This window comes from Eschscholzia californica, unplaced genomic scaffold (genome assembly GCF_041429995.1).
Source record: "Eschscholzia californica isolate CP2 unplaced genomic scaffold, dmEscCali1.0.p SCAF_3, whole genome shotgun sequence".
Lineage (NCBI taxonomy): Eukaryota > Viridiplantae > Streptophyta > Magnoliopsida > Ranunculales > Papaveraceae > Eschscholzia > Eschscholzia californica.
The window spans coordinates 19389304-19461392 of NW_028238420.1; the positions used below are offsets into that span (position 1 = coordinate 19389304).

General features: G+C 38.4%; 2 protein-coding genes across 3 annotated transcripts; one reads left to right on the forward strand and one right to left on the reverse strand.

The window, feature by feature from the left end:
* Positions 1 to 3688: 3688 nt before the first annotated feature.
* Positions 3689 to 7490, reverse strand: LOC147548893 (receptor-like protein kinase HSL1). The gene is made up of 2 exons (XM_086669824.1): positions 4746 to 7490; positions 3689 to 4287 (listed from the first exon to the last, which is right to left on the reverse strand). Exons 1-2 carry the CDS (start codon positions 7474 to 7476, stop codon positions 3986 to 3988), a joined length of 3033 nt encoding a protein of 1010 aa, XP_086525950.1. The 5' UTR covers positions 7477 to 7490; the 3' UTR covers positions 3689 to 3985.
* A 33730-nt stretch (positions 7491 to 41220) lies between these two features.
* On the forward strand, positions 41221 to 44176 carry LOC147548894 (UDP-URONIC ACID TRANSPORTER 1-like). Of its 2 annotated transcripts, none has more exons than XM_086670126.1 (5): positions 41221 to 41541; positions 42788 to 42890; positions 43447 to 43597; positions 43730 to 43783; positions 43919 to 44176. In XM_086670126.1, the coding sequence occupies exons 2-5, from the start codon at positions 42820 to 42822 to the stop codon at positions 44075 to 44077; spliced, it is 435 nt and encodes a 144-aa protein (XP_086526252.1). In that variant the 5' UTR covers positions 41221 to 41541; positions 42788 to 42819; the 3' UTR covers positions 44078 to 44176. The 2 variants fall into 2 exon arrangements, with proteins under 2 accessions (XP_086526252.1, XP_086526253.1); XM_086670127.1 differs by having other exon boundaries at positions 41401 to 41541; positions 43986 to 44125.
* Positions 44177 to 72089: the final 27913 nt, after the last annotated feature.

A 72089-nucleotide genomic window follows, 5' to 3' on the forward strand; every position in this document is an offset into this window, starting at 1 on the left:
ATACTTCATCAATAGCCAAAGTATAAGCATAACCATCGCTAACTAAGATATCGATATGGAACCATGTAGTGTAGATATGCCACGCAAAATTGACTTTTCCACGTTCATCTTCATGTAGTTTATGTACTCTAACGTGATCAATACCTGGAGCCCACTGTTTGTTTTCTTCAATTGATATGTGAAACCTAGATGGAAGTTGTTCAATTGGTATGTGATCTTTGACCATTGAGTATAGGTTCATTGTAAGAATTGGAAAATTGATCCTATTTTTCTTAATTGTTTGAAGAAAATTTTGTAGGAAGAGATTTGATAGAGAAAGCGGCGATGTGGGACATAATTGATTCAGAAAATTTTTATGATTCGAACCATCATAAGTAGGCACTTCCATGCGAATACGGTAGGAAGAAGATGAAGAAGAACCATCATAAGGTGGCAAAGCCTGATTTGAACCAGATGGAACTATCAAATCATCAAATTTAACAATATTTGACATATCCCAGTCACATGAATCCGAAAATCCATCATGAATCCCTCCACCGAATACTAAAGACTAATCATTCACATCATCAAACTTAGTGTGTGTAGTGACTAATGGGTGTTTCTCTTGTTGTTCTTCTTCTTGGTTTTGATGGGTTTTGATAATTTCTTTTTGTTCTTCTTTTCCTTCACTAAATTCTGGGTTTTGATTACTTGGGTGTGTTGATAACTGAGTTCAACTTGATGAGAAGATTCAAAATTTTGTGGTAGAAGTGTTGGGGATATGGAATAATAAGGAGAGGTTTGTTGTGTTGGTGATGGTGTTTGACACCAAAAGATTGGGAGGGAACCAGGAACATGTTGGTGATATTGGGGTAGGGTTATTTGGGTGGTACTTGGGTTGGTAGTGGAATAATGGGAGAACGATTCGGGTTTGTTCGATGTTAGTTGTTCGTTGAAGGAGAAAGGTGGTGTTGTGGGGTTTATGTATGTGAGTGGGAAAACCGGTGATAGTGGTGATGTAGGGTTGATGTGAATCGGAATTGGGGTAGTGTTAGGTTGTCCAAGTAGGGAATTTGAAGTTGGTGTTGTGGTTGGAAGTGGTAATGATGCTTGAATGGAAGTAGTAGAAGAAGGAGTAGTGGTAAAAGAGGGAGACTTACATATGCCTTCGAGTTGTTTAGATAGCTTCATGATCGAATCATTGACTTGATCGAATTTTTCCATAGTTTCCTTCTTGTGATTTTCGAAAGCTTCTTCCAATTTTGTAACCAAGGATAACTTTTTGTTGATGTTGTCCCATTCGGAGGCAAAAGTTGGTGTCTTCTCTTTGATTGTTGGAGTAGGAACGGTAGGATTAACCATTGTGATTGGTTAAAAAAAAATGGCTCTGAATACCACTTGATGTAGACGCAGCGGAATAATTAAAGAACAATAAAATAAACTAAGAATAATTAAAGAAAACTGTAAGAAACGATAAAATAAACTAAAATTCTTAATAACTTCAATGGTTTTTCTCTTCAAGGTGCATAATAACATAGACTAGATCTCCTTTTATAAGATAATAAACCTTCCTAGATAGACTCAAACTAGGATTCCTAAAATAATAAACTACTCAAACATAGAAACTTTAAAAATAAAGAAATATCAAATTAAAGTAACTTCTCCTATACTAAATAAACTACTATTATAACCAAATAGGATGTGGGCACGCGTGGACGTGGGCCCACACGTTTATGCGCCTGCATCAGTATGTGAATATTCTTAGTTTTAGTTCAATTGTTAACTACCGATCGTTCTGGTTTCAATAGTTAGATTTTTATTGCACTATCTCATTCGCCTTAAGTAAAGCTTTAACTTTTATTGGATTATTTTCTACTTGGGCGTACAGTGAGTAGGTATTTGAGTAAAGAGCTGAGCTGCCCAAGATAATCTCTTTAGGTTGTGTTTGATAGCTCTTTGGGGAAAGGAAAAAAAAATAGAGAAAAATTTACTCCGAGAATTTTTTTCTCTGAGAAACATTTTCCTTGTAAAAACTTTCCATACTTTCCACTGTTTGGTTTGTCAAGAGAAAAAAAGAAACCGTTTTTCATTTTCTCCATTTTTCACTGTTTGGTAATAAGCTTACATCAACATTGTAAGCAAATAAATAAAGCATTATTAAACTGTGTTCAAATTAATTGCCCCCATTTTATATTTCTTAAAACATTATTCATGAAGTCATTCTCTAAACATTTTATTTATCATCTATATCTAAAAAATCTCTTCAAACACTATTTGTTTACTACACGAAAATTTGTATTATGCAAATATTGATCACCAATCACCATGAATCCATTATGTGAATTTTTTTTTTATGTTGCAAAATGTGAAGTTTTACTCTTTTTTTAGTGAATAAAAATATGCCATCCAGGTAAAGCAAATAATAATTAAGCTATTAATTGTAATCCATATAAGTCTTTGGACTTATGATCATCAAACATTGAATCCACAAAAAATCTATAACTGAAACTCATATTTTATACGTGGATTTTCTACGCATACCCTCACAGGGGGAGGGATATAGAGAGAGAGAGAGAGAGAGAGAGACAGCCTTGAAATGGAACTTGTAGGAATCTGATCTTTCTTCATCCATTAAACAAGCTAAACCTACTCTTTTTTCTCCATGATACATTGCTTAATTCTCTCATAGGAAAGATGATCAAGTTTAAGTACTTGAATCACTTCTTTGTTTGTTGAGATGCATCACTGACTTGGGTATTTAAGAATGAGAAGAGAGAGAGAGAGAGATAACTTGATGTGAATCTCGTGTGGTAATACTTTCCGTAACTGAAAAAAATTTTGAAGATTCTTTTTGGGAAAAATTTACTCATGTTGTAGAGGGGTCATGAATTTCCCCATATTTAAGGAAAATTGGGAAAAATATATCACGTGACTCAAACTCTCACTTTCCCTCAAACATAAACCAAACAGTGGAAAAATAACATATTAAGAGAAAAAAATACCCTTTTCTCCGGGAAAACTACTTATCAAACAGGACCTTAGACGTTAGGTTATTTGGTAAAGATGTCTCCTGCTTACAGATATCCGGGTGCTTACAGAAATGGTGTTGGTTGGGTCGGGTAGCCGCCAGCTAGCAATACTTCGGCCCGGTGCTTTTAGCAGGCCCCTACCTAGATTCTTCTTGTTTTTATTAATTCATGTACCTCGCCTCTTTTCACCGGGGAAGTGATACAATGATAAAATCTTTGGCAAAATCCTTTGATTTAATGACTCACTTTCACGACAAAGTTTTTGCAAAGTTTGACTTTAATCTAGACCGTTCTTTTACTTGTGTGACTCATCAAGTCATGTATTTTGTCAAAAATCGTTTCTACACTTAGGGTTTGCCTTTCACCAAAATTATACACAATGTGATATAGTCATATAGAAATTGGTCTCACTTTTGTAACAGCAGGTGATGTCAAGAAGGAAGTCCAGGGAGGGGTTCTGAATTGGAAACTTAAAGTTTAGATGGTAAGAAAGTACAGCAATCCCTAGAGAAAGAAAGAAGATATATGGAGAGAGATTTAAGAAAGAAATAGCTATAAGGAGGGGTTGAGGCTTTGGTGGGAATTCCAAGTTGTTTGTGGTAATGTATGGAATGATTTGAGATCATTAATTAGTAGTGACTTTAAAAGTAAAAGAAGAAAGGATCCCCTTCCAAAGATTGAAGGGGGAAGTTCTCTCATTTTATTCATTTGTCAGTGCACAACTTCATTCTAAAGTATTAACCATTCGAAAACTAATTAATGTTTTTCTCTCTCTCCAAACTTATTCCATCTTCCTTCGCATTCTCTTCTTCAAATACCAATACCAGAAGCAGGGCAAAAAATATGACTTATCACATGAACTATAAAATTTTGCAAAGACAAAACAGACTCCCCCCCCGGTTGAATGATGCAATCTCATCATAGTAATATAGTGTACTCGTGTCGTCTTTCTTCTCAGAGTTGAGCTCGCTTTCTGTTCAAACTTCTTGCAACATTGTCACCACTCTCCGCATTGAAGGACGATTAATAGGTAGAGGACTAGTACAAAGGATACCAATGTTCAAAACCCTGTAAATCTCATCCTTGGAACCGCCATCAAGATTTGGATCTATCACAAGTTCAACTCCTTTCATATCTATGGTGGAATATACCCATTTCACCAAGTCCTGCTCCCCAAGTTCTGGATCGACAGGGAGTCTTCCTGTCACTAGCTCTAGAATTACAACTCCGAAGCTGTATATATCGCTCTTCTCATTCACTCGTAGAGTGTAAGCATATTCTGCAGCATATATATGAGATTAATCACAATGAGTTGACACCAGATTTCAACCATATAACTATCACTAATACAAAACTGTCCATAAAAATGAGATTATATGATCACAAATTCCCAGTAGCATATTTAGATGAGAAACATCAGCATTAGCAAACACCGGACTTGCATTATAATTTGTCAACTATATAAATCTTGGGCAATCCTTTCCTTGCAAGCTGATTTGTTAGGAAAGTTAGACCCAATGGGTTGTAACATGGTACCAGGCATGAGCATCTGAGCTAGTCTTCTATGGAAGCCCTAGTGACTCGAGTCCTAGCGTGGGAGAGAGGTAATAACGTTACTCCTCATCGCGTTGGCAGTAGAATTTGTAAGGCCTTATGAGCTCTTACCAGAAACAATTTTGAGCACAAGATCATAGTGAACAAGAACTCAATTTCAGATAATCAGGGTAAAGGACTAACCTGGTGCAATGTAACCGCACGAACCAGCGATCACAGACATGGATTTCGCCCGCTTTTCAATTGTGTCTACTGTTTTCGCGACCCCAAAATCAGAAACCCTAGCACCGAATTCACCGTCCAACAAAATATTATTCGATTTCACATCTCGATGAACAATTGGAGGAACACAATCATGATGTAAATATGAAAGACCCTCAGCAGCATCCATTGCTATCTTATACCTTGTTTGCCAATCCAATACTCTTCCTTTACTACAATGTAAGAAATCACCCAAACTTCCATTAGGCATATACTCATAAACTAAAAGCTTAGAATCTTTAGCAGTACAAGAACACCATAATCTCACGATATTCTTATGTCGAATCTTTCCTAAAGTTTCAACTTCTGCTTCGAATCCATCGTTAGGGACCCAAACTTTCTCGATATCATCTTCTGTTTCATCTTCTCTCTTTAAATCACCATTCCAAAGTTTCTTTACAGCTACAATATCACCATTAGTAAGAACAGCTTTATAAACTTTACCTGAAGCCCCACTTCCTATTACATTATTTTCATCTAGACAATCTAAAATCTCATATCCACTAAAACCCAATTTGTGAAATGAAGTTAAAGTCCATTTTGATTTCACAATTCTTGAATCATCTTTCTTGAATCTCCTATAATTCAAGTACAACCAAATAACTCCAACAATAAAAATAGCAATAGCAAGTACAAGTAGAGATCTGAATACCCATGCATAACCATCGTTCTTCGATTTATTTCGGGTCGGACAAAGACTGGAAATATCTCCACAAAGACCCGGATTACCCAATAAACTAGTCCTATACATTTCTTTAGCAAATAAAGGAGGAAGATCACCACTCAGTTGATTATTTGATAAATTGAATTCATTGAGCTTCAAGGTCTGTAATTCAAAAGGAATTTTCCCAGAAAATCGATTCCCAGATAAATCAAGGTAATTAAGAATTGGCAAGTTACCAAGTTCAGCTGGTATTTTACCTGAAAATCCATTATTGGCTAAATTTAACTCATTCAAATTCTTCAATAAATGAAGCTCAGAAGGAAGTTCCCCTGAAAGTTTATTATCATGAAGATCAAGTCTTCCCAACTGTGGGAGATTAACAATTGCTGCCGGAAGAAACCCATTGAGTAAATTTTCATTGCAAGAAAATTCTACTAAATTCTTCAACAACCCAATCTCCTCTGGTATATTTCCTGTAAACTTGTTATGGGAGATCAACAGAATTGAAAGACTAGAAGCTCCTGAAATTGTTGTCCCAATCGAACCCGAAAATGAATTCCCCACTAGTTCTAACAAGGAAACATTTGGAAGACCCCAAAACCCAGACGGAATTTCACCATAGAGTTGATTATCTCTCATTCTTACTCTAGTTAAACTCTGGCACTTCCCAAGATTTTCTGGGATTAACCCAGAAAACGAATTGTTAATCAAAAGAAGTTCTTCCAAAACTCCATTTTGGCATAAACTCTCTGGAATTTCACCAGAAAACTGATTCCCTGAAACATCAACCCATTTCAAAGGAGAATTTTTACCCAAATCTTTTGGAAGTTTTCCACCGAGTTGATTGCTAAACAATCTTAACTCATTTAGATTCTGTGACTGAGTTATACTTTTTGGTAAACTTCCTTCCAACCGATTCTCATATAAATTCAATGATTCAAGTGGTAACTCACATAAATCGGTTGGAATAATTCCTTCTAAACGATTTGAAGCCGCATCAAATCGCCTTAACAATTTTAGTTTCGAAAATCCAATTGGAATCTTACCTGAAAGTGAGTTGTTATAAAGCTCAATTTGCACAACTCTTGTCAACTCAGTGAGTGACTCAGGAATCGGTCCGTTCAGATTATTTACTGCCAAATCCAAATTTTTTAGCCTTTTCAGCTGACCCATCTCAACCGGAATCTGACCCACAAGATTACATTCTGTTAACCAGAGAATTTCGAGATTGGTTAAGTTACCGAGTTCTGGAGTGAGTTGACTCGGTGAAAACGGGTTATAAGAAAGATTAAGCTGTTTAAGAGTAGAAATGTTTCCAAGAATTGAAGGAATCGTTCCAGTAAGAAGATTTTCAACAAGTGAAAGAACTTCAAGTTGCCGGAAATTCCCAAAACTCAACGGAATTTCACCGGAAAAGTTATTTCCAGATAAATCAAGGTAAGTAAGATTAGGAATATCAGAAAGGGTATAAGGTAAAGAACCAGCAAAAAGATTCTCAGCAAGGTTTAAGTGATGGAGATTTTGGCAATTGGAGATATTAAGAGGGAGATTAGAAATAGAGTTATTGTAGAGAGAGATAAACTTAAGGTTTTGTAGATGACAGAGAGAAGTTGGGAAATTACCAGCAAGGTTGAAGCTTGACAAGTCGACAGAGTTAACAGAGTGAGTTAGTGAGTCACAAGTGATTCCTTTCCAATTACATGGAGTTTGATCTAGGTTGTTCCAGTTAGAGAGAGATTGATTTGGATCGTCTAGACTGAGTTTAATTAGTTGAAGGTAAAGTCCTTCCTGATTAAGAGAGAGAATTAATGAAGGATGAGAGAAGAAGAAGGTGAAGAAGAGAAAGGGAATTAGCATATTTTTGTTGGGGGGTTTTATCTCTGAACAGAGCTTAGTGTGAAGTGAATTCGGGTTGGTTTTGTTTTGGAGTATAAGTATAAATACCCGAGAAAGAGTGATGTGAATTTCATGCTTATAGAAACATCTCATGCTTCTAGGTACCTCATAATTTGATGTTATAATTGTTACGTTTGTGGCGTCCAACTCAAACGCAATAGGCAATCGCAGAGAAGACTTAGACATTATATTCTTGGTTTTTAGATCTCTCTTCTCTTACGTGAGACTATTCTCACACGCCTCCTCACGTGTGGCGTTTTTCGAGCCTAACAATTTTTTCCTTTTTGGGTGACGTGAAGCACATGTGGTTTCTAAACCTATCACGTGTAGGCCCAGATTTGCTACCATGTTAAATTTTTGGTCATTCAACTCAAAACAAATTGGGAATGAGGGGAGAGGACCTAGACTTATATTCTTGGTTGCTAGATGGCCCTTCTCCCATGTTGGATTATTCTCCAATAATAGCACTAGATTATTTCCTGAGGATGTCTAATCAGGGTCTTTCATTTGCCATTTCATAAAGCCATGGATCTTTCAATATTTATACATCGGTTCCATCCCCTACTTTTCGTAGTACATTAGTTGACATTGAATCCCTTGTCTGTAATAGAGCTCTCCAGAAAGGAGTGGCTGAATTTAGAGATGAAATAGACCAAAAGTCTCCTAACTTTATAGATTTAGAATTTAGTAATTTAACCCATGCTGAATTAGGGTTGGTGAGAAATCTCCATGTCATTTTGTGGATGATAGATTAACCTCAAGTAAAGATCTAATACCTAATTCTCCATCTTTCTTGGTTGAGCATATAATATCCCAGTTAATAAAGTGAATTTTCCTTTCATCTGTTGAATGTCCCCACCAAAAACACCTTTTAGTTTGTTCTAGCTTTTTTATTACTTAGATGGGTATCTTCTGATAGCTGAAGGTGTATGTACAATATGCTCCAAGAATAGATTTTATCAAAACTGTTGTTCTTGCTTGTGAGATCAATTTATTTTTCCACTCTGCTAAAGAATCTTTAAACCTATCCATTAACTAGTTTTAGCTACCCACTCTATTTCCCAGTTTGAGGATGGAAGAACCCAGATATTTAGGTTGGTAATGCATAATAGGAGGTCGGAGCGTGCTAGTTTACTGTGTACGGATCTCTAAAGACACCATTCTGCCAAACTAAATGGAAGAGTTTTTTAAATTCACCGATTGTCACGATTGGGTATATGTATATGATGATGCATAAATTGTCCAGACGTTGACTAACGTCAAAGAGTCAAGAACGGATCTGAAGTCCAACGGGTCAACCCAACTTAAGGCAACAGAACGGCAAAACCCTCAGTACTCCACTACCTACACCCCTAATTGGGATGTCAACTAGAAGTATCAGCCTTGTTTCGCCCCCGACACAAATTGATCAACTCTGGGCCTCTAAAAGAATGAGAGGGGTCCACGTAAGTTAGGCCGATGCCTCACACCCTAAATTGGGGATGCAAAAGCGCGCTAACAGCTTACTGACTCAATCCCGGAATCTCTTTAAAAATCTTAGTCGGCTACAGATCTTAAGTGTTTAAGCAAGCTTAGGCTTCAAGAGTCCAAAAGGAAGAAACATCTCCCAGAAGATCTATCACCTGGGCAGGATATCTATGAAGGATCCTTGAACTTAGGAACTTCTATTTATCTTAGATATGAGATAACTACAAGGGAAACCCTAACCACGAACAGTGGGAAACAAACGGTGGACCACAATCGCCTAATCTAGACCGTCTAATCACAGTCGGTCTACTTCAGCCTTAAAGGCCCCCCATCGTCTTCCACAAGACACGATCTCTCGACCGGAATGATCCCCACTTTCAAAGAGTTCCCATAAATCGCCCGCAAAAGGATCAATCAATATTTATTCTTTTACTGCAAAGAGAAACCTGACTGTCTTGAGCGTCGGAATGGTTTACGAACCCCTTGCAGGTTTTCCCCCAGGAATCGAGGAGCAGGAGCGTGGAACCAGAGATGGAGCGAGGAGCAGGAATCACAATCAACTTACCAGAATAGCCAATCATAACGGACGCTGTCATGCATCAAATCCCTGTTTCATGCTGATATAAAGGAATATCATTTTCGACATCAACATTTGGCGCTAGAGGAAGGGGCATTTCTCCAACAATATCATCAATTCGGTAACCCGAATTCTCAATCTCACTCCGAAATTAACCATTTTTCATAGCCCTTCATGCAAACATGACCTCAAGCAGCGATGCGGCCAAAGAAACCGAGGCCAAACATCCTTCCTCGGAAGAGGTAATGGCCGAGATCGAACAACCCAAACAGGAGAAGATACAAGAAGACAAAGAAATAGAGAAAACAACAAATATCACGGTACCAATGCAGATCAGAGACAGACCTGGTGAAATCACCTATGCGGGGCAGCACACTAACCGAGGCTGAAAAAGAAGAGCAAGACTCTTTCTTGAGAGCCCACCACTACGTTTTCACCTTCAGAACTCAATTATACAAGGCTAACTTGGGTTTTATTTTGCAAAAGGAGTTAGTAAGATTAGGGCATGTTAGAACATAACTAACTTTCTTTCTATGCTGCAGAAGCGATCATTCCGAGCATGTGTAGTAAGTTAGGAAAAACAAAGTTCATTCAACGAGACCACATATACAACAAAAAGAAAAGCAAGAAATAACCTAAAATCATTACACATTAGAGGAAGAAGAATAAGAAGATGAAGACTGAGGAGAAAGGAGAATCACGCCAGGAGAAACTAAATCTACAGAAGCGGACATAACCCTCGCTATAAGCCGACCGTTCACCGGATGGATCAAATATGCCATCACTTCAAAAGTCATAGGGAGACCGTCACCCAGAGCGGCAGCAAGAACCAACTCTAGGTTTCGAAGACTGCCAGGCCCATAAAAAGAAGAACCATGATAAACCCCTCGCCTTCGACTTCAACACGAAAACGACGAATGACAAGATCCTTAGTGACAAGTGACAGGTAAAAGCGGACCCAGAGGTTATCTCGGGGAAGAATCCGTTGAAGCGACAAGGTAGCCATGATGGAAGAATAATGAAGTCATCCTTCGGTTTGAATTACGAATTTATAAGGACAAGGCAGTTGGAACGAACAAAACACATTCAACAAAGGCCTTTATGAACCAACGGGACGTTAACACATGGAAGGCGAACAAGTGCAATAGAAACAAGGACCAAGAAGTAATAACCAAGTTCTTTTTAATTCCAAAACAACATCTATTACAGGAGAAATTAAGATAAAGACGTCAAAATCAACGCCGACATTCAGATCTATTGCAAAAGAAAAAGTAAAATAATCGTCACGGACTCATCGAAACTGAATCCGCCAACACCCATTACATGCAGAAGTTATAAACAAGACACTTGGAGAACGAATGAGATCAACAACCAAAGTCCCCTACGAGGATAAAGAACAATGGTTGGAAACATTCCCGAAACGCAGAAAAGGATGACAGATGTCGGGCGTTTGATAAAAACCTACCACCCTACCGCTACCCGAGTGGATCACCAGCCACTGATCGGCGCACGTCAAGGGAGGGTAATCACCTCCATACGCCAACAAGAACAACACCAATCAGAGTAACTCTAGACGACGAGGATCCATTGGGGAACCGACCCCATTATCGGGAGCCCCACCTTTAGCTGTCACCATCATCGGAAAAATATCTCTGGAAAAAATATCAAGTATAAACTCAAACAGGGGTCTCATCTTGAAATCTCCAAAAAAACGGGAGTTAAAATAAAAGGTATTGAAGAAAAGGTTAAGTGCTGAAGAAAACTCAAAAGCCAAAGGAGGTTATTAACGGGAGAAGAAGATCAAGATATCCTCTCAACCGACGAGAGAGCACTAAAGTAAAAGAAGAAAAGGCACCTCGGTACGCCAAATCATAATGACTAGGTGACAAAGCGCGGCTCAAGACTAACCAGGTCAGAGAAGAAATTAATGGGACCCGACATAACTAGCTTATACCTCCGGTCGCAAGACGCCACGTGCCCACGCATGGCAACAGAGGTACCATGGGCAGTTGCCCAAAAGATCAATGCTGAAAACGCGTGATCAGAGGATCAAATCCATGACATCACAGAATCACACATGGAAGCAGAAATCAATCTCCTCAAGCAGAAATGGAAACGTTTCACGCAAGAAAGGATACGCATACATATTCGTAAAAAATCATTACCCAGACGACTCCGGATGAGAACAACCTCGATAAATCACACCTTATTAGCGCAGTTACAGAAGAAGCTCTAAAAACAACTTAGTTAGAATCAGCCCCAGAACACGTAGTTTAGGAAACCGAAAAGATTGACTGAGCTTCACGGAATAACTCTGGTCCAGGTATACCCCTTGTCTTCAGGGTCATTTAATTTATTTAGCGACCAAGCTTGAGAGTTAATTTTACTCCTCCGTCTCTATACTTTCAATTAATGAGTGACGGGACTCATGATGATGATGCATAAGCTGTCCAGACGTTGACTAACGTCAATCAAGAACGGTCCTGAAGTCTAACGGGTCAACCCGGCTTCAGGAAACAGCACGGCTAAACCCTCAATACTCCACTACCTACACCCCTAACTGGGAGGTCAGCTACAAGTTGAAGGATATAGTCCTTCGGTCTGAAGGAGATGTCCTGGTCAAGCTCAAAGGATATAGTCCTAACTGGGCTCGAAAGAGAAGCCCGAAAAGTGGTAAACCCCACTTATAGGGTGTCCTGGTCAAGCTCAAAGGAGCAATGATCAGGACCGGCCATATAAGGTGGGTGGGCTGGCCAGGGTAAGCCCATAATGGGCTTAAGTGGCCGGCCACACAATATTAGGGTAAAAACCCTAATTCGGGTCTGAAGGAGTTCTAACAGTTTACCTTTTCCAGGACTCTTATTGAAACCTAATTTGAGTGAGACTCATATTAGGGTTTCTCTATATAAGGGTCATTAGAGTTCAGAAAAAGGGTTGGATTTTTCTCAAGAGAAAACAGCTTCTCTCTCACAATATACAGCTAAGTGGAGAGAGGGTTTCAGAGAAAAAAGCTCTGAATCTATCCATGGAGTCAAAAGAAGAATGGTTCTTCTTATCACCCTTCAATGGAGTTCTAGCAGACAACAAAGAAAGGAGATCAAGTTATTTACTCGGGTGTCTCAAGTAGAGGAGGTACATATGAAGCTCTCATCTGCGGGATACAGGAGTTGGAATCTAATTTAAAAAAAAATGAATCCAGGTATTTTCTTTATGTTTCTAGTTCATTATTGGTTCTTGCATGAGATCCTGGATAACTAGTGTTAATCATATGATGATTAAGATTCTGCTTACAACATTAGTTAGATGATTATGTGTATTAGATACATACAAAACCCTACAGTGGCATCACGAGTCGTTTTGGCTAGAACGAATTAGATTCAGACTTGATTTTTTAGATAGATAAGTTTGAATTGAGATTCGAACAAGTTCTGGTTAGTTTGAATGAGATCTATTCGTAATCAAAACTTAGTTTTCAAATGGTTTCAAAGCAAAAAAACCTTAGATTTTGAGTTTTTGAAAAGAGTTTTCGAATATCAAGATTTTAGGGTGTTGGTTTATTGATTTGGATATCAAAACCACTGTTTTTTTATGATGAATTCATAAAAAACAACAGCTAAGAGAGAAAGAAAACGCAATAATCAGGTCGGAAAGCTTCTTGTCCGACCAGGATGCGTTCTAGGACTCGTCTTGGGTGGAAATCCGAGAGCTTCTCGAACTAGGAGTCCGGGATGATTTTAGCAGTTTCTAAAAACCAGACGCGTTTGGGGAGCCCTTAGCCGACTCGGACTTCATGTCCGAGATGAAGGGGAATAACCTAGTGTATCTCATACACCTAATTGTCTAGTGTTGGTAGCGGAATCTCAAACATCATATGTTTAACACTATTTCCAGGATCTATACATGAACATACCAATGAACTAGGTTGGAAAGATGATTACCTCTTAATCGCTTTCCCACGAACTAAATTCCGATCAGTATTCGGAAGATAAGAGCTCCAAGTGTAGCTCCTCTACTTGAGACACCGAATAATGACTTGAACTCCCTCCTTTCAGTCAGCTAGGACCTTCTTGAAGGTTGAGATGAAGAACTCCTTCTTCTTGACTAGATACTTGAGAAAACTCCTTTTCTCTCTCTCTCTCTGAGATGTATATTCTGAAACTCTTTCAGACACACACAATTCTATCTCTGAATTGCCTCTCTCTTTAGGTTGTATAATTAGGTATATATAGAAATCCCTAGAAGAGGTATTAGACTCAAACTAGGATTCCATAAACCTAATTATTAGGCAATACCCAAACTACCCTCCATTGGGTCTCTTTAAGTGGCCGGCCAACATAGCCCTTTATGGGCTTCCTTGGCCGGCCCACTTAGGGCCTAGCCGGCCATCACATGGCCGGCCCTATTGCCTAGGCCGGCCATCACATGGCCGGCCTTCCTAAAGCCATTCCGGGCCTCCCTTTTGAGCCCGGACATGTTTATCTCTTCGGACTTCTCCGAATCTTTCAGGACTTACCAATAACGGATCCAATCCACTTATTTGCCATTATCCATCTAGTCAATTCTCTCCGTTGAAATCATTACTCTGTTGTGTAACCCTTGTAGGATCCGGTCTATGTTAGCCGCGAATCAACTCTTGATTCGACGATCGTAGTTGGCTTCTAGCTAAGCATTACGACCCCTAATTGGACCGGACTAATGATCTTCCGAATAAGGTCATTAAGATCCTATTAGCCAAATTACACGCATTGCATCCTTGGTCGAAGGACACTCCTTCGGAAGGATACCATTCCTTCAGACTTTAGGCATCATATCCTTCAGTCTCCCACTTGTACTTAGAACAAGTGCAATGCTCGATTCCCATGTTTTTCCGTATCTCATCTGATATGTCATATTTATCAGACTCTCTTGATCCCGAGAACAACTTCCAATCCAAACGATTAACTCTTAATCCGTTTGAGCACGGCCATGCATTTTTCAGTTGTTTCTCATCAAGTGGCCCGGAGATACTTTATCCTGATTTTACTCAGGAAAACATAATCCATTCTTGTACTCCCACTCAATTTCATGTCAATCCTGTCTCCCCCAGTATGCCGCTTTTATAACCACTTTTTACGGATGGCGTTTGACGGTATCAAAGTTCGACATTCCTTTCATAAACTGAGTGAGTACTCATGTTTTGAGGAATCTCTCCAATTTGCTTAAATGAGAGTTATGACACCTTATAACTTCATCTCTTGAAGTATTCTCATTCGGCGGGTTTCCAGTGTATCAACTATACACCCATGAAGTTGACCTTTGAATACTCCTATTCCCATAGCCCAAGAAACAGCGCTATCTTGTCAATCACTCATGCTAGTCTTCCAAAGTCATTATTGTCCAACTAATGATCTGGACTAGGGATAGTAGGATGATGTGCTTCCATGTTTACTTAGTAGGGTTTCTTTCATTAGATCACGTATCTAATAAACCTACCTGGAATACTCCATCCTTTTGGACTGTCGTCTAAATTCTAAACCACAATTTAGATGACGAAATAAACCCAGTTTATTTCGGATAACAAGAGTCTGTAAAATTTGAGCACCCGCGTGAACTCCTTCACGTTCTCAATTTTACAAGTCTTCTTAGGATTCTCCTCCTGGATCCTAATTCCTTAGACCCGAGCATCTCATGATCGTTCTAAGGTGACAGTTTAGTTTCCTTTTCACTTCGCTTTGTTATTATCTTGCTTTCGAACTCTTCGTAAGCTATTATGATAATATCAGTTTTCTCCCACTGAAATTAGTACTTCCCAAGTTCTAATTTTACTTTCTTATCTAGTAGAGTTAAGTAACGACTCCCAGCATGGAAAACTCTTTCCCATCTGTTAGCCCTTCCTAAAAGATTCCCATCTTTATTTTCGGAAGATTACTTTTATGACTTTCTTCAATCTTCTGTCTTGTATGTGCGACGACATCCTCTCGTACTCCAAGTACTTTTGGATGTTCGGGTAAACAACAATCATCTCATGATCGTTCTTATGTGTTCTAACATAAGTGTCTCTCCCGCGTTTATCACGGGAGTTAGGTAGAATTTCTCTCCAAGAGATATTCTTATTCAGACCTCTTCAAAACTCCTTTTGAACGAGTCTTTATCATCCTCTGGTCTATCTCCATAGACTTTTGATGCCCATGGTTAATTCACCCTCGTCTTCTTGTCCTTTCTTGTATGTCTCCCACATACAGGACCTGAAACAACTCTTGTTTCACTCCCACTTACCTTCTTGCCTCACAAGATTTAACCATTCTTACTCTTATCTCTTTGGATTTCCGATCCAATTTCAGAGTGGTTTCTGCTATAGTTCTTTTGAATCTTCTAAAGATTCCTTGGGGTTTTTGAGCAACCTTCGTAACTCCTTAAGAAGTTTCCAGGCGATCGTCTCTTTGAACCATTCAAGTCGACATCCCTTGTCACGTAAGCCGAGTAACTCTTACTCTCTTTCGTTTTAAGCCGAGTAACTCTTACTCTCTTTTGTTTTAAGGCAAGTAACTCCTTACTTCCTCTTGTTGCTCTTTATCGAATCCCATTCGATTTTTCCTCCCACTTGTCTTCTTAGAAGGACCCTCCTTTTAATGAAGACACCATCGAGAGCAACAATCTCATTGTGTTCCGATGATTGGCGAGAAAACCCCGTTCTTCTTTTTGAAGAACTTATGTCTAACACGCTTTAGACATTAGAATAATTGACAATTTTAGAACTCCTTCTAAAATATTATCCATATCAAGATGGACTCAATTATTCACTATAGCTTCTTAGGTTTTTAGTGGTTTGGCAGATACGTATTAGACTTTGTGTTTTGGAAGACCGATGACTATCGAACTTATGATCTCATCATATTCTTTAGTCATCCAGACCCATTTCTCGATTTTGGATTTGTTTCCAAAACTTCTCCACAATCAAGTCTTATGTCCATTCTAATCACACTAATCGCAGACTTTCATGTCTAACATTATTTTCTACGATTAACTGAACTCTTGTACTCTTACAAGATTTAGAATGACTAAGTCGGATCATCCGTTAAAATTACTTAAAAGTTAGATAGGCTCTTTTAAGAACATTATAAAATATCTCATATTTTAATCACTCCCATAATCTCATTACAGAGTCATTGTTCTAAAAAGAAAAAGAAATACTAAAACTACTTTAAAGTATTGCCTATCGAGTCTATGATCCTTCTTGAGCTTTTCCATCAACTCTTGCCGTCTCAGCTTTCGACAGGTTCATCTCCTCTTCAATAAATACTCAGCTTCCTCTTGCTCCTGTCATTCATAATGATAAGAGTCTTTTAGGTATCACATACCTCGAGGAATGTGTATTTAATTGAATAACTTTTAATAATTTTTACCTTGACCGGAACTCCCAGCTCCGTCGTTTAGATCTTCCAAGAATCGCGGGCAATCTCTTAATCGAATATGAGATGTGCTACCGCACACAAGACATCTCTTGTTAGGAAGGATAGTTCTGGGTCTTGGTGCTTTCCTGCCCATTCTCTTGCCAGACGGCTTCCTTCTCCTAACGTCTTCCGTTCCCGTATTTACAGTCTCCTGAACTCCTAGAATCTCTTCTAGAGTTTCAGGGGTGCTGAATCTACTTTCAGCAACTTCCAGAATTGCCAGTAGACTTTCGAAGGATACCCGTCCAAACTTATCTTCAAAGTTTGCTACTACATCCTGAAACCTTTCATCCAATGAATTCAGGATGATGTCAACTGCCATTACGACTGGCATAGGAGACCCCATCCATTCCATGTCTTTGAAGTGATCAATCATCTCCAAAACATGATAACGAACGGGTTTCCCTTTCTCCAGTCGCATTCCCAGTGTCACCATTGTGATTCTAAATCTTTCTATTCGACATTGTGTTCCAAACACTTCTCTTAGTCGTCGAATAATGGTGTATATATGCCTCCATTTCAATGAACATATCTATATATTTTCTTTCCATGGCCATTAGCATTAAACCGGTTACTGGCGCTGACTTCTTTCGAATATCGTCTACTTGCTTACGTTCTTCATCAGAAGAAGTTTCTAAAAGCACGGGGATTGGAATGTCCAATATTTCTGCGCTTTCTCCTAGAACCTTTCTCAGGTTCCTCTCCCATTGAACGAAGTTGGTATCGTTCAATTTCTCAAGTATGGTGTAGAGGTTGAAGATGTTTGTTGTCATAATTAAACTACATGTAAGAAATGCGAAAGTGATTAAACTTGTTATCCTGGCAATTTTCTTAATTTGCCTATATTATTCTACTTTCGTTGTCCCCTTAGAATAATATAATTCCAAGATCCCATTCCTTCGAAATTAAGCGTACTTTGGCACTGCCCTTAATTCGTCGTCCTGGGTGAGTAACTCCTTACTGATCATATCTCATATGACTCTTGGTTGACGATTTAAACATTAAATCGTCCTTTAGCCTCGAAGTCCAAAACCCTTTTGCTGACTCGTTTGAGAATAACCATTTAGACATGTAGACCTCTTCATAGATCTACCCGTATTGTCCCGAGGTAAAAGATGGCACCCTGCTTTGGCATGACCCACCATCGATGAACAAGGGCTCAACAGGTGTCTTAATCTGGGTAGGCTTTACTCAAAATTCTTTTTGGGACTTATTACGTAATTTATCAAGTTGCGTTACTGTGAACTCTTGCATAACCATTCATGATTTATTACGTAAAAGTTTATGTGGGTTTGCGTAACGATTTGTTAAATCTTAGTATTACCCCTTAAAAGATCCCATCTTTTAAGTTTATTTCTTGTTCGCCTACGGTTTGATTGGATCCATATCCAAGAACCTCTATTGACTACTCCCACTTGAACCATGATCTCATCATTCAGTTCGTCAATAGAATCTAAGACCCTATACTCTAAGTATTATTCGGGCACAACTCCTTGCGCTTAGAACAAGAAACGATAATCCTATCTAAAGGTATACTATTCTACGCAATCACATACATCCATACATACAAGAATATGACAATCATAGTGGTGGCCAACGGGCCGTGCCGACACGGAAACGGACCGGCACGGCCCGTTTATTTGAGGACACGGAACGGCACGGAACGGTCTGTTCCGTGCCGTGCCGACCCGTCACGGGTCTGGCGTGCCGTGTCGGGGCTGGGATTTTAGATCCCCAGACCCGTTAAACACGGCCCATTAGACACGCAGGAACGACACGGAACGGATCGTACACGGCACGGCCCGTGGGCACGGAACGACACGGAACGGAAACGGCAACAACGACACGCTAGCAACGGCCCAATTTAGTTATTTGAATTTTTAAGAATTACTTAGGGTGTACTAATATTCTAATGTGTTTACAAATTGTTAGATTTTCATGACAACTACTTTATATTACAAAAAGAAAAAACATTAAGAAAAAGTAATACTTGAATTAAAAAAAGAAGTAATACTTAAAAAAAAAAAGTACTACTTGAATTTAACAAAAGAGGTTTTACTTTATTTTTTTTACTTAGATTTTTTTTTTGAAACAAACTAAAACTTTTTTCCCAAAAAATAAACAAATAAAGTGGTAAAGATAGTCCCACACCTAAACCACAAAATATAAAGTAAATGTGGAGAATCTTTATACAACTCTTTTCCAATAAAATAAAAGATATGACATAAATTCTAAAGTTTTTGTACATCACAATTTTTTACTTGAAAAAAAATGTAATGTTTCTTTTATTACTTTTTTTGACAAGTAAAAAAAATATTTATGAACGGGTCGGAGCCACGGGAACGCCACGGAGCGGCCACGAGAACGACTACGGGAACGCTACGAAACGGCCAGAAACGGAACGGAAACGCCACGGGAACGGCTGGGCCGTTCCCATGGGCCGTTTCTGTGCCCAGACCTTTGTGGTCTGGGCACGGAACGGAACGGCACGGCTCAAGCCGTGCCTGGCGTGGCCGTGGCGTGTCTGACACGCCACGGCTGCCAAACGGGCCGTGTCAGCACGGCACGGCCCGTTGGCCACCACTAGACAATCATAATAAATAAAGTATGTATCCTATATTCGTTTATAGGTTTTGCTATCGTATAGCCTTTCGTGGGAATTTGTGACATCTCTATGTCTAATGTTTCTAAAGTTTCGTATTCTCAATACTCAAACTAGAAGCACATTATGTTTCTTCCTTAATTGTTTCCAAAATCAATATAAGGAAAAACTCCGTTCGGGTTCTCCTCTAACCCGGGTCTATGTCGGAAAAATTATGCTCGGAACCGGGAGAAAAGTCTGAAAACTCCCTTTCAGATCATGGCCCAAAAAGGCCCTTGAGTCCCACTCAAAAAGATCTGAGTCAACCCTGGTCAAAGTCCCTTGACTGGTCTCTGGTCAACTCTTGACTCAACCTGGTCAAGGTCCGGTCCTAGAGACAGCACCTTCTTGCCGTGCTTGGTCTCTCGGGCAGACGCGTCCTAGCCCAGCTAGACGCTTCTGTCCTTGGACAGACCATAGACATCTCGAGTGAGATGTCTAGGATGCGTCCTGGTCGCGTCCCAGACGCGTCCAGACCATCCGGTCGCCTTATATCCCTCTCGGATGCTTAATCCGAGAGCTATTGGAACTCCCAGACGCGTCCCGGACGTGTCTGGCCTTGGGACAGCACATGTGCCATCTCGGATGTTCGGTCCGAGATGCACCCATGCTCCACAGTCGCGTCCCAGACGCTTCTGTGCACAGACGGCGAGGCCATCCTATCTGGGATGCCTTCTGGACGCGTCCTAGACGCTTCTGGATGCTCCGGTCGCATCCCAGTCGCGTCTGGAAGCTTCCAGTCGCATCCGAGATGCTTCTGGTCGCTCCAGACGCATCCTGGATGCATCCGGACACTCGTCCAGTGTCTCGGTCCTAGACCGAGACTCTAAATAGGTTCCCTCGAGCGCGTCCCAGACGCGTCAGGGATATCCAAGACGCTCCTGTCTCGGAATCCTATTCCGTCTCGGACTGGGATGTCCCAGACGCGTCCCACGCACTGGGACGTCCGAGACCCGAGAGTCTCGGACTCCTAGTCCGTGTCGGACTGGGATATCCCAGACGCGTCCTAGACGCTCTGGGATGTCCGAGACCCGAGAGTCTCGGACTCCTAGTCCAGCTCGGACTAGGATTCCCGGTCCTTCACGGACTGGGATTTCCAGTCCGTGTCCCTGTCTGTCTCGGACTGTCTGTCCGAGACGTTCTGGTCCGGCCCGGACGCGTCCTGGCCGGTCCGGCCAGTAGGGTTTCCAAACCTTTTGGAAATCCAACCGTTCCAACTGATTTTTCTTTTCTTTTTCTTTGTTCCAGCTGCTGTTAGGTACTGTTTTTGATCAATTCATCAACCAATCTTCATGGTTTTGATGATTTTTATCAAAATTCTAATACCCTAAAGCTTGTTTATGAAAACTCTTTTCATAAAACTATGTTTCTAGTGTTTCTAGGTCATGAATCTCATCCAAAACCCTAATTTGATCTCATCAAACTTATGTTTAAATCTCTATTCAAACATCAAAACACAAATATCTAGTTGTTCAAGTATGAATCTAATTAGTCTAGTCAAAGATAGTTCATGCAAACGGCTCGTGATGCCACTGAAGGGGAATAACCTAGTGTATCTCATACACCTAATTGTCTAGTGTTGGTAGCGGAATCTCAAACATCATATGTTTAACACTATTTCCAGAATCTATACATGAGCATACCAATGAACTAGGTTGGAAAGATGATTACCTCTTAATCGCTTTCCCACGAACTAAATTGCGATCAGTATTCGGAAGATAAGAGCTCCAAGTGTAGCTCCTTTACTTGAGACACCGAATAATGACTTGAACTCCCTCCTTTCAGTCAGCTAGGACCTTCTTGAAGGTTGAGATGAAGAACTCCTTCTTCTTGACTAGATACTTGAGAAAACTCCTTTTCTCTCTCTCTCTCTGAGATGTATATTCTGAAACTCTTTCAGACACACACAATTCTATCTCTGAATTGCCTCTCTCTTTAGGTTGTATAATTAGGTATATATAGAAATCCCTAGAAGAGGTATTAGACTCAAACTAGGATTCCATAAACCTAATTATTAGGCAATACCCAAACTACCCTCCATTGGGTCTCTTTAAGTGGCCGGCCAACATAGCCCTTTATGGGCTTCCTTGGCCGGCCCACTTAGGGCCTAGCCGGCCATCACATGGCCGGCCCTATTGCCTAGGCCGGCCATCACATGGCCGGCCTTCCTAAAGCCATTCCGGGCCTCCCTTTTGAGCCCGGACATGTTTATCTCTTCGGACTTCTCCGAATCTTTCAGGACTTACCAATAATGGATCCAATCCACTTATTTGCCATTATCCATCTAGTAAATTCTCTCCGTTCAAATCATTACTCTGTTGTGTAACCCTTGTAGGATCCGGTCTATGTTAGCCGCAAATCAACTCTTGATTCGACGATCGTAGTTGGCTTCTAGCTAAGCATTACGACCCCTAATTGGACCGGACTAATGATCTTCCGAATAAGGTCATTAAGATCCTATTAGCCAAATTGCACGCATTGCATCCTTGGTCGAAGGACACTCCTTCGGAAGGATACCATTCCTTCAGACTTTAGGCATCATATCCTTCACGAGACGGTCTAAGACCTTTTATGAGGTCTAAACGCATCTAAGACGCGTCTAGGAGTACTTAACCGACTCAGATTTTGGGTCCGAGACGGACTAGGACCCGACCAGAGACCAGACGCGTCTGGATATATCCTAACCGACTCAGACTTGAAGTCTGAGACAGTATTGGAGTCGACTTGAGTTCAGACGCGTCTGGGGCGCGTCAAAATGCGCCCAATCGTCTTAGACCTCCTGATCTGAGATGGCCTAGGGCCCGACCACCAACAAGACGCGTCTGAGCATGCCATGGGCGTCTCAGCCTATCAAACCGAGACGACCCAGGATGCACACCAGTCCCTTGGGTCGGAATATGTTCGGACCCTGGCCATGACTAAGTGTTTGGTCTAGGCCGAGAGTATCTCGGGCCTTGACTGGACCATGTCATGGGAGTATCCGAGTTTGGACTCGGATTACAGACTGAGATTTTGGGTGTCGACCCGAGTGGGAGTTTTTCGTATTTTTCTCCATCTTTCTCATAATTCCACCAACCATATTTTTTCCGACATCGACACGGGCCAACCGAGGGCCCAAACAGAGTTTTTCTATGAATCGATTTTAGAAATCATCGAGGAAGAAACGTAACGTGCCATTAGTCCATACGTTACGAATATAGATTTAGAAGCTCGTTAGACATAGAGATGTCACAATTTCCCACAAGATAGCTATATGGAAGATATTGAACCTATAAACGAATCTAGGATACATACTTTATCTTATGAATGCCATATTTCAGTATGTATATGTATGTGAATGCGTAGAAGAGTGTTGCCTTTAGATAAGTTATTGATTCTTGTTTCTAAGCACAAGTGTGATGTGCCCGAATAATACTTAGAGTATAGGGTCCATAGAAAGCATTGAAGAATCGGATGATGAGATCATGATTCGAGTCGGAGTAGTCAATGGTAGTTCAAGGATGATAATCTTTATGAACCTTAGGCGAACAAGAAGTAACCTAAAAGATTAGATCTTTTAGAGGCTATACTAGGGTTTAGCTAAAAGCTTACGAGAATTCACATAAAATATTCATGTTTACATCGCGAGTGGTTATGTTAGAGTTCACACTAACGCATACTTGATCAAATATGTAAAAGTCTCCAATTTTTTTTGAGTAAAGCCTACCCAAAATAAGACAACTGTTGAGCCCTTGTTCATCGATGGTGGGTCTGGCTTTGCAGGGTGCCATCTTTTACCGCGGGACAGTACGGGTAGATCTTTGAAGAGGTTTACATATCTAAATGGTTATTCTCAACGAGTCAGCAAAAGGATTTTGGACTTCGAGGCAAAGGATGAATTGAACACATAAACGTGTTATTCATCAACCAAGAGTCATAGGAGTATGACCAGTGAGTTACTCACCCAGGACGATGGGGTTAAGGGCAGTGCCCTAGTATGCTTAACCTCAAAGAATGGGGTCTTGGAATCGCATTATTCAACCAGGTACGGTCTTCATTGAAAAATGTGGCAAAGCTGTGTTTTGCTATGATAATAAGTTTCCAACCTTCGTTCATATCTCAAATTCGAAAGAAAGAAAACGTCTGAGAATATACCATTCCTAATGTTCGTTGTTACCTCAGTTTGTGAAGACAACTGAAAAAAATATTGAGGAACGTTTGAAACTAAGAAACAAGTTCTTCAGATTCAACAACCAAAGGAAAATAAGGAGAGTTCTTAAGGGTCAGAGTTTTCAAAGCAATGGCTAGGCCATTACAGGAAACTAACCTAAGTACCTGGAAGACAAAGAAACGAAATTGAGAATTCAGGTTCTTGTGTCTTTGTAAACAAAGTTAGTTTGGCAAGTATAGTAGACTCCCTTCATCAGGTGTTTAAAACCGGTTGTGCAACTCAGTAGGAGCTCAAGGGAACATACTTGACTAAAAGGAGAAAAGGTCCAAGAGGGAGCAGAAGCAAGTGATTGCTAAGGATGCTGAATTGGATCAAAGTCTTCTTTTAGACACTGGTCTAGCTTAGAACTTAATAAGTGTTATTATGTTCCTCTGGAAACATCTAATGTTTTAAACCAGTGCTAAATTAACAAAGTCAGTTCTAGGAGAACTGAAACGTTAACAATGATACTATAGGCTACAATCAAAGGATTCAAATCGGTCAACTTTAGTTTTGTCGTTGCGTCAAATTGGCATAAGACACATGAGGAAGATCCAATAGTATGGACTTCTAAAGTCTAATGATTTAGAATCATACGACACATGTGAATTTTGTTCAAAAGGATTATTTGACAAAGTCACCATTTTGAAAGGAAGATATGACTAGTGAACTAATAGTCTTCATACATACGGATGTATGTAAAACCATTAATACACTAACTAGAGTTAACCAGAATCCACTTGAACGAAAATATAAATCATTCGATTGGATCGAGATGGTGAATATTTAAGTCAAGAATTTGATGACCATCAAAGAAGTTGAGAAATAGTTTCTCATCTTACTCCAACAAACACATCATATGGGTGATGAGTCCAGTGGGAGTAATCGAACATGTTAGACATGAGTCGATTAATGATGGGTATAGGCCAATCTTCCAAACACTTCGGGGATATATTCTCAAACACGGTCGTTTATCCTACCTAACCACATTCCGTCTAAAGCTGAAAGTCACCATAGAAGTATGAATTTGGAATGGTTCCAAAGCGGTGTTTTCTAAATGTCTGAACTTGCGAAACTAACGTAAAGGACAGGTAGTTTGCACATAAGACAATGTATTTCTTTATGGGATAAAGAAACATAAGGCATTCTTCTACAATCCATCAGAGAAGAAAGAGTTTGTTTCTCGTGATGTGTCTTACTTGAAATAAGAGTTATTCCAATTAGACAAGTGGGTAAAATTTAAGATATCAAAGAAATTCGATAAGAGCAGCAAACTCACAATGGTATGACAAACCAATGGTGGTATACGAATGTCAGAAATTGCGGTTCTTATATATTCTAGGCGATAGATATGGAGATAAAGGTAGAGATAGTAGATCTCGGAGATCCTTCCGCATAAATCGAATTAGATTCGCAGGAGAGCCCTTAAGGATTTGAGAGCGTCTCTAAGTTGTTCAAACCCCTCGTAGGCCTTGAAGGCTCATAGATCTGTCTCAAATGACTAAATCCTACTAAAGAAGAGATAAGCTACCTACACAAAAGCTATGATGGAATCACTCCGAAATATGTCTTGGAGTCATAAGATCAGAATGGAATCAATGTCTGAAATCAAGTTTGGAACTTGATCTATTTTCTTAAAGGAATGGTTCTTGTTAAGTACAAATAGATTTTTGAAAGAGTTTGAAAAACGGACGAGGATTGAAACAATAGTGTTTCCCAGAGCTAGACTAGAAAAGAAGGTCAAAGAATTCTTGGTTTAGACCATGAAAAGACCATCTCTCAAGTGAAGATGCTTAAAATCATAATGATCAATCACTAAGCAAAAGAATGTGCACATGACACATTCCAAATGAGAGTTGACCCTCCTGAAAGCTAAGTGACAATTGCAATCTTTAGAAATTCAAAGGATTGAAGCATGCAAATAGGAGTAGGAATCTTCGATTCTGCAAAGTAATCAAAAGTTGGTTTCTTTAAGAATGATGAAAAATCTTGAATTCAGGAACTTCAAGAAGGTTAGTGAGAGTGACCCAGTTTTCTTTGGTCCGATATGTAGACGACATACTAGAGATTCAGATCAACATTCTTATGTTGAAAAACAGTTTAGAACTGACTCAATAAAAAGGACCATTCACAAAGGTGAAAAGCTTTTGGGCATCAAAGATCTATGGAAATAGATCGAGAAGATGATAAGACTTATTCAAGAAAAGTCTTGAAAAGTCTGATGCGAAAGACTCAGGAAGAGTAATTCTACCCAAGTCTTAGGAAACATAGCTTGGCAAGATTCAGAATTCGAGATATTCTGATGAACAAGCATGCATGAGAAAAGATAGTTATAAGCATAAGATCGGTCATGTTAGACATGATTAATGTTCACCTTGACGTCTTACATACTTGGAGCATTTATGGTCATCACCAATCAAATCTAGGTAGCTGATCAGGATAGCAGCTGATAAATATGATAAAGTACTTGAGAAAGACTTATGATAGATTCTTAGTACAATGCAAGGAAATAAAACAAAACAGTCATATGTTGCAAACTTTCAGAACAAGATGACAATCTTAACTTGGAAGATCAGTAAGCTAGAAAGGTTCTAAGAAGACACTGTTGCAAACTCTACGAATAAAAGAAAATATTTAAAGCTTTAGAAGTTTTAATTTAGTATTGGAGTATTAGGGTTAACAGGATAATAACCAGCAAAATCCAAATAGATAAGGTCTATTAACTAAACTGTCACCTTAGACTAAGTATAGAAGTCATACTACGGTCTTAGGCATTGAGTTTTTCTAAAAAGCTCAGACATGTAAAATTGAGGGTGTAAGGAGTTACAAGGGAAGGCTCAATATTTACAAACTCTTATTATCAGACATAATTTTAATTATTTTGTCGTTAAATCGTGGTTTAGTATTTAACGTACAGTCCAAAGTAATGAAGCATTCCAAGTAGGTTTATCAGATACGTGATGTGATATATGGAAACCTACTAATGGTGTGTTTGGATGACGGAATCATGAATCTGCGGATTCACGAGTCCTTGGGATTCATGATTCCATGGATTCATGAATCAAAATAACATTTTTTTGGTTTGTTTGGCAACTAATAAGAATCCTATGATTTATTATTATTTAAGTATTTTATTCACGAAATAATTTTTTTTCCGAAAACTTTTTTTTTGGAGCACCGGTTTTTCTTTTGGGGAAAACACGGTCTCTATCAAGCAAAAAAGTTTATATAAAGTTTTAGTTTTCGGAAAAATATTTTTCGAGAAAAAAAACAAATTTTTGATAAAGAAAACAGAATCGGAGGAAAAACTGTTTTTAAGGAAAAATATGTTTTCTGGAAAAAAAAATTGGATATTCGAAAAAAACTTATTCGGGGAAGAATCGATTTTCGGGGGAAAAAATGGTTGTCGGAAAATCAGATTTTTGGAAAAAGAAGATTTTTTGAAGAAAAAAATGACTTTTGGGGGGAAAAATAATTTACGGAAAAAAAATTATTTTTGAAAAAAATATAATTTTTGACATTTAAAATAATTATTTTGTCGAGGGAAATATTTATTCGTTGATTTTAAGTTTGAAATTAGATTTATTAATCCAAAATCCTAGCAAATCCTAGCAAATCCTAGGGGGTAGGGTGGGATTTTGGTCCAACACAAATTTTGGAATTAGGAATCCTTAGGATTCAAGAGTCCTAGGATTCTTGGTAGCCAAACAGACCAAGGATTCATGATTCGCATGAACAACAATGACCTATAAAGACTAGCATGGGAGATTGACTAATAGCGCAGTTTCATGGGCTATACTAATTCGGAATTCGAGCCAATTACATGGGTGTATGATAGGGAATATACACTGGATAACCCAACATGAGAGTTCTTCGATGAGTAATGAAATACGTCATGAACTCCCACAGACAAGATTGAAGAGATTCTTTAAACATCAGTGCTCCACTCGTCTTATGTAAGGAGTGTCAAACTTTGGTACCGCCAAACTTTGGTGTCGTAAAAGGAGGTTGTAGAAGTGGATTACCGGGAATGACACGATAGACATGAAGTTAAGTGGGAGTACAAGACTGGATTATGTCCTCCTAACTAGGTTAAGATTAGTATCTGCGGGCCAATTGAGGAGAAGCAACTGAAAATGTACGGCTGTACTCTAATGGATTGATAGTTAATCATTAGCTTTGACAGTTGTTCTCTAGATCAAGAAAGCCTGAAAAGATGTGACGTATAAGATGAGATGCGAAGTGACATGGGAATCGAGCATTGCACTTGTTTAACAAGTGAAAGACTGAAGGATATAGCCCTTCGGTCTGAAGGAGATGTCCTTCCGAAGGAGTGTCCTTCCACCAAGGTGGCAATGCGTTCAACTTGAAAGTTAGGATGACGGTGACTTTATCCGAAAGATCATCTAGCCCGGTCCAATTAGGGGTCGTAATGCTTAGCTAGAAGCCGCTTACGATCGTCAGATCACTTAGGTAATCCGCGGCTAACATAGACCGGATCCTACAACGGGTTACACCAAAGAGTGGTAGCTTGATCGGAGAGAGTTGACTCGTGGAAGCTTGCCTATAGATAGATACGATCCAGTCTGATAGTGCAAAAAAGATAGAAAGAATCGGGCTCTAAAGAGAAGCCCGAAAAGTGGTAAACCCCACTTATAGGGTGTCCTGGTCAAGCTCAAAGGAGCATTGATCAGGACCGGCCATATAAGGTTGGTCGGCCTGCTAGGGTAAGCCCATAATGGGCTTAAGTGGCCGACAGCACCATATTAGGGTAAAACCAATAATTCGGGTCAGAAGAAGTTCTGACAGTTTACCTATTTTAGGACTCTTATTGAAACCTAATTTGAGTGAGACTCGTATTAGGGGTTCTCTGTATAAGGGTCATTGGAGTTCAGAAAAAGGGTTGGATTTTTCTCAAGAAAAAACAACTTTTCTCTCACAATATACAGCTAAGTGGAGAGAGAGGGTATTAGAGAAAAAGCTCCCAATCTATCTACGGAGTCAAAAGAAGAATGGTTCTTCTTCTCAACCTTCAATGCAGTTCTAGCAGACAACAAAGAAGGAAGATCAAGTTATTTACTCGGGTGTCTCAACCAGAGGAGCTACATATGAAGCTCTCATCTTCGGGATAAAGGAGTTGGAATCTAGTTCAAAGAAAGCGAATCCAGGTATTCTCTTAGAACATTAGTTAGATGATGATGTCTATTAGATACATACAACACCCTACAGAAGTATCAGCCATGTTTCACCCCTAACCATGAACAGTGGGAAACTTCCCTGAATGGTGGACCATAGCCGCCTAATCTAGACCGTCTAATCACAGTCGGTCTACTTCAGCCTATGTAAAGGCCCCCCATCGTCTTTCAGAAGACACGATCTCTTGACCAGAAAGATCCCCACTGACACAGAGTTCCCATAACTCGCTCCCAAAAGGATTAATCAATATTTATTCTTTTACTACAAAGAGAAACCTGATTGTCTTGAGCGTCGGAGCAATTTTCGAATCCTTTGTAGGTTTTCCCCCAAGAATCGAGGAGTAGGAGTAGGAGTAGGAGCAGTAGCGTTGAACCAGACCTAGAGCGAGGAGAAGGAGCCGGAAGTAGGAATCACAATGAACTTACCATAATATTCAATCATAACGGACGCTGTCATGCATCAAATCCCTGTTTCATGCCGATATAACAAACGGTCATTTTTCGACATCAACAGTATTTATAATATTCGTAATAGCTTCAAGATAATCAATAGTAGCTCTATCACATAAGATGAGGTCATCCGCAAAGAGGATATGAGAGATGATAGGGCTAGTTGAGTTTATTTTGTATCCCATGTACAGACAATAAATTTGATTCGTAAGGATTAATAAGGAGAGAGCGGGACGAATAGATTAAGAGAAAGAGGTACGGTGACTGTGGGGACCCCTGCCTGAGACCTCTAGTCGCCACTATATTCCCATGGTGATTGCCGTTAAGTTGTATGTTAAATTGAGGAGACATTATTAGGTCTAACATTTACCCGAGAAACCAGTGGCAGTTAGAACTTGTTCAAGAAAGTTCCAGTTAACCTTATCGTAAGCCTTGACCATATATATTTTCAGAAAAAACCTCCCTTACGTAATGTGGAATGATGCATGGGGTGGATAAATTGTTGTGTTATTATGATGCTGTCCATAACTTGATGGAAGGGATGAAGGCATTCTAAGTCCACATGATGCATTCTTCTAAGTTGGGACGGACTGTGATGGCAATAATTTTTGTGATGAACTTATAAATCGAGTTGCACAATGATATGGGCCTAAAGACTGAGGCCACACTCGGGTTTCGTACCTTGGGGACTAAAGCAAGTGTTGTGAAGTTATGGTTGGATTGATCGCACCTGTGTGGAAGACGGTCCAAATATATTGTATAAGGTTGAGTCCCATTATTTTCGAATTGTTTTGACAGAAGTAGCATGGTAGACTGTCTGCCCCAGGACTCTTGATTAACCCCATATTAATCATGACCTCTTTAACTTCCATCTGACGTCGACATTTGTGAGATATAGCTCAGGATTGCTGGTGATATCACCGGGTATGCATTTAATAACTCGATAGGGACAGAGCTCACCTGTTCAGCCTGAAATCATAACAAGGTCAGGTACCATATTGGTTGCATTATTTGAGATAATTCTAGATTCAAGAGTGAGTTGATGAATTCTATTCTTTTGGCGTCTTTGCGACATTGCCACATGGGAGGCTTTAAAATTTCTGTCACCATTTTGGGCCCATTCTAATCTGGAGCGTTTTACCAACTCGTTCTATACACTTCTTCTAGTTAGATCAATTGTTCTTCTATGTTACTCTTTATTGCTATGAAAAGTTCTGTGGGGTTTCTGAGTCGAATATCATGTATTCCTTTGCTGAGAATTTTGGTTCAATTATTTAAAACCCCAAATGCAGTTTTACTCCAAATCTAAAGTGTTTGTTCGACTTGTTGAAATCTAGAATGAAATGGGCATGACCTGTCGTCCCAACCTTTCTGGAATGTGGTTGAGTAACTGATGGTACCTAAAAGGTCTACATCCGCAAGCATACGAGAGTCAAGTAATAAAACCCGGTAAGACCGGGATCGATCCACAGAGACTAGTTAAACCTGTTCTTAACCTTAACTAAGCACGATTCTTCAATTGGGCATGAGCTGTCGTCCCAACCTAGAAGTTCTCCACCCTCTTTGCTATTTCTGCCTGATTCACAAGGGTGAAGTTTCTCTTTTTCTGTTTGACATTCGGGTATTCTTGTAGGGAATTAAACCCTTATACTAGTGTTTGTAGCGGATAACGACATCTAATGTCTAACACTAGTATCCCCAAGATCATCATGCAATACTAGTAATTAAACTAATGGAGAAAGTAGATTACCTTAATCGCTTTTTTCCCTCGAACTAGTTGAATTGATTAAAGAAGACCAAGAGCTTCAGACGTAGCTCCTCTACTTGGGACACCGAATAGTGTATTCAATCTCCCTCCTTGAAAGCTCGCTAGCACTCCAATGGTGGTTTGATAATAAGAAGACCTTCTTCTTGCTTGACTAGAAGATAGCTTGGGAATTAGCTCACTTTCTCCTCTCTACTTGATGTGGTAGAGTAAGTAAGCTTAGAGAGAAACTCCACACCTTATTCTCTGCCCTAAAAGTGTTTATATAGAACCCTAATGAGAATCCACCTCCTTTTAGGTTTCCCAAAACACCCTTTAGAATAAGATTTAGGGAAATAGTCGAAAATAGCAACTATTGGTATTTTCTCAATTCCCTAAGGAGATGACGTCCAAACCCAGCCAAAATGGGCAGATTTAATGTTCATAACATAAGGAAACGTCCCTCCAAAAATCAGCCCAATCCGAGGCCTAGAAGTGCCCGAATCGGCTAAGGCCCAAAAACCCTGTTTTTGGCCTTTTTGTACTATCTTTGCCTAATTCCTTTTTAGGCCTATGAGATATGTTTATGGGACACTCCCATGATTATATCTCACTCCCACTAGTCATATCCTAGATCAATTTGTCACTCTTATGTGTAACCCGTTGTAGGATCCGATCGAAGTTAGCCGCGAATTACTTCGTAATTCGACGATCGTAGTTGGTCTCTAGCTACAACTCTACGATCCCTAAATCAATCGGACTTGATGATCTTCCACATCAATTGTCCTATCCGACAAATTGTTCGCATTGTCACCTTGGTCGAAGGACATCTCCTTCAACTCCTTCAGACTCCCACTTGGACTTAGAACAAGTGCAATGCCTCGATTCCCGTGTCAATTTAGTATCCCATCTGATACGTCACGTCATTCAGACTTTCTTGATATCCGAGTACAACTGTAAAAGACAAACGATTAACTTTCAATCCGTTTGAGCGCGGCCACGCATTTTCAGTTGCTGCTCATCAAGTGGCCTTGAGACACTATGTACCTAATGTGATTTAGGATGACACAATCCATTCTTGCGCTCCCACTTAACTTCATGTCTATCCTGTCCTTCCCAGTATCCGTCTTTATAACCTCCTTTTACGGCGCGGCGTTTGACGGAACCAAAGTCGGACATTCCTTTCATAAGATGAGTGGAGCACTCATGTTTTGAGGAATCTCTCCAATTGTCTTTATGAGAAGTATTGACGTTCATCACGAGTGATGTACTTCTCATTTGAGGGTTATCCAGTGTATAAACCTTTTACACACCCACGTAGTCGAATAGAATATACTATTCCTATAGCCCATGAAACTGCGCTATCCCATCGACTGCCGTGCTAGTCTTCGTGAGTCATTGTTGTCCATGCAATGACCTGGACCAGGGTTTTTGATAATAAATATTCCAAGTTCACTTAATAGGGTTTCATTCATCAGATCACGTATCTAACAAACCTATTCGGAATGTTTTATCATCAATGGACTGTCGTTTAAATACTAAACCAAATTTAGACGACTTGTGAAATAACTCTATTATTTCTGATAACGAGAGTTGTAAATCTGAGCCTCTTTCGTAAAACTCTTTTTACCCACTCAGTTTTACTCGTCGAGGTTTATTCCAAATTTACCTCATGCCTTAGACTGTGTATGAGTCTCATACTATGTCTTAGGTGACAGTTTAGTTTGACTACGTATGTAGTCCGTTTAAAGTTTGCTAATTATCAATTAATTTGAAGATTGCTTTCTTCAACCTTGATAATTTCTAGTGACTTTTACTAGAGTTAAGGCTTTTAATTCTTTATGTAGTATTTGCAACAGTTCCCGGCTTAAAACTCTTTTAGCCTACTTTCCTTCCATGTCTGGAAGTTTGCTACGGTGACATGTTCAACTTTTGTACTACTTCATCCTTTAGCCTTCTAGGATGTTTCTATGTAGTGTTTCGGTTTTCAAATCCGAATTTGGATATTCATATGCTAATCATATCCAATATGATTGACTTTATGTATTCGAACATAAATCTCCCTCTCATGCTTGTTTGCTACATCGGTGTCTTTTCAAACTCTGATTTAGCAATGCTCTTAGTCATGAGTTTTTGGGTCGAAATTCTTTTAGACTTTCCGAGTCTTAGATTTTCTATTTCGGATCTCAAGCATCTCAGCGTACTGAGTCTCTCCAATCCTATCATCCTTTTGATCTATGCTTATAGATCTTCAGATGCCCAAAATGGCATTTCATCCTTGTGTGTGGTCCTTTTATCGAGTCAGTGTGTTCACTGTTACACAACATCTTATGTCGTACTCAATCTTTTGTATGTACTCAGCATACGGACCCGGAAGGTTTTTTCTGCCACTTACCTTCTTGAAACTCGTGATTCAAGATTTTTTTCATTCCTCAGGAATCAAACTTCTTTGATTGCCTTTTTGAATCGAAGATTCTAACTCTTGCGTGCTTTTAATCCGTCGATAGATTTCTGAAGCATGCCTATGGACATAACTTGATTGGAAGAATCTTATTCTTCTTGTCTAGTTTCGGGAAACATGAACGTTTCCATCCTTCTCAGTTTTCAACTTTGGAAAACCAATTTAGGTCTTCTGTTGACTTAAATTATCAAGCTTCATGTCTTGACGAGATATGGATTCCACGATGATTTTGGCTTCTAGCCAAAAACTAGAGTCAGTTTCCGTTTCTACGCAGGTCTTTTATCTCTTCAGAAATAACCTTTATTTTCTGAGTCTTTAAGATTTTATTTTGACCTTTCAGGGCTTTTGAACAACAATTTAGAATTTTCTCAACTACTTTGAGATATTCCTTTAGAGACACTTTCACTCGCTTTGAGAGTTCTCCTGCGAATGACATTCGCTTTTGTGCGGTGGGTTTACAAGATCATATCTTTAACCTTTCCTTTTCCGAGGAGCCGCAATTTGTTGCTCTTGGTCGAATCTAATCGTCTTGTACAAGTTTCATGATTGTTCTTCATGAAGAGTCATGATTTTTCTCATGATCGAATTAAATCGACTTGTACTTTTCTCCCACTTATTCTTGTAATAATTAGTGCTTTTCTCCCAGACTACTAGGTGTGCTAATTATTAGAAGAATACTATCATGAGCAACAAACACTTTGTTCTCTTGATTGGTTATGGAAGAAGCCCAAATTTCTTTCAAAAAAGAAATTGCGTCAGATATTAGCTAGTTTTGTAATGCTTTTACAAATTTAGCTTTAGACGGAATTTTGGTAGTTTTGTGAGAAGCTATGTCTAGACTAATGGATTTTGGAGGATAGAGTTTGATTCGTGTTCTTCATCTTAATCCTTTTGGACACTCCAAATATGGATAGGTTAGAAGTACGTTTGAAGATCAATCTCTGTTTCTGACTCAAGGCTCTCTTTCTTGTCAGTTTGATTCATGTTTTGGTTATAGTGGACTTGTTGTCCTCATCCCTTTCCGATTGGGATGAACCTATCTTATAGGTTTTTGACCAAGTTTAGAATCTTTTGGTATAGTTTGTTAAATTTAGCACTTATTAACATCTCAATTTAGAAATAAAGTTCTTTATTGATTCTCCATAATACTTAGTACAGAGATGATGTTAAAACTAGAAAAACGATTAATCTAGAATAGTGCCTAAAGTAGACTTCGATCCCTTTCAGCATCCTTAGCAGTCGAGGCTTCTGCTTCCTCTTGGATCTCGTCTTCCTTAGCCAAATACTCAGTTCCCAGCTGCACCTGTACATTCACAATGATAGGGCAATTTTAGGTATCATATACCAAGGTTTGGGAATTTTACAGCATTTGATAAGTTAACTGTTTATACCTGAATTGGAAGCCACTGTTCCATTCTTCTTGTCCTCCAAGAACTTAGGGCAGTTTCTTTTCCAGTGGCCCTTGCCATCACAGTAGAAACATTTGGTGTCAGGAGGAGGACCTTTGTCTTTAGGTTTGGCAACTCGTTTGCCTTTACCTTTTGACGCGGTTTTCTTCTTCTGTTTTCCACCTTTCTTGAACCCTTTGTCCTTTTGTACCATAAGAACGTCCTTCTTAGTCTCCACTATAGCGACGTCCTTTTCGGCTGTTAGAAGCATAGAATGAAGTTCCTCCAACGTTTTATCCCATCCATTCATGTTGTAGTTCATCTTAAACTGATTAAAACCACTATGGAGGGAGTGAAGGATAATGTCGGTAGCCGTCTGTTGGCTATAAAGGAAACCTAGTTTAGCCAGCTTGCCCATGAGCCTGATCATTTGACGAACATGAGGCCCAACTGGTTTTCCCTTTTCAAGGCGCATGTCCATAATTGCTTTAGAGGTTTCAAACCTCTCCAATCTCGACTGTTTCTGGAACATTTGCCGAAGTTGTCGCATCATGGAGTAAGCATCCATGTCTATGAACTGCTCTTGCACAGTCGGTTCCATGGTTGCTAGCATTAAGCAAGTTACAGGCTCTGCCTTTTTCCGCACACTCCTTTCTTCATCTATCTCTTCTTTAGTCGAATCATCATCCAATACAGGAATTGGAGTTTCTAGTACATGTTGCTTTCCTTCCATCCTGAGAACTATTCCCAAGTTGCTCTCCCAGTCAAGGAAGTTGTGCTCATTCAGCTTCTCCTTGTCGAGAAGTGAGCGGAAGTTGAAAATATCTTTTTTCATCTTTGAACTACATAAAAGAAATGGCAAAGTTTTAAAACTCGTTATCGTTTTGGAAAAACTTAGTTTTCCCACATTATTCAATAAAATCGTCCCCGATTGAATAAGTGATTCCAAGATCCCACTTCTTCGGAGTGAAGCGGACTTTGGCCCTGCCCTCCACTTCCATCGTCCTAGGTGAGTGAACTACTTCACTGATCATACCCTTATGACTCTTGGTTGATAGATAGTCATTGATGAATGACTAATCTATCCTTTTGCCTCGAGTATCCAAGACTCTCTTGCTGATCTCGTTGAGTAGAACCATTTAGACGTGTAGGCCTCTTCTATAGACCTACCCGCATTGTCCCAAGGTAGAGGAGGTACTCTGCTTTGGCCGAACCACCTTCCTCGAACAAGGGCGCAACGAGTGTCTTAATCTGGATAGACGATTACTCAAGATTACTTTTGGGGACTTTTATGCTAGTCTGGCGTCTGTTATAGTGAACTATTTAGCCTAACTAACATCCACGACATAAAGCGTAAATAAGTAAGTAAATGCGCGCGAGAATGTAAATCAAGCAGACATGGTTCCTAGTATGGCCCCTAACCTAGAAGATCTAATCTCCTTTGGTTTTCTTCTTGTTTCGTCTTTTGGTTCGTCTTAGATCGCCATCTTTGAACCTCCATTGATTTCTCCCACTCGCCTTTGGATTTCATCCTCGAGTTTCTTCAATGGACTCATAGACCCTAAACTCTAATTACAAGACTCTAACGATTCGCAGATCGTATAAACTTGAAATTAAAATTAATTACAAAGCATGCACCCATCCGTGCTTAAAACAAGAATAAAGAAATAAATCTATGGCCATACTAGTTTCCCGCATTCACATCACATGCAATCATATAATATATCAAGGCTAAGAATTATATATGCATTATTATCTTGGGAGATACTTTTGTTGACATCACATGTCACATGACGAACCTTAAGTCTAAATTCGAAGAATTCGACTAATGGTGCGTTCTCGTTTTATCTCTTATGATTTCTAAAATCAACTTTAAGAAAAACTCTGTTTTGGGCTCGAGAAAGCCCGGGTCAATTTCGGAAAAAATAATGGTTCGATTCTTAATGATTTCATAAATCAATTTAAAGAGAAATCCGTTTTGGCCTTCTGGATGGCCCGGATTGATTTTGGAATTATTTGGTTGGAATCGGAAGAAAATTTGGCAAAAACTCCCACTCGAATGATGGTCCCTATTCGTGGTTCGAAAAACCTCGAAAAAGCCCGGGACAAGTCCTAGACAAGTCCCGGCCTAAGCCCACAAAAGGGCTCGGACAAGGTCCGGACATAGCACGGCCCATAGGGCCGGCATGTCCTGGCCGAGGCCTACCAAGGCCTGGTCTCGTCCTGGCCCGGAGCCAGGACGCTAGTCCATGCACCGGACGCGTCCTAGACGTGTCTGGTGCTGGACCGGACCAGCACTAGGTGTCTCGGACTAGTCCGAGACACCCAGAACCTCCCAGACGCGTCTCCAAGACGCGTCTGGTCGAGTGCTCTGGATGCGTCCTAGACGCGTCCAGGAAGCTCCCTCGCAGCTGCTGGTCGCGTCCTAGACGCGACCTGGACGCGTCTCCAAGACGCGTCCCAACAGCTGCTCTGGACGCGTCACCAAGACGCGTCCAAAAGCTTCTGTTGCAGCTGCTGGTCGCGTCCTAGACGCGTCTCAACAGCTGCTCTGGACGCGTCCAGAGGACGCATCGAGGAGCTTCTGGCCGGCCAGGAAGCTTCCTGGCCGGACACTAGGGTTTTTCCAAAAAACCCTAGTTTCCAATTTTTTTTTTTTTTTCTTATGCAACTCTAAGTTGCTATTTTCCAATTTTAAAACTTTTCTAAAATTTTGAAATTCCTTTTAGAACACTTCTAAAATTTTTCAAAACTTTTAGAAACTTTTAAATTTTTCCAAATTTGTTTTGGGAGTTTCCTAAACTCAAAACTGCTCTTTTTAGAACACTTCTAAAATTCCAAATTTTTTGTTTTTCAAAAGTTTCCAAAACTTAAAAACAACTCTTAATCAAACCAATTTTGGATCAAAATCTAGGTTTTCGAAACTTTTTCAAGAACAAATTTTGAAATCTATTTAAAAATTCTTGAATCCAATTCAAAATCAATCAAATTCTTATGTTTAAAAAACCCTTTTAAACATAACTATCAACTTAATCAAGCATGGATTAGACCAAAATTCAATCAAATTGAGTTTTTAAAACACTTTCAATCATCAATTTGATTCTCAATTTAAAAATTTATTGAATCCCATCAAATTATGAGTTTAAAATACTTTTAAAACACCTTTTAAAATACTTTTATAAACTCAATTTTCAAACTATCAAGCATATCATATATGAATTAGTTCGATTCATAGCAAAAACTAGTTAATAGCAAGAGGCTCTGACGCCACTGTAGGGAATTAAACCCTTATACTAGTGTTTGTAGCGGATAACGACATCTAATGTCTAACACTAGTATCCCCAAGATCATCATGCAAAACTAGTAATTAAACTAATGGAGAAAGTAGATTACCTTAATCGCTTTTCCCTCGAACTAGTTGAATTGATTAAAGAAGACCAAGAGCTTCAGACGTAGCTCCTCTACTTGGGACACCGAATAGTGTATTCAATCTCCCTCCTTGAAAGCTCGCTAGCACTCCAATGGTGGTTTGATAATAAGAAGACCTTCTTCTTGCTTGACTAGAAGATAGCTTGGGAATCAGCTCACTTTCTCCTCTCTACTTGATGTGGTAGAGTAAGTAAGCTTAGAGAGAAACTCCACACCTTATTCTCTGCCCTAAAAGTGTTTATATAGAACCCTAATGAGAATCCACCTCCTTTTAGGTTTCCCAAAACACCCTTTAGAATAAGATTTAGGGAAATAGTCGAAAATAGCAACTATTGGTATTTTCTCAATTCCCTAAGGAGATGACGTCCAAACCCAGCCAAAATGGGCAGATTTAATGTTCATAACATAAGGAAACGTCCCTCCAAAAATCAGCCCAATCCGAGCCCTAGAAGTGCCCGAATCGGCTAAGGCCCAAAAACCCTGTTTTTGGCCTTTTTGTACTATCTTTGCCTAATTCCTTTTTAGGCCTATGAGATATGTTTATGGGACACTCCCATGATTATATCTCACTCCCACTAGTCATATCCTAGATCAATTTGTCACTCTTATGTGTAACCCGTTGTAGGATCCGATCGAAGTTAGCCGCGAATTACTTCGTAATTCGACGATCGTAGTTGGTCTCTAGCTACAACTCTACGATCCCTAAATCAATCGGACTTGATGATCTTCCACATCAATTGTCCTATCCGACAAATTGTTCGCATTGTCACCTTGGTCGAAGGACATCTCCTTCAACTCCTTCAATTCTGGTCTCAGATTCAGGCTATATATGAGAGCTGAAAAGGCACTTGTGCCCGACATTGCATCGGTCCTAAAGGCAAGGATCTGCATGTAACCCTTAAAGGACATGGTTAACGGTACTTGCTCTTTCTCATTGAGGGCCTTGCACACATAAGTGACCTCTCTTTTCGAGATCTCAGTTTGTACTGGTATCGTGATATTTTCTGAGAAAATCTCTTTAGTTGTCTCTAATGTTTGAACCTCAATCGGCGTACAACTAGCTTTGCCATGTTGGCTTTATCCAGTATATCTTGGTCTGCTTCACCTTTCACACATGACTTGTCTTTTTCTGGCCTTGGTCTGCTTCGACCATCTGAACTTCTTCATTGGTTCATCACCAATCTCTATAAGAGGATTTTCCTCATCAAGCTCTGCAATATTTACCATCAGACGCTTCTTAGCCAAAATCATATAACATTCTCGAGCTACTCGCTGATTTTCACTAATTGTTCCCACCATGATTGTCCTCGAAATTGGGTACTTTAACATTAAGTGAGCCATGAAGATTATCCCTCCTAACGCTTGTAGGATTTGTCATCCCAAAATGATGTCTTAAGATACCTATCAAGGCAAGGCGGGTTATATTACCTAATACATACTTGCTTATGTCAAAATTTGTCTTTCTGGAATTAGTCAAGGTATTGAGACTGCTACGCTGAATCTCGCTCTGCTCCTCACGATCTAACATGCGAAACCTGCAAGGAACTCGGAAACATATCTAACGCTCAAGGCAGTTGAATTGTCAGTGGAGTTAAAATATTAAGTATTATATGAACTTGAGTTTTAGGAGGTTCGACTCACTCGTTGTGTGTCTGCTTTGAGACAATTTCGATGATGTCAAAATTTGTCACCTTGGTATGAGTCTGAATAAAAAGAGACTTGATGTTGGATCCACGATCAATCCCGCTCTTGCTTCTTGAGTTTCGTAGACCTCATTCGAATCGACCTCACTTGCTGACTTGACGCAGGTTGACCCACGGGCTTTTGGTCTACTCTTGAATCATAGACCGCAGTCAACTGATGATCATTTTTTGTATCATCAAATTTGATTACCTTTTATAGGCCTCCTTGATCGACTATAGATAGGCAGGGTTAATGAGGCGGCTGAGATTCACCGTGTTGGATTGAAACTACTATTTCGTAATTGGATGATATTAGGTTCCTCTTGAGATTATCTTGTATCCTTGATGTTAAGACGTTACTTGTTTGAAGGGTAGTCGATTGATTTTGTTTTCGATTTTGTGGACTCTTTAGGACAGTTTATTTCTTATGAGACTTTTCCCCAAGTTTAACAAACACTTGAGATCCTTATAGACTGTGGATCTTTGATAGTATTTCAAGATTAAGTCGGTAAAACATTAGGCGCGCTTCTACCCCCTCATATTTCGGGATTGAGGTATCGACTTCACTTACGCGGACCCTCATACTCTTCTCTTAAATCCAGGGCAGATCTGGTTGTATTTTAGTCGAGGTGGGGCTTAAGGCGCCTAGGACGATCGTACCGACCCCAAGTTCTGGGCTTGAACTTCGGATTCAACCTCCCCGTTGACCAGATACGGGTTGACCTGTTGAACTTTTGATCTTTCTTAACTTATTGACCCTTGTCAACTGATGATCATTTTTTGGATCATCAATACTCACCCGAAAACAATAATGACATATGTAATACCACCCCGGAACCATTTAATAAATGATTGGTTCAATAGTACAAGTCTATTAAGGTCCGGTGTAAGAGAAAACCTGATAGATTAGAGACCAAGGGAAAATGGTTATTTAGGTTTACAAAATTATCATAATAACTAAAAACACCTAGATCTTTTCCTATTAAGTGGAAGTTACCAAAATATTATAGGTAATAATAAGTCAAGTTTGAAATAATATTGATAATTATTATTGAGGTCATTTTTTAATGATTTGGTTCCCAAAATACCCTTATCAAAACCCACTCTCTCTAAAAAAAAACTCCAAAATTTTTAGGGTTCTTCTTCTTCAATCTTTGTAATCTCTGAAACAGGAAGGATTTCGATTTAAAACCACAGATGAAATTCATCTTGTTCTTAACTGGTTAAACCCTAAACCCCTAATTTTATTCTATACACACAAAAGATTCGTCAATGGAGGTAAACAGGATTCCTATACGACACCCTAGGTCACCTCTCCGATTCAACAATCACTTCCACCGGCATTCAATCTTACGATGTGGAACCGCCGGCGAAATCTTACGATGTCGGCAACTACTCCATTTTGTACAGCTATTTTTGCTTATTTTGTGACCTTAAAAGGAGAAACTTGGGTTACTTACGCTACTTTGAAACCTATTGTTGCTGGTGTTGTTATTGCAAGTGGGGTAAGATCACTAACAAATACTTTAGATCTCCCTGATTTTTTTCTTATCAATTTGTGAATGATCTGAATGCATTTGGATTTTTGTGTGGTACATATTATGGTATAGTTAGTGACTTGTTTTGGATGATTCGCCATTGTTCTTCTTGCTTGTTTATTGTATCTGTTATTTTAAGGTACTTGATTTAGGATCTGGGTCATGTTTTGGTTTTTCTTTTGTTATGTAATTTAGCAATTTATACCCGAAAAATTTGAAGATTGGGTAATATTTATTTGTTGATGATTGTTGGTTGGTGAGGATGCCAGGATGGTGAGTCGAATGGAGAAAATTGGGTGTAATTTTTCGAATGAGTTTTTTTCGTATAAGTTAGAAGACTTTTTAAGAGAGTCTGAATCCAAAACGCCTCGAACCTCTGACCTTTTTGGTCGTTAATAAAGTTCATGAGCTCTCGAACCGAGGTTTTTCTTAGTAAGATAAATATTGTTCATGGAGGGTTCTTGTCATTTTGAGGAAATTTCAGGTTTTAGCTATAGGACGGTTATTTCGCGTCGGTTTCTACATACAGATAGGATGAATTAAGCATTATCATGTTATTTACTTGTGATTGCGGGGGCCAATAAGTTATGAACTTTTGTGATGGATGGTATGACATTCATAAGCCGAAACTAGAACAGAAGATATTTGTTTAGGGAACAGAAGATATTTGTTTAGAGGTGATGAAGAGATTTGTATCTACGAGTAGGCAGTGGTGACATACTGTAGCAGAACAGAAGATATTTGTTTAGGGAAACTAAAAATAGTTGGACACCTAAAACGACAAGAACTTTATCTTCGTTTCCTTGAGAAATATGACTGTTCGTCCCAACTGTTTCCATTAATGTTGGCTCCGAAGGAGCTTCAAGAACCATATTCTTCTTTGTCACATGAATGTTGAAACTCGAGTACATTCTGCTTTACCAATTCTGTTCTTGACAGTTTAGTTCATAAGTTGTCATACCACATGGTTTATGATCTAAGTTTGAGTCAGATTGTTTAGTTTTATTGGCCGAGTAATCAGTTATCTGATACTTGTTTCTCGATTGTTTCCATATGCTTGTTGATCACTAAGATGCTTAGTCCTTGGTGTTAGTTTCTTAATATTGGGATATAGACGATTTTCAAACCTGGTTCATATGTACATTCTAGACTTCTTTCCTTCTCGACTTTGTCGATAATTTGTAAAATATGATTATCTACTTTTGGGTTACAGGGTGAGCCGGGTTTTTACTTGTATGGATTTTTATGTGCATCAGTGCAATGACTGCAAGAGCCTTCAAGTATGTTCTTCAAGGTGTCTTACTTTCGTCTGAAGGGTAATTGCTTCTCTCTTTCTCCTTACTTCCTCCGCCTAGATTCTAGTCAACTTCCATTTTTTCGAAGTAAATTTCCTCTAAGCAACTCGCAATGTTGGCACTTCATTTTGTTTATTTAAGATATTCAATGACATCCTATTGAATAACACAGATGCTTGTAGAAAGACCTATGCATACATAATATATGTGTATAATAGCATAACATTTCAAGTCCTTTTGTTGCGAAAAGCGGATATTGGGAATACTATCTATGTATGTCTATTCTCTTGTCATGGTTTTGGGTCAATTGATTTTACGTAAGTTGTTGTTCTACTTTCCGGTTAACCATCGCCACACTAGACAAAAAATTACATAAATTGCTATTTATGGTCATCAAGATCGTATTAAAGTACACAGAAGATGAACATACAAAATCTAATATTATACCCATAGAAGAAAATTCAAATATCCGACACAATTATCTAAGTAGCGGAACTACAAAAATGTTAAAATGAATTATTCATGTTATATTAGTTTTTCAATTGTTATCGTAAATAACTTACTACTGTTGTTACAGGGAAAAGTTGAACTCCATGAATTTGATGCTTTACATGTCCCCAATTGCTGTTCTTGTTTTATTGCCGGCAACCATAGTAATGGAGCCACAACTACCCGATACCATTCATTTGCTTGGAAGAAAGCACAAGTTCATGTGGATACTACTTATGGTGAACTCTGTCATGGCCTATGGGGCGAATTTTTCTAATTTCTTGGTCATCAAGCACACTAGTGCACTAACTCTCCAAGTCTGATTTTTTTTTTTTGAAACTTATTAGAAGTTCATTACTTGTCTTTGTAAGGGAGGAAGATCTGAAGAGGCCCTGCAGCTTATTCATTCACGAATGGTCAGACAGGTTAGTAACTTATCTTCACATTAGTTGCAGCTTTCTGTTCTTCTTTTTTCAAACCGAAATAGTTTATTGTTTTGTCGATTCTATGCTTGATATGATGGACTTCGAGATTCAAGTGTTCAAGCTTTCTATATACAGGGCTGGAGTGGACTTGTTATTGAGACCTTTCGATTGTCTAATTGGGTTTGTGATTTTTTATTTGGAGAGGTTTTAACGACGAAGGTGAAAGTGTTGAAGGAGCAAGTGTTAGTTGGAGGAGATGCAATGGAAGAATATATTAGGCTGAGTTGTTACTAAAATTGACATTCTTAAAAGCTTAACGGTTTATGTTCTTTGTAGTTTTTTAATGTGAAGTTCATCCATAAATCCTACTTTTGACTTGAATATGAAACTTGCCAGATGAATGATGAAATGAATTTCAAACTCAAGATTTCGTCGATACATACCCTTAATTTATATTCTTACAAATTGAGTTTGCAAGACATGCAACTCAAGATTATATTCTGCAAAGCTTGCAAATCATGTTTGCAACCTATATTCTGCAAACACATGTTTGCAGAACAGACTGTTGCAAACACGTTTGCAGATCAGACTGTTGCAAACACGTTTCCATAACAGATTGTTGCAAACACGTTTGCAGATCAGATTGTTGCAAACACGTTTGCATAAACACGTTTGCATAACAGATTGTTGCAAACACGTTTGCATAACAGATTGTTGCAAACACGTTTGCATAACAGATTGTTGCAAACACGTTTGCATAACAGATTGTTGCAAACACGTTTGCAGAAATACGTAAAGGAAAAAAACGTCGTTTTTTTCTGGGTTTTTTTTTTTAAAAAAAAGTATTGAAAGTGGATCTTGTTAGAAAGTTAATGAAAAATCATTTCTAAATATATAATTTTTATATAAATCCGACATCTCAAACAAAAGTTATATCGATTTAAAATTTAAAGAAGAATAAAGAAATTTAGTTACACAAAATGACAAAAAGGGGTATTTTAGTATTTGCACAATTTTTGACCTGAATTTTAATTTTCAAATGTTTTGTGCTTTTCTACTCATTTTCAATATTATTTTGACCTTTATAGCAATTACCCCTTAGACCAAATTGCCACCCTAATGTGCGTAGATACCAATATAAAGTAAGCACTACATTTACCATCCGCCAGAGGATGAAGGGCAGTTCTACAGATGCTCCCACATCGTTGTTATACCCGTCTTTCAACAACACAAAATTTGAAAATTTTATGTGTAAGTGGGGCGCCTATGCAATAACATAGAAAACTTTTAGCTAGAGTTTACTAATAATGAATTATAACAGGATACATGACATGGCTTTCGCCGTGTCTTAGGTCTCAGGCTTTGTAACCTACCTTATTTGACAGAATGTAGTCCAAAATACCTCTAATTTGACAGTATATAATCGAAAATACCTGATTTTGAAAAGAAATATATTTACTTGTTTTGTATTTTACATATAAACAATAGTGCCCCCGCAACAACATTATCCAAAAAAAAGAAACAGAGAAATATTTAAATTCAAATTTTTTTTACAGAACCCCTATATATTCCTTGAAATATCCGAAGGTGCATTTCCCAACTCGTGCATTTACTATCCCAGCCTAGAACAAATCTAGCAACATAAATCACCAAAATATTGAGTCGTACATCAGCAATGGTCCATAAGAAAATGTCAAAGAAAGCAGCATGAATGTGTATTCAAACTTGGACAGTTGGACTTACGAGGCATTTCTCTTTCTCTTTTGAAAAACTTTATGTAGTCCTTTTCTCCCTTTATTCTTAGGGAGAGAAAGTGGGAGAGAGACAATTATGAAGATTGAAGCACACTGCTAGTCTCTCTACCGGAGTCAATTCCAATTGAATGTATTAAATTTTTTTTAATTATTTCATAATCCAATAACTACCCACTGCATATTGTGTCTTCTTTCCTTTGACCTAAATGTTTTGGGAGAAAACGTTACTCGAATCTATGACCATAATCTACACTTTTTTTTTTTTTTTTTTGAAGCCACGGGAATCGATTTCCATTGATAAGTGATAAAATCACATTGTTTACATGGATGACATTGTTAGTTCTCTCTTCCAACTTCATGAGAGTTGCATACCTTTAAATGCAAAGTACCTCGTGAATAAGAAAGAAATTGGACTAGACTCTGACGAAAAAGAAAGAAAAAGATGAAAGGATCCTAAAGATCACGAATAAAAGGACCCTAAAGGTCAACAAAACATAGAATAATACAGAATAAAGAAAACTAATTTAAATCTCCGTCACATTCGCCGGCAAACCGCCATTGTCGCCGGAAACCGTCGCCGGAAAACCGCCGTCATCACCAAAAAACCGTCACCACCATAGAATAAACCGCCATCATCAACTTTTGAATAGTTGGATTTCACTGCCTACCATGGTTCATAATCTTGTCTTTTCTACTCACATGGTTCATAATCTTCGTTTTCATCTTCTTAATCAACATCTTTGTTAGAACAAAGGAGAAACTCACAACAAAATAATTACAACAATCAAGAATAATAGAAAAATGAAGTAGTTACATTCATTGTCATTTAATCAAGAGAGGTAGAATAGTTGTTCTCTGTGTGCAAAAGTAACTAGATCGAAGAATAAATTTGTTGCGAGAGTGAAAGAGATCATTATGTTAGTTATAATGGTTATGGGTAGTAGTGATTTTGGGGGAAATTGCAGAGAGGATCATGCTCTTCAATGAAAGATGAGCGACAAACAGAGGAAGTAAAGGTTCTTCTTCTTACTTTCTCTCTCTAAAGAAATGAAAGAAGAGAGAAGAAGGATTGAAGATATAATATGTACATATAAAAGAGGAAATTCCGGCGAAGGAGACCCTTCACCGGAAAACTAATTGATCAAGGTAAAGAGAGAAACAGAGGAGAGGAGAGGAGGCAGTTACTGAAGAGAGAAACAGAGGAGAGAGGTAATGAGCCAATACGATCTCGACCATAATCTACACTTAATTGATGACTATAATGCAATATTGTGTTAGTCCCAAAGAATTTTTAGGACAAGTCAATGTAAACAATATTGATTGACTCACTTGCGTCTATAAATTACGTTATTACGGTAGTTCATTTTTTATTTATAAATATTAACCGCTCTTTTTCAAAGAGTCTTTAAAAGATACATATTTAAAAGTCAAAATAACTACACACTTTCTATAACTTCTGAAATTATTTTTCTCTCTCTCCTAAAAAACACGATTATATTTCTCTCTTTCCTCTTTTCTCCCTTCGAACAACCTAATATAATCTCCATAACTATTCTTTTAAAATTTACAATTTATTACTTTTAATATATATTTTTACTACTTGAATATTTGTAAATAACCAAAGTATTTGACGATTACCTATGTATATAGAAATACCCTAGTAAGATACAAATAAGGTACTTTTATCAAAAACTTCAAAAATGGTAGGTAGTAAGTTCTAGAGAACGAGTCTCCAACCGAAGATGCTCTTAAATATGTATATTTAATGAAATATGTATATTTGAAAAACATTTAATGAGACCTTTTTAACAAGATCCAACTATTTTTTTCGAATAAACTAACTTGTACCGGACAAATAGTTGTTCACTAGAAGAGGGATTTTTGAGGAGAGAGAGACTCCGAGCTGACGTCATCAAGCCCGAAGTCGCCCCTCTCCTTTCTTCCCAAGAAACAACCCTAATTCCCGAAAACCTCCATTAAAGACACTCTGTCAACCTCTTTGATGAGGGAAATCGACATGCAATCCTCTTGATAGACTAAATAGGACCCGTAGATTCCACTGATAACGTTCAAAGAAGGTCTAAGGAAGGTATAAAGGCTGTTCTCTCATCTTAAAGTTCTAGGAAATAGCAAGAGGAATAATCAGGAGCAAATCCAGGTAAATATTCTCCCTCCATTAACGTTTTTACATCTGTCTTATCCATCTTGATTTACTCATATGAATAATTATTAAGCGTCTCAACCGAGTAAACGTTCCGGATCCCTCTCGCGTGCGCCGTGCTTGTTGTTCATGCAGAGAAGACTAGTAGAGTGGGTTCTCCATCCAGGTTACAAGTGGTGAAGATCTCTAGAAGATCTCCCTCTTTTCTAGACGGGTGGAAACACTTGACCTACACGTGTTAGAGAAGATGAATGGACCTGTTGAGAGAAGTAAAAAAGGATAGCCTTATCGTCTTCTTTAAAAGGCTCTGTCGTCCTTTTCTGCTACTCACTTTCTCCACTGATTGGAGCAGAAGCTTCTCCATCTTCCACCTTTTCTTCAACTTTCTACCTTTCATGTCGACAAACCCATCACCCCTTAACCTTGATGACCTTTCTCATAAGATGGCTATCCAGCTGAGCCTTTCTGAAGGAGGGAATCTTACCATCTGTTACCCCAAACCCTCTGAAAATAAAGAGTTGTTGGAGATTTCTTCAGGGTTCTTAGCCAGACTATGTTGCAAATATGACTATGGGATTGGATTCATTAGGAAGCACTTGTCAGGCCAAAGTAGATTCTTTAGAGAGTGCAGGATCATCCCCTCAGCCACTGGTTTCAACCACTTTCTGATTAAACCTCGAAACCTCACAGCACTTAATGAAATTCACCAAGGAAGACCTTGGATTATTAGAGGTTTCCTGGTAGTGATGCAAGAGGTTGACTTTCCTCTTGGAGAGATGATCCCTCAGCTGATGTTAGAACCCATGTGGTGCAGTTTCTCTGGCCTTCCGTCGTCGATTCAAAATAGACAGGACCTTGATATCATCTTTGCATGTATGGGATACATTATCCAGATCCAGCCTAAGAACTTCAGCACAGTCACGAACTCAACCATTAGGATCCAGTTCATGTACGATGTCAGGACCCCTCTACTGGCGAAACTCAACTCCATTTTCACCGACAGAGGTAAACCTGTTAATTTCAGCTACCACAAGTTCCCTAAGGCTATTTGTCACAAATGTAGGATAGTTGAACACCCTTCCATCCCCTGTGTTAAGCCTCAACTGCATGTGTTTGCTTCCCCCATGGAAACGCAGCCCTCTGTCCCAATTCCAGTTGATCCATGGGCTCTCTCTGTCGTCCCCTCTGTTAATTTGAATGAAATGCATGGTCCCCCAATCCCTCCTCACGATATATTTCTTGGGAAAGGCAAAAGAAAGGACCTTGACTTACTAATGGAAGTCAAGATAGAAGAGGATGTACGTCGAAAAAGCAATCTCAGGAAGGCTCAGGGCTATGGTAAGGGAGGAGATGATTCTTTGGTTGAGAATCCAGTGGGTTGGTATACTGGTAACTCCTCGTCCTCCTCCTTTCACTCCACTTCTATTCCTCCTAACTGGTTCTCGCCACCCTTGGAATCCATCGACAGTTCTGAAGAGAAACGCAGGCACATATTTGCTGATTCTATGCTGGCGTCTCCCGACCCTCAGTTTGAGGCTAAGGAGGAGGGGGAGATGGAATATTTTACTTGGTTGATGTTCATCTTGTCTTGGTCGTGTTCTTGGTTTCTGTTTTAAGTAATATTGCAGGTTAAGTGTTTTAGTTTTAATTTCTATGGTTTTATTTTGTTAATCACATCTACTGGTTTTGATGTGAGTAGATATCTCTGAATATTTCAAGTGGTAGTTTGTGTAATCGGATGTTACTATCTTTTGTTAATACTAAATATTATAGTTCAATTTATTCCTGTTCTTAGGTTTTAGTTTTGTTCTGATTATCAGTAGCTTTTGATCTTCAACATATAGCAGTTTTTGATCTTGATTCCGGAGCTGATAATAGCCTGCTGTTAGTTAGAGTCGTCGTTGGGCCCAGTGGGGTGTAGCTCCTTAGGCCTGATTCGTCTTAGCACCCCGGTTCTTTGGCCTGAGGTGAGTGCCTCTATACTCTCTTGAGGCAGTGCACAAAAAAGTGCATAGAGGCAGGCCACGCAGAAGGAGCGCCTGTAGACATAGAGCGACGGCAGACTCCCTCTAGAGGCCCATATTTAGTTAGGATAAATGATTAATCAGCACAACCCTTGCCCAACTATCCTCAGCTGGAATGTCAGAGGGCTGGGACAGTATATCACGAAGAAACACCTTATATCCTTAATCAATAGGCATAACCCGGACTTTATTTTCTTAACTGAGACCAAGAATAGAGCAAATACTATTAATAAGAGCATTAAAATCCATATATAGTAGTCACTTTGTAGAACCGATAGGTAAAGCAGGAGGTCTAGTTCTTTATTGGAAACACCACTTGAAGACCTCAATAGAGTACTCGGATAACAATATTATTCACGCTAAAATCTCCAACCCCTCTACCCATTATTACATCACCGGCTTCTATGGTAGCCCATATCATAAGAATAAGCTCAATCCGTGGAAAAAGCTAAAAACCCTAGCGATAGAGACAGACATGCCTTGGTTGGTCATAGGCGACCTTAATAATATTTTAGACACTCAAGAGAAACAGGGTGGAACTCAGGCTTCTGACTCCAACATGTCAAGCATACTTTCTATCCTCAGTCAGCTGGAGTTGATGGACTTGGGGTATCAAGGAAACCCGTACACTTGGACTAATAAGCAATACGGGGAGAATCTTATTCAGGAGAGACTTGACAGAGCACTATCTAATATTAATTGGATGACGTTATACCAGTACTCTAGTGTCACACACCTCGACTCTGTGGGTTCAGATCACCTCCCTATCATGTTAGGAGAAAATAACAACATTAATAACAAACCCAAACCTTTTAAATTTCTACGAACTTGGATGAACCACCCGGATTGCCATGACTTCATAGCAGGCAAATGGAATTCAACCACGAACATCCAAGGGGAGCTGAAGAAGTTAAGCAGACATCTCACCCTATGGAATAAACAGGTGTTCGGCAACATAGAGAGAAACATCAAAACCATTACAGACAGTATTCAAAAGAGTAGTAATAAAGAGGAGTTAGCTATGATGTACGAACAATTAGAGAAACTATACCTGCAGCAAGAGAGCCTATGGAAAGAAAAATCAAGAAATAACTTTATCTCGGTAGGTGATAAAAGTACTAAATACTTTCATTCCCAAGCTATTCAGAGAAATCGTAACAATAAAATCAGGGCTATTAAGGATACTAACGGAGATTGGCAAGATGACATGAATAGCATCCACACTATCTTTACTGATCACCTCTTGCATATCAATACAACTGAGAATACCTCAATAGCGCCGGAACTCCTTAATCTCTTTCAACCTTCAATCACATCTCAGCAAAATTATATGCTTTGCGCAGTTCCGGAAGAGGAGGAGATTAATCAAGCCATTGCGGGTCTTAAAAAGGATGTTGCCCCAGGCCCAGATGGATACCCTCCCTTCTTCTTTCAAGCGAACTGGGACACTGTGAGCCTAGATATCCATTCTCTTGTTCAACAGTTTTTTACGACTGCAACACTTCCGAACGAGGCTAATCACACACACATTTGTCTGATTCCTAAAACCACTTCGCCGCAAACTCCAGCAGATTATAGACCCATTAGCCTCCTCAACACCACCTACAAAATCATTACTAAAATCTTAGCGGATAGACTCAAGGACACTCTTAAAGAGATTATATCTCCGTTCCAAGCGGCCTATATTCCGGGTAGACAGATCTCGGACAACATAATCATAGGACAGGAGATCATCCACTCCATGAAAAAGATGGAAGGGGCAACATGATACTTTGGGTTGAAGCTGGATATGTCTAAGGCTTTTGACAGGATAGAATGGAATTTTATCACGGGCATCATGAGGAACTTAGGATACTCAGAGCATTGGATCAAGATGATAGACAGCTGTCTATCTACTTCTTCTATGGCTGTCCTAATTAATGGTCGACCAGGACCTGTATTCCATCCATCCCGAGGAATTAGACAAGGAGATCCTCTCTCGCCTTTTCTCTTCACTTTGGCTATGGAAGGCTTAAGCAGAATGTTAATAGCAGACAGGGACTCTGATACCTTCATAGGATTCCCTTCTAACCACTCAGACCTATCCATCGCACATCTCCTATTTGCGGATGACTGCATCATATTTGGACGGAACTCCATCGATAACATTTACATACTTAAGAACATTCTTAGGATCTTCTGTGAGTCCACAGGTCAGATAATTAATTACACGAAGTCTAACATCTTCTACTCAAAGAACTCGCATCCCAAATTCAAGCGCCTCATCATGCGCTTGTTAAAAGTCAGGAATGCCTCCACGTCGGAAAAATATATGGGGGCTCAGCTTTTCATTGGTGCTAATAAAACCAATGCGTTTAAAGATATTCTTCAACAGATACAGAAGAAACTTGAGAGTTGGAATCACTCCTTCCTATCTCAAGCTGGGCGCACTATCGTTGCTGCAACGATAGTGGCGGCCGTACCCCGATACCAAATGCAATGCTTCGCCATACCTAAAGGTGTAAGTAAACGCATTATGACTTTGCAAAAGTCATTCTGGTGGGGTAAGTCTCGCGGCATTTGCACGAAGGCATGGTCGTCCATCTGCCTCCCTAAGGCTCTGGGAGGGCTGGGTATTCATCTGCCAGAGCTGGACAACAAAGCTATGCTTTGTAAACTAGCCTGGCGGGTTAAAGCTGAGCCTAATGCTCTGTGGGTCAGGTTCTTAAAAGCCAAGTATTTTCCTCACAAAGAGAGCCCAGGCCCAGTCAAACCCAATTACTCCTGGACCTGGAACACCATCAGGAAACACATGGATCTTATAGAGGACTTTCTTACGTGGGAAGTTCACAATGGTAATAAAATCAATATATGGAAAGACAACTGGATTCCAGATATTAATACCCCCCTGAATCTTCAAAATGAAACTAATATTACGAAAGTTGCTCAACTTATCCAGAATAACGAATGGAATGAGGAGGTTCTCTCCAGAATCTTCGACCCCCAGGCTCAAAATTTAATCAAAGCGATTCCTATCGACTCAGAAGGAGAAGATCAAAGAAAATGGACTCTCAACAAATCAGGAAGGTTTACAGTCAACTCTATGTATAAATACCTTTCAACCAGCATGAATTCCCCCCCTCTTCATAACCCAAATTGGAAATTCATCTGGAAGCTTCCCACTATTCCGAGAATCCAAACCTTTATATGGAAGATTTGCACGCAAACCCTCCCAGTTAGGAAAAGAATAGGCAAATTCATTGATGGCAACACGAACTGTCCCAACTGCGCGGAAATCGAATCTATTGAGCACGCTCTCCTTCACTGTCCTTTAGCTAAAAATATTTGGTTCTACTTCAATATTATCTCTGAGAATATATCGAATGTGGCTGATTGGATCTTTTCTTGGGAAAACACTACCCCGCTGAACGATCATGAGATCCAGAACCTTTTAGCTACGATCCTTTGGATCATATGGAAAATCAGATGTGACCACTGTTTTCAACATGAAATTAATGATCTTACACATATAATCAAAATGATACAAAATTTCCCTAGAAATGATAACATTAAGCTGAATAAAAACAAACCAGAGGAATCTAAATGGACACCACCTAAACGTGGATGGTTGAAAATTAACGTTGATGCATCTTACATGAATATTCACGAAATAACGGGTACGAGTCTGATTATTCATGACTCGGACGCTAAATTTATAGAAGCTCACACCTCCATTGTGAGAAGTAGAACAAGCGAAGAAGGTGAGGCTATAGCAATTCTAAAAGGCCTGCTCTGGGCGGTCGAACATAACTATAACCTTATAAACATAGAAAGTGATAATCTTAATATCATCCAGAACATCAAAAACAGTAAAAATGGAATTCAATGGCAATCCTGCATCCACATCCAAAAAATCCATGAAATTAAAAGAAAGCTGGATAGAGTCTCTTTCACTTTCTCTTGCAGGTCTTCTAATGCCGCAGCGGACAAGCTAGCTAAGAGGGCACGGAAAAAACACAAATCAGAAACTTGGAGTAGAATTCCTTATTTTATTTCGAAACTGTATTGTAATGACACTCTTATTACTTAATGAAATAGCACTCTTTAACAAAAAAAAAAAAACTAACTTGTACCAGATGAAGTCAGAAACTGGATGACCTGTCACAACAACTCTGCACATTGCACGGATTTTTCAAAAAGAGGGACCAACCTTTCTAGAATGCACTATTTACGTTTCTACAAGTAAAGAAATCAAGTATTTTTAGAGAATTAATTTGAAGACATATAAAAAATTTAGAAGATATTTATTCTGCCACCTTGTAAAAAATATCGGTTAAGACTTGACACATAAGACAATTAAAGGGTTTTTTTTGTACTTTAAAGAAGGTCTTATCTCTTCATGACTTCATTTTCTATAATAACTAGGCATAACCCGTGCATCTGGCACGGTGAAAGTCCCACTTATACTGCGATCAGATATATTTTTTTTGTTGAAAAAATACCTAGCATCTTTTCCAGTTTGTTTCGACAAAAAATAAATTAAGAGTGAACGAACGTATGAGAATCGTATAATATGGAGATGTATAAAATAATTATCGTTTAATATGAAGATATATAGTTTGAGGATTAAGAACAAATGTGTAGAGATATTTTTTAAGATAACAATTTGAAGAAAAATTGTGTGAATGCGGTAAAGCATTTAATTTTGTTCCCACGACAGACTTCTTAAGAATAAGTGACACATTACATGCTCACTAATTAGGAAAAATATAACCGAATTTTTTTGTTGAAAATAAAAATAAAAAATTGTTATGCATTGAAATTTATAATAAAGAACTTTATTACAAAGAAGACAACATACATATATATATATAATATATATATATATATATATATATATATATATATATATATATATATATATATATATATATATATTATATATAAGCTAAATTTTGTCTGTTCTTAGTTATTTATCTATACTAGGGTATATCCCGTGTCCTAGGACACGGACACTTGTATCAATCTAATGTTACGAAATCCATTGTTATATTTCATTGGGAGAGAGATTTTTATTAATTATTTTTTTTTGTTTCTATTCTCTTCAATTAGTTATTATTTTATTGAGAGAGAGAGAGAGAGATTTTAATTTCTTTTTTTAACCCTTGAAATTTATTTTGTTTCTTTTTTTCTTAAATTAGTTATTTTCGAAACTATTATTTTTTTTAAATAGGTAACTTTATTTCTACGAAGGACTATATCTTAAATTTTGAGAAGGACTTCTAGACAATATCCTTTATTAAAAAAGGATGTTTGTCCCAGTCATCGTTTTCCCTTCTGTTTTATTATATAGATTATCATAGATAAATATATAATATTTTTTTTATTAAATTCAATTTAGTATTTACAGTGACTGCCGAAGTGTCCTATAACAGGAAAGTCACATCCACCTTAGGACATGTCCCCATATTGTACTTATGTGAAATTGGTCACAGTAGAAGCGACTTAGGTAACTTACATAAGCGCTTATGAAAAGGTGAACATAATTATGTATTCCATATATAACAGAAAAGTCTGATTCCAAAATCAATAAACTCCTTGATGATAAGAGTAAAGAGTTTAAAAGATGCCTAATAAGCAACATTTAAGCCCTCGTAGAAGTAAGCACTACATAAATTGATAGCAATCATGTTTTGAGGAATTTACGATGCGGCATTTAACGGGACTAGAGTTCGACATTCCTTACATAAGATGAGTGGAGCACTCATGTTTTGAGGAATCTCTCTAATTTGCTAATGAGAGTTCTGAGGTTCAACTTTTGGAACTCTCATATGTGGGTTTCCAGTGTACTATACACCCATGCAGTTGAGTTGAATATTCACTATTCCTATAGCCAAAGAAACAACGTTATTAGTCTTTATAAGTCATTATTGTCCATTTTAATGACCTAGATTAGGGATCGGATAATGAAATGGTTCCACGTTCATTTAGTAGGATTTCATTTATTAGGTCACGTATCTAATAGTCCTTACTTGGAATCTTCCATTATTTTGGACTGGTGTTTAAATACTGAACCGAAATTTAGACGACGAAATAAATTGTTTTATTTTTTATAACAAGAGTTTGTAAAATGAATTCCCAGGTTAATATTTTATACACTCAATTTTACGAGTCTAGGATATTTTTTGTATGATCCTAATACCCCAGATTTTGTACATCTTTCATCTTTGTTCTGAGATGACTGTGAATCAGATCCATATTACACTTTGCTTCTTATTATTTTACTAAAGAACGCTTCCATCAATTTATGTGACAATATCAGTTTTTAACGTCATAAGACGTTCTCTGTTAGCAGTCTAAAGTACTTATTTTGAAATTTGTGGGTGACGATACGTTATACTCCAAGTATTAAGAAGTCAAGGTAAATACGAATCATGTCTTTATGATCGATTTTATGCGTGAGGCATAAGTATCTCTCTCATGTGTGCTTTTACTCATCAAGGTCTTTTAGATTCTGAGTCTTGCTAAGCAATGTGCCATGATAAATGGGTAAAATTTCTCTCTCAGAGTATTTCTAGTTAGACTTCTTCAAGACTTTCTTGAATGAGTCCTATCATCTTCATTATCTATTACTATAGACTTTCGATGCCCAAATATATCTTATCCTTGTTTGCTGTACTTTTATTGAGTCGGTTTCTTAACTGCTTCAATATTCTCAATGTTGTTCTCAATTTTAGTATGTTTCATACATACAGGATAGAAAACAAAAACGGATTACTCCCACTTACCTTCTTTTCACACAATATTCTAACTCATTGTTTAGGAAAACAAACCTTTTGAATGTTAGATACCAACTCTTACTTGTATCACAATTCCCCCGACCTTCGACGTGGTTTGCCTACTTTACTAGTTTTATGAGTTTCTGTTCTCCATGTACTAATTCAGCATGTTATAAGTGACTCGAATATGGATTGGTATCGAACCCGGTTTGCGACCCGCCAACCTGCTGAATTTTGGACCCGTTAGCGGAGCTGATTACTGAGACATGGCTGGTAGGCGAAGTAGTGCTCTGTGGCAGAGCTAGACTTCGAGATAGAGCTGAAATGTGAAACTAGGCTTATGTCGGTTATTAGTGTTAGCGTACCCCTGTATAATGTCGGTTGTAAAGAGAGAGTCGGTGAGGCGGTGGGATTAGGGTTTATGGCTATATAAACTAAACCTTAAGGAGATATCAGTAGCACAATCTCACAAAATCTCTTGTGTATGCTTATCATAGTGGAAATCATCGGCCGTTGTCGCCGTTGAGTAGGTCTCACCAACCGAAACACGTAAATCTCTGTGTTCTGTTCTTGATTGTTTTTTACTATTCCTATTGCTTCTGCTTGATTACTCATATTGTTCACATTAACCCCGATTGACATAACACATCATTTATGGACTTTAATGATAAGAGCAAAACTTCATTCATAGTATCTTACTATGAATTTGTTGTCTTGATCATAAATTTTGAGAAATCTCGATCTATCCATCCTTGTCTGGTTTTCAATATGAAAATCCAATTGTATCTTACAGGCAACATCCTGTTTAGCAACTGGACCAAGTTCTAAATTTGATTTCAAATGTGGATTGCAATCTGATCTTTTTGGCTCTAAGCCAATTTTCAGAGGCTGGTTTCATCATAGCTTTTGTGTGGGTCTTCTGAGACTCACTTGGGGTTTTGAGCAATTATGTGAAACCTTCCTAACCTTTTTAATATGTTTCTTGGTAAGATGTTACTATTTGTTGCTCAGGTTGAATCTAATTCGAAATATTTCTCCCACTTGTCTTATTGAAATAACAATTTTTAAGGAAGACACTATCGAGAGTAACAATCGTAATGTGTTCTGATGGTTTTTGGACAGACCCCATTTGTTTGTTTTGACTGATTATAAAGAAATAATGTCTAAAACGTTTATTAGACATAAATAAAAGACTATTTTAGAACTTTTCTGAAGACCATATTTATATGGTGCTCTTTTATTTTGCTATAACGGATTTTGGTTTAGTGGGTATGTAGTCTTATTAGACACGTTTGCTTTGGAAGACAATGTTAGCACTTATCGAGTATCTTTTCGTTTATTCTAGTCAGGTTAATTATTTTCTTATGTCAAACATAAGATTTGATTATTAATTGACCTTTTCTTTATTACAAGATGATATTGTCAAATTGTTAGTTGAAACATGATTTACAAGTGTTGAGTGATTAGAAATCAAACAACTTATTGTGTTATTCTTTCGGATTTCATGTTCATCCTAACTATATGACTAGATTAGAGTAACTAAATAGAATCATTTGGTATTAATGTTGTAAGTTAATTAGGCACTTTAAGAACAACATAAATATTGAACTTGATAATGCACAAAATGTCCAGACGACTAACAACTGAAGAGTCAAGAGCAGACCTCAAGTCTACTGGGTCAACCCGGCTTAAGGTAGCAGGACAGTTGAGCCCCTGATGGTCCACCGAATATTCCGCTAACTGGGAGGTCGGCTAGAAGAAACCAGCCATGCAAAATGCCCTTGGCATGGACAGATCAGCCTTGGGGTCTTCAAAGGAGTAAGGGGGTCCCCACAGGTTTGGCCGGTGTCTTACGCCCAGAACTGGGGAGGCAGCAAGCCAAGTGACCTACCGACTTAATCCCGAAACTTCCGGCAAGATCTCAGTCAGGTACACATCTCGAAGTGTTTAAGCCAGCTTAGACTCCACGTAGCTAAAGGAGGAAACTTCTCCTTTAGAGTCTATCATATCGGCAAGATATCTACGAAGAATCCTTGAACTTAGGAACTTCCACTTATCAAAGATCCGAGATAGACTCTAAGAGAAATCCTAGATACTCAAGAGAGGAAACTTCTCTTCCGGTTTGACGGCAACCGCCTCATCACCGCCATTAATCACAGTCGGCCTAGTATCGCCTATAAAAGGCCCCCCACATCATCCTTCACAGGATACGATCTCTTTACCCCAAAAAGAACACAAGAAACTCAGAGTTCTCATAACTCGCCCCCAAAAGGATCAATCAATATTCATTCTTTTACTGCAAAGACCACCCTGACTGGCTTGAGCGTCGGAGCGGTTTTCGAATCCTTTGTAGGTTTCCCTCCTCGGGAACAGACGAAAAGGAGCTGGAGCAAGGAGCAGGAGCGAGGAGCTAGAATAAAGAGAAGCAGAGCTAGAAGCAGGAACACTAGGTTGAATAACACCCAACATAACGGAATAATCATACATACCGGAGGCTGTCATGCATCAACTCCCTTTTTCATGCTTATCTAATGGAAGACCAATTTTTGACATCAGTAGAATTGAAATACTTTATTTTCTCCATAATCTAAAAATTACAGAGAAGCTGATTTAAAAAATTAAATTAAAGTAGCGCCTACAGAAGACTATGATCCTTCTTGAGACATCTCATCAACACTTGCTTTATTTTCTTTTGACAGGTTCATTTCTTCTTCAGTTAAATACTTAGCTCCTATTTTCTCCTGTCATTCAAAATTTTATGAGCCTTAGGTATCTCATACTGTAAAGGGAATGTGTTTGACTGAATTAACCTTTTAACATTTATACCTGAACCAGAACTCTTAGTTTCGTTCTTCTTGTCTTCACTAGATTTTGGGTAGTTTCTCTTCCAATGGCATGTGCCATCATAGTACAAATACTTGCAATCGGGAAAAATACCTCTAGACTTGGTGTTGGCAACTCGATTGCCTCTCCCTTTGCCATATCGTCTTCTTTCCCGGCTGCTTCCCTATTCCAAATCCTTACCATCTTGTGTACTAAGAATCTTATTCTCAGTTTCAGTTAATTTGATATCCTTCTCGGCTTTCTCAAGGATTGAGAACAATTCATTCATTGTCACATTTCCAATCTTTTTGAAAATGTCTGTTCTGACATCTTCAAAACCATCATGAAGAGAATGCAGAATAATCTCAGTTGTCGTCCACATTTCTATAGGAGTTCCCATCCATCTCATGCTTTTTATGATATGAATCATTTTTAAAACATTTGGACTGACAGGGTGTCCTACCTTTAAGCGACTTCCCAACATTTCCCTAATGGTCCTTATTTTCTCCATTATTATTTCCCTTCGGAACATATTCCTTAGGCGTTGAATGATAGTGTAGGCATCTTCATCCATGAACAAATCTTGAAAGTTTTGTTCCATGGATGCCAACATAAGGCTTGCTACTGGATTAGACCTTCCTAGGATTAGTCTTGCACGCTCACGCTCCTCCTTAGACGAGGTCTCTGTTAATATCAGGATTGAAGTGTCTAATACATCTACTATAACTCTGAGAGCTTTTCTCAGATTCCTTTCCCAATCAATGAAGTTGTTGTCGTTCAATATTTTACTTCTCAAGGATTGAACGTGGGTTGAAGACTTCTTCTTTTGTCATACTTAAACTACATAAAGAAATGTAAAGTAATTTAAAACTTGTTATTATGGCAAAATTCTAATTTTGCCATATTATTCATGAAAAACTGTCCCTATTTGAAAAATATGATTCCAATACCCCATTTCTTCAAAGTTAAATGTACTAGGACAGTGCCCTTAACCCCGTCGTCCTGGGTGAGTAAACTCTACTGGTCATACTCTATGACTCTTGGTTGATGAGTTACAATTTAATGTGTTAAACTCATCCTTCGCATTGATATGAAAAACTCTTTTGCTGACTCATTGAGGATAACCATTTAGACGTGTAGACCTCTACCATAGGTCTACCCGTATTGTGCCGAGGTAAAAGATGACAACTTGCGGAGGCAGACCCACCATCGATGAACAAGGACGCAACAGGTGTCTTAGTCTGGGTAGGCTTTACTTAAAATCCATTTTAAGGACTTATACATTTTTTCCATGCATGATTCACTGTGAACTCTAAAATAATCATCCACGACTTAAAACGTAAATAAATAAGTAAACGCGTGGGAGAAAGTAAATCAAGCACATAGGGATCTGAGTATCCACCCTAACCTAAAAGATCTAATCTTGTTCGGTTTCTTCTTGTTTCACCTTTGATTTATCTGGATCTCCATCCTTGAACCTCCATTAGTTTCTCCCACTCGAATCAGGATCTCATTCTTCGGTTCTTCAATGGACAATTTGGACCCTAAACTCTAATTTCAAGACTCAATGATTCGCAGATCGTATAAAAACTTTAAATTAATTAATTACATCGTGCACATATTTGTTAAAACAAGAATGAAAACAATCTTCTAAGGCCATACTAGTTTTCATATTCACGTTTATACATACACAATAATATGCCATTCATTATATAACAAAGTACGTATGCTGGTTTTCACCTTCTTCCTAGGGCTTGTTCGTCGGACCCTTTGTTCATCCATACCATCCGCTTTTCGTCTACCTTATATCTGGTTGTTCTTGGTTTAGTTATTGTCATACATTTACTAGTTTTCTATTGGTGTATTAGTTTTTACCATCTGCATCAAGGAAAGGCGAAAATAGAAAACATAACCCATTTTTGACAAACTCAAACCCCCATCGGAGTGTTTCTCCCTCAAATCAGCACAAAATTTTATTTTTCTGTTAAGAAGAAAAACAACAATAAGATGTTTAAGATCTAAGTGGATGCTTACTGTTTCTGTGCATTGTTGATTTTTCCTTCCTTCGTCCGGGGGAGTAAGTTCTTCTACCCTACTGGTGAAGCTCGAGTTCCAGGTGAAGTATTAAGTTCAAATCCAGGTTATTTGAAGAAGAGTTTACTTCTTTGAAAGTTTTTCGGAAGTTTTTGCAACAGTAGTAGTAAAGGATGTGGGAAGAAGAAACATTTTTTAGTGAGAAAGAGAAAAACAACTGGTAAAGAAAAAGTGGCGTGGGTTTGGAATTGAGGAGATGGGGCGGTTGAGTGTACCGGTCAGAAGAGACTGGAGGGGCGTCAGACTTTTTTTGAAGATTTTCGAAGATTTGGTGCGATTTCTATGATGGGCATTTTCGTGATTTCTCGAAATATGTATGCCCTTTTTCCTTCTTTACACCATCCTCTCCGACTCTTGAGGTCTGCCTCTATCTGATGTGGTCGTCCGCTTATTATCGTTTTCTTTTTGGGCGTCTGGCCAAATCCTTGAAAAAAATACGAACATGGTACGTACAGAAATTTAGATTGACCTTGATGAAGGGTTCTGAGAGAACTTTAAAGAATACATTAGGGGCGCCTATAGAGAGTCTTCAGATGTAATTAAAGATAAAAAATTATATACCCAACATTTTTCTTATATGCAGATACATCTACGGTTCTAGATTGACCATATTGGGAAAAAACGAACATAATACCTACAAAAATTTAAATTGACCTTGATGAAGGGTTCTGGGAGCACTTTAAACAAGACAATTGGGGCCTCTCTAGAGAGTCCTAAGATGTAATTAAAGATAAAAAGTAAATAGCTAATATTTTTGATAGATGTACATACATCTATCATTTTTTATTGGCCATGTTAGGAAAAATCTGTGTAATATGACAAACATGGTTTATGCATATAAAACAATCTATGGAATTAAATGTAATGTGTGTTCAGTGGCAGGATCCAGGATTTTGAAATACGGCTGCAGGCTATGGAGACATTTTTTCAATAATACTCATAAATTAATTTGTAATGAAATGGAATTTGCGCAAAGAAAATCCTTTCAGATTTTTGGAGTGTTTGTGTTGCAGCATTTTGATTCGCTTACTGTAATGTCCCAGCATTCCTTGAAATGTCCTAACATTAGAAAAGGTGACACTGTTTATATCAAATTTTGCAGTACGAAGGTCTGGTTTAGTGACGGGATTAACGACATCTGTGGGAAACAGCTCGATATGTTAATGACAATCTCGAATGCGATTCACAAATAATTAAATGGGCGAGTTCCTTCCTCACTAATCACCAGAATTTGAAAGAAAAAAGTGTGCTATGCCTCCCATCCGAAATTTATGTAAGTTAAGTGATTAGGATGTTTTCCTATCATCTTTTATATGAGTGAACATTTTGATAACTTTGTGTTTATGGTACAGACAATGATAAAGGCTGAGGTAAACTAAGCTTCCATCGAACAAATGCTCAATCGTACATTGAGTAATAATGCTGGGAAACCGGAAATATTATTTGTGTATGCACCCATCTGTCAACCAACAACGGGAGACACCTCAAGGGGGGGCACTGGACACTCTTGATATATAATGTATTTCTCCATCGGTGGACCCATTATGATTCGATGTCATTTGATAAGAAGATGGCCAAGGAGTGTTTCGAAAATGCCAGGGAGTATGCGGAATATGTGGAGGATGTAATGGAAGAGGTGGGATTCACAATGTTTGGAACCCAACAAAAATATTCAGATGTTCTTGGGGAGCCAAAATTCCCTACACAGGGAGAAAAGTAAGTGTTTTCACTCTTTATTTGTTCCAACATTATGATGAATGCTTTAATTGGTTTGAAATTGTTTCAACATTCCGCGAAATGTTATTTCAAAAACCATTCATGTTTTCAGACATTGACAAAAACTCACGTAATTATTAGTAAAGTAGTCTCATTTCACATTATATTTCAGTATTGTCTGTGACTGTGGAAATATTATTTGTTATGCTTTAACATTTCCTTTGTGGCGTGAACAGCCCGGATTGCGGTCTCTTTGTAATTTTGAAAATTGAAGAGCTGGTGGAAGACTGCATGACAAAAGAACCCAAAGAGCGTACACAAAACCCAGATTGGGTTTTCCTGGCACAAAGGAAGAGGGCTAAGCTCACCCACAACATATTGAAGGAAAATACGATATATTGGAGGATGGCCCGAGCTTGAAAGTGTGGTTGCCCCCACAGATGTTGATGGGTCATGAAAATGTCCCATCTAAGTCGTTTAATTTAGCCAAGTTAGTCGGTTTCGAGTCTTTATTATAATAAAATGGTTGGTTTTCTTGATTAGGTGTCTTTTGCGGAGTTAGATGTGAAAAACGGTTAAAAACGAGGAAAAAATGCATGAAGGGTATTTTAGTCATTTGGAGTCAAGGACAATCTGGTAATTTGGCTAAGGTCAGTGCGTGGTTGAAAAGTAGAGGTCGAGACGAGTTCGTAGGAGAAAACGGAAGTCAAATCGGAGTCCGGACGAAGGAATAAATCAAAGTCAAAGGTGGGTCAAATTTTGTTGACTAGTGGGACACAACAAGGTGACGTGGCACGCCCTTAATGCACAAACCGGACAGCAGCCGTGGTCCCCTCTATTTCCACTTTTAACCCCCCGAAATTACCTAAAAGCCCCTCCTTTTTGTCTCACTTTATGTTCAACCAATAAGAAATCATTTCTTGAGTAGAAAGCAACCCTAACTTCCTATTTTAACCCTCTTTCTCCCATTTTCTCCCAATTAGCTCCTAAAACCCTAGCCATCAACCCACCTATAAATAAATCCCTTTCTCCTCCATTAAAACCTAGACTTGCAAACCCTCTCAAGATCCCTCTTCTTACCTAAAACCTCTTCTTACTCAATCCCTCTTCTCTACTATTAAATCCATCTTTTCCATACTTTTTCCATCTTCTTCTCTACCACTATTCTTTCTTCCACTAATAGTCTTCTCCTTCTTCCTTCTACATTCTTCTATCATCTTTATCCCATTTCATCTCTTCTTTCTAATTTCTTTCTACATCTAATTTCTTCCTTTTCCTTCTTTTTTCTTATTTGGGTGGCAATAAAATAGCTATTACTTGGATTTCTTGGAGTAAAATTCTTGAGCATAAATGGAGCAAATCTTGGATAAAATGGAGATACATGGGAATATGGAGTTTGAACATTCTTGGTGATTTATTTCCATTAATTTCTTAGTATTTTCCTTTATTTTACAATGTCAATGAATGTTATTCTAGATTCCATGTATAGTTAATTTAGTCATCTAAGGTTGTACAAGAAACCCATTTTGGATCTTTATAATACTTGTTCTTGATTAATTAAATCCTTTGGTGTGCTTTAATGTCTATTGATTGTTTATCTATATGGATTGGATTTTCTTTCCATTACTCATGCCTCATAATTAGATATTTCATACTTTCGTTAAGTTGTTAGATGGAGTATGCTTTTTAGATGATGAATAGTAGTTAAATGATCCGAATCTTTATAAGGAAGACAATTAGTAATTATAAATTGTTTTATCTAGAATATCATCCGGAATCCAAATAGTTCATTATATTGGATCCCGAGTAAATACAAAAGAGATTTAAGTAATTAAGTGCTTGTTTTATAAAGTGAAATTATGTGGTGGATTTTATAACCTTAGATATCTTCTCCCTCTCTTAGATAGTTTAGTTAGTTTCATTTATTTTCTTATTTCTTATATATCAATCATTAATTTTATGAGGGGTGTGTGTGTGTTTTTTGTCTAAGTTAGATATTGACATCTTGATTATTGGGTTAAACCCGCATTCAATATCCGAAGTTACCTACCTATTCCTTGGGACGATTTCCCGATCTTATTATAAATACTATAACTTGACCCCGTATACTTGCGGGAATAGACCTATTTTTAAGGCCTATCAAGTTTTTGGCGCCGCTGCCGGGGATAGGTTTAGTAGTTTGGATATCGTTTGTTGTTTTGTTCATTAGTTTAGTGTTATTCTCTTTCTTAGACGTTTTTGTTTTATTTGTTTTTGTGTTATTTCTTATCTTTTTATATTTTTAGGTATCATTTTCAAGAAAAGAGCCAAAAAGTGACATTGAAGCGAAGGAAAAGGAAGGAATCGAGAACCTAAAGCAAAAAGGAGAACAAAAAGAAAGGAGCACTCGATAGTATCGCATTCTATCTCTTCCTTCTTACTTGTGTGTGATTGTTTAGTTCTATAACTGTTAGTTCCCATTTTTTGTGATTGTGTGTTACCATTCTTGAATACTGTGAGATCATGGCTCGTTCTTATAACGGTTGGCCATTTGATGATGATGAACTTGTTTCGAGGATTCCCCGCACTAACCGACCTGATATGACCTTAGGTGAATACCAAAGGATGTGTAGGGATGATCCGATTAGTGAGGGGAATAGACCATTTGAGCATAACCGATCTCATATGACCCTAGGAGAATACCAATGGATGTGTAGAGATGATCAGATTAGTGATGGACATGGTTCGACACCAAATATTTATGAGAGACCTTACATTTCACACTTTTCTGAGACAAATGACTTTAGAGGTAGGTATCATCCTAGCATGCATGATGAGAATCATTAACAAGAGTCTTCATCTCGTTACACTTGTGAGCCTTATTATGAAGAGACTTTTGAAGATGAATCTCAATTAGAGTCTGTGAGTCGTCTGACTGAAATGATGTTACAACTTAAAGAGACACAAGATCTATTTCAACAGACGCAAACTCAAATGCAACAAGAGTTACATCAGAAGTTTGAGTCTCTAAATCATCAATTAAAGATGTTTGCGTCACAGTTATTAGTCGACGAGGAAGGGGTTTCACAGCCCCAAACTCAAGAAGGTACTAGGTCCGATGGCGAGGGTAATACGTCTAACACTAGTACTAAGATAAATGTCGACGAATTAACTGAGAAGACCCAAGAACTTAAACAAATTGATAACCTTGTTGTCTCATTTCCTCGACATATGTCATCTCATCATGATAGGTTAGACTTTGATATTCAAGATGATAGCTCTACGAGTAATTTTGGGGATGACACTATTTTGAACTTTCCGATTTTCGACACTTGTAAGGAGTCAGTCTTAGATGCCAGACATGATGTTATAACTGAATATGAGGCTTCAGATGCCCTTGAGGACATCAACGATATTGTATTTAGAGACACTTTGGATAGTTTGTTCGACCATTTACTTTAGGAAACCATGGACCTTGACTTGGTCCCTGAGCCTATTGCCTTACCCTTAGAGTCTAGTCCGACCTTCCACATGATCTCAGACTCGATCGTTGATCCCTTTTGGGACATTGCAGACGTCTTTCCTAGCATGTCTAGGGAGTTAGTGGATGTTCTATCCACGAAGCTTGAGTTTGATTTTTTGCCTTCGACAGACCTCCTGACCCTTCATTCGTATGTCGATCCTTTTGACGACTTTTTAGTCGTCACCCCTAGCATTTATGCTAACTTAGTGGACCGTCCATCCACTAAGTTTGGGGATGGCCTCTTTTCGCTTTTAGTCTCACTTGCACTTCTTAGCTTGTATATATTTGTGAGACGATTACTTTTTGTATATAGCTTTCTTTGGGTTGACCCCCAAATCTTCCGTCTTTTGTTGTACGATCGTTAGGCTGACTGAGATGGGCCTTGATGTTTGTGGGTAACATCTCTGGAAACCCTCCGCGAGACATAACTCGTGCTCTTGTGTGAAAACAAGAGAACTAAAGGCTAATTGCATAGCTCAATGCAATCGTGTATACCCGCGTTAGTGGTAGGTTTTATATGGTCATATGTTTTATGTGCTTCATTCTCATGATATTTGTTGATATTTTAGGAGCAATTCTTATATGTTTTACTTCTAAGGCAGGGTTTGTTCCAAGTTTGGGGATGGCGCGAGCTTGGCATCAACTTGGAACCTTTTTATACATGAGCCTTGGTAGTATCATCCTTTATCTCCTTCGGTTATGGTAATATCTCTCCACTCTTCTCTTTAAATTGATGTGCCTCTTTATCTTTTGGTGAGTGTATGCTTAAAACATTGAGGACAATGTTAATTTTAAGTTTGGGGATGCGGGGATTTGACCAAAACCAATGCATGACCATGGGTTCAAAGACAAAAGGGTTCAAATTAGCCAAAATTTGAAAATTTTGAACATTTTAAATAGATTTGCACGTGATTCTAGTGATAGTTTTAAGAATTTTGATGCATATGTGTCGAGTTGATGAGTTTTGTGATTGCTAATGGCCTTTGCATGAAAGTCGAGTCTTTTAGTGTTTGTGTTGTGCCATGTGAGTTACATCTTAGTGAAGAAGAAACATTTCTAAGAGACCTAAAGTAGTCATTAGTGGAGACTTAACCCATGTGAGAGCTCAAAGCCTAAATTGCCATTCGAGTGTACTCTTCCGCGCTAACTACGAGTAGAATAAAGAGCTACTCAACCTCGTAACTTATAAAAGAGCTCATTTGATCTCGTGTGCTCAATTTCCTTAGCCACTAGGAGTGACATTAGGATAGCGAATTAACCTTGCCCTTGTAGTCCATGAAACCCAATGAGAATGCCAACTAGAGGAAAGCGGATACTCCATCACCATCCATCATCTTATATCCCGAGAATGAAGACATGAGATAAAAGAATGAAGAATGTCAAAAGCAAGTATGAAATGAAAAGTTGATTGCAAAAATAGAGTTGTGTGTGTTGTATTTTGTTTTGGTTGATTGTATTTGTGTTATGAAAAGAAAATAAGAAAAAAAAAATGAAAAAAAAAGTGATATGAAAAAAAAGAAAGAAAAAGAAAAAAAGTGAAAAAAAATGATTTTTGTGTATGTTTGAGCATGTGTTAGCTCTTTTGTGTGAGCGATGTGATTGTATATATGTGTTGGTGTTTTGTTCATGAATAAGTATTCGAAGCAAGAAACAAATGTTGAGATGCTTAAGAGGTTCTACCATAATGAAGAAGTCGAAATTCTCGGGGAATCAACCACCATCACATCATCTATTGTATCCGCTAAACTTTAGAAGGCATCTTAATAGGGTAGAATGGGTGAGAAGGGTGAGTGAGCTTCCCCACTCTATTAGTGGCTAATTCCTTTTCGAAGATCATTTGTTCCAAAATGTTGTCCTCACCCCTTTTTATGTGTTGAGTCCTTGTTAAGTGATCACACTCACACATACGAGCGAACCATTCTTGAATGATTTCATATTTGGAGTGTATGTCCGTGAGGCTGAAGTCGAGGCGAAATGTACTAACTTGGGAATCAAGGTTTTGTGACTTCGGAACATAGATGTGCTTATTATGGTATGACACTTGCATTTTAGGGTAAGATCATTAGTGAAGAGATCTTTAGCTTTCACATGAACTTGTTTACTTGATTCATTATGTGTTGACATGCTTAAACCCTTTACTATATCAATCATGTTTATCTACGATTTGGATTTTGGACCCTTGTGTATTTGAAACCATGATGTTTGTGGGTGTCATATATGGAAAACCTCACGAGACCACACTCGTCCACTAGGGCAACCTAGGGGTTTAACGGCTTGTTGCATATGCTAAATGCAACCGGGATTCCTCCGAAAGTAAGTTAGATTTTTGTTTTCTTTTATTTTGTTTTGCTCGAGGACTAGCAAAATCTAAGTTTGGGGATGTTTGATGGGTCATGAAAATGTCCCATCTAAGTCGTTTAATTTAGCCAAGTTAGTCGGTTTCGAGTCTTTATTATAATAAAATGGTTGGTTTTCTTGATTAGATGTCTTTTGCGGAGTTAGATGTGAAAAACGGTTAAAAACGAGGAAAAGATGCATGAATGGTATTTTGGTCATTTGGAGTCAAGGACAATCTGGTAATTTGGCCAAGGTCAGTGCGTGGTTGAAAAGTAGAGGTCGAGACGAGTTCGTAGGAGAAAACGAAAGTCAAATCGGAATCCGGACGAAGGAATAAATCAAAGTCAAAGGTGGGTCAAATTTTGTTGACTAGTGGGACACAACAAGGTGACGTGGCACGCCCTTAATGCACAAACCGGACAGCAGCCGTGGTCCCCTCTTTTTCCACTTTTAACCCCCCCCCCCGAAATTACCTAAAAGCCCCTCCTTTTTGTCTCACTTTATGTTCAACTAATAAGAAATCATTTCTTGAGTAGAAAGCAACCCTAACTTCCTATTTTAACCCTCTTTCTCCCATTTTCTCCCAATTAGCTCCTAAAACCCTAGCCATCAACCCACCTATAAATAAATCCCTTTCTCCTCCATTAAAACCTAGACTTGCAAACCCTCTCAAGATCCCTCTTCTTACCTAAAACCTCTTCTTACTCAATCCCTCTTCTCTACTATTAAATCCATCTTTTCCATACTTTTTCCATCTTCTTCTCTACCACTATTCTTTCTTCCATTAATAGTCTTCTGCTTCTTCCTTCCACATTCTTCTATCATCTTTATCCCATTTCATCTCTTCTTTCTAATTTCTTTCTACATCTAATTTCTTCCTTTTCCTTCTTTTTTCTTATTTGGGTGGCAATAAAATAGCTATTACTTGGATTTCTTGGAGTAAAATTCTTGAGCATAAATGGAGCAAATCTTGGATAAAATGGAGATACATGGGAATATGGAGTTTGAACATTCTTGGTGATTTCTTTCCATTAATTTCTTAGTATTTTCCTTTATTTTACAATGTCAATGAATGTTATTCTAGATTCCATGTATAGTTAATTTAGTCATCTAAGGTTGTAAAAGAAACCCATTTTGGATCTTTATAATACTTGTTCTTGATTAATTAAATCCTTTGATGTGCTTTAATGTCTATTGATTGTTTATCTATATGGATTGGATTTTCTTTCCATTACTCATGCCTCATAATTAGATATTTCATACTTTCGTTAAGTTGTTAGATGGAGTATGCTTTTTAGATGATGAATAGTAGTTAAGTGATCCGAATCTTTATAAGGAAGACAATTAGAAATTAGTAATTATAAATTGTTTTATCTAGAATATCATCCGAAATCCAAATAGTTCATTATATTGGATCCCGAGTAAATACAAAAGAGATTTAAGTAATTAAGTGCTTGTTTTATAAAGTGAAATTATGTGGTGGATTTTATAACCATAGATATCTTCTCCCTCTCTTAGATAGTTTAGTTAGTTTCATTTGTTTTCTTATTTCTTATATATCAATCATCAATTTTATGAGGGGTGTGTGTGTGTTTTTAGTCTAAGTTAGATATTGACATCTTGATTATTGGGTTAAACCCGCATTCAATATCCGAAGTTACCTACCTAATCCTTGGGACGATTTCCCGATCTTATTATAAATACTATAACTTGACCCCGTATACTTGCGGGAATAGACCTATTTTTAAGGCCTAACAGTGTTCAGGTGACGGCTAGCAGCTTGTTGTCCCAACTTGAATGGATTACAAATCCTAACTTATATCAGGGATACGGCCAGCACCTTATTGTGTTCAGGTGACGACCAGCTGCTTGTGGTCCCAACTTGAATGGATTACGAATCCTAACTTATACAAGGGATACGACCAACACCTTATTGTGTTCAGGTGACGGCCAGCTGCTTGTTGTCCCATCTTGGATGGGTTACCAATCTTCAATTATAAAAGTGATACGACCAACACTTTATTTTGTTTTGGGATCTTCTAGCGACTTATTTGTAGGTATTTAAACCCTTATACTAGTGTTTATAGCGGATAACGACATCTAATGTCTAACACTAGTATCCCCAAGATCATCATGCAAAACTAGTAATTAAACTAATGGAGATAGTAGATTACCTTAATCGCTTTTCCCTCGAACTAGTTGAATTGATTAAAGAAGACCAAGAGCTTCAAGTGTAGCTCCTCTACTTGGGACACGAGTAATCAACTTGATCTCCCACCTTGTTGTATAGCTAGCACACCAATGGTGGTTGGAAAGAAGAACACCTTCTTCTTTGACTAGATTGATAGTAATGGGAATTAGCTCACTTTCTCCTCTCTACTTGATGTGGTAGAGTAAGAAAGCTTAGAGAGAAATTCCACACCTTATTCTCTGCCCTAAAAATGTTTATATAGAACCCTAATGAGAATCCACCTCCTTTTAGGTTTCCTAAAACACCCTTTAGAATAAGATTTAGGGAAATAGTCGAAAATAGCAACTATTGGTATTTTCTCAATTCCCTAAGGAGATGACGTCCAAACCCAGCCAAAATTGGCAGATTTAATGTTCATAACATAAGGAAACGTTCTCCAAAAATCAGCCCAATCCGAGCCCTAGAAGTGCCCGAATCGGCTAAGGCCCAAAAACCCTGTTTTTGGCCTTTTTGTACTATCTTTGCCTAATTCCTTTTTAGGCCTATGAGATATGTTTATGGGACACTCCCATGATTATATCTCACTCCCACTAGTCATATCCTAGATCAATTTGTCACTCTTATGTGTAACCCGTTGTAGGATCCGATCGAAGTTAGCCGCGAATTACTTCGTAATTCGACGATCGTAGTTGGTCTCTAGCTACAAATTGTTCGCATTGTCACCTTGGTCGAAGGACATCTCCTTCAACTCCTTCATTATTGTCTCCAGATAAGCAATTAGATGCCCTTGTAGTGAAATGACATCGATATTGATTTAGAAATAGAGTTTGTACACAAGTAAGTACTGGATAAATACTTGAGATTTTATTTCTAGATTTTTTGTTTACATTGGAAGTGATATCCTAGATTTAAAGAACATTACATTGGACTTGAGGAATAAGTGCAG

Bases quoted from the DNA above. Each gene is read 5' to 3' on its own strand.
- LOC147548893 (XM_086669824.1), bottom strand. From the start codon at position 7,476: ATGAGATGTTTCTATAAGCATGAAATTCACATCACTCTTTCTCGGGTA. The intron at 4,288-4,745 runs GTTAGTCCTTTA...TATATGCTGCAG, and splicing joins GTGCGGTTACATTGCACCAG to AATATGCTTACACTCTACGA.
- LOC147548894 (XM_086670126.1), top strand. From the start codon at position 42,820: ATGTGCATCAGTGCAATGACTGCAAGAGCCTTCAAGTATGTTCTTCAA. The intron at 42,891-43,446 runs GTAATTGCTTCT...CTGTTGTTACAG, and splicing joins GTCTTACTTTCGTCTGAAGG to GGAAAAGTTGAACTCCATGA. The intron at 43,784-43,918 runs GTTAGTAACTTA...TTCTATATACAG, and splicing joins ATTCACGAATGGTCAGACAG to GGCTGGAGTGGACTTGTTAT.